This window comes from Euphorbia lathyris, chromosome 4 (genome assembly GCF_963576675.1).
Source record: "Euphorbia lathyris chromosome 4, ddEupLath1.1, whole genome shotgun sequence".
Taxonomy (NCBI): domain Eukaryota; kingdom Viridiplantae; phylum Streptophyta; class Magnoliopsida; order Malpighiales; family Euphorbiaceae; genus Euphorbia; species Euphorbia lathyris.
Window position 1 is genome coordinate 14,807,047 of NC_088913.1, and position 67,099 is coordinate 14,874,145.

At 35.4% G+C, this 67,099-nt stretch overlaps 4 protein-coding genes and 1 long non-coding RNA gene across 26 annotated transcripts; 1 reads left to right on the forward strand and 4 right to left on the reverse strand.

The window, feature by feature from the left end:
- Positions 1-3,519: 3,519 nt before the first annotated feature.
- On the forward strand, positions 3,520-7,921 carry LOC136226065 (uncharacterized). Of its 5 annotated transcripts, none has more exons than XR_010687561.1 (7): positions 3,526-3,859; positions 4,572-4,975; positions 5,532-5,662; positions 6,380-6,634; positions 6,780-6,900; positions 7,112-7,246; positions 7,724-7,921. It is a non-coding gene; the product is annotated as an uncharacterized lncRNA (long non-coding RNA). The 5 variants fall into 5 exon arrangements; XR_010687562.1 differs by having other exon boundaries at positions 3,527-3,859; positions 5,568-5,662; XR_010687560.1 differs by having other exon boundaries at positions 3,520-3,859; positions 4,560-5,662.
- A 2,796-nt stretch (positions 7,922-10,717) lies between these two features.
- Positions 10,718-15,377, reverse strand: LOC136225944 (F-box protein CPR1-like). 15 transcript variants are annotated; one of them, XM_066014147.1, is made up of 7 exons: positions 15,237-15,377; positions 14,281-14,762; positions 13,630-13,735; positions 13,490-13,544; positions 13,274-13,402; positions 11,007-11,125; positions 10,719-10,931 (listed from the first exon to the last, which is right to left on the reverse strand). In XM_066014147.1, exons 5-7 carry the CDS (start codon positions 13,331-13,333, stop codon positions 10,757-10,759), a joined length of 354 nt encoding a protein of 117 aa, XP_065870219.1. In that variant the 5' UTR covers positions 13,334-13,402; positions 13,490-13,544; positions 13,630-13,735; positions 14,281-14,762; positions 15,237-15,377; the 3' UTR covers positions 10,719-10,756. The 15 variants fall into 15 exon arrangements, with proteins under 15 accessions (XP_065870211.1, XP_065870219.1, XP_065870216.1 ...); XM_066014144.1 differs by having other exon boundaries at positions 11,007-13,402; positions 14,668-14,762; XM_066014140.1 differs by having other exon boundaries at positions 11,007-13,402; positions 13,490-13,549; positions 14,668-14,762.
- Positions 15,378-26,163: 10,786 nt separating this feature from the next.
- On the reverse strand, positions 26,164-29,857 carry LOC136227531 (F-box protein CPR1-like). Of its 4 annotated transcripts, none has more exons than XM_066016224.1 (5): positions 29,683-29,857; positions 29,222-29,509; positions 27,902-27,941; positions 26,488-27,747; positions 26,164-26,396 (listed from the first exon to the last, which is right to left on the reverse strand). In XM_066016224.1, the coding sequence occupies exons 2-5, from the start codon at positions 29,238-29,240 to the stop codon at positions 26,330-26,332; spliced, it is 1,386 nt and encodes a 461-aa protein (XP_065872296.1). In that variant the 5' UTR covers positions 29,241-29,509; positions 29,683-29,857; the 3' UTR covers positions 26,164-26,329. The 4 variants fall into 4 exon arrangements, with proteins under 4 accessions (XP_065872296.1, XP_065872295.1, XP_065872297.1 ...); XM_066016223.1 differs by having other exon boundaries at positions 29,222-29,597; XM_066016225.1 differs by lacking the exon at positions 27,902-27,941 and having other exon boundaries at positions 29,222-29,597; positions 29,683-29,856.
- A 5,809-nt stretch (positions 29,858-35,666) lies between these two features.
- Positions 35,667-39,317, reverse strand: LOC136227512 (uncharacterized). Its single transcript, XM_066016200.1, has 4 exons — positions 38,487-39,317; positions 37,608-37,954; positions 37,304-37,541; positions 35,667-36,721 (listed from the first exon to the last, which is right to left on the reverse strand). The coding sequence occupies exons 1-3, from the start codon at positions 39,315-39,317 to the stop codon at positions 37,322-37,324; spliced, it is 1,398 nt and encodes a 465-aa protein (XP_065872272.1). The 3' UTR covers positions 35,667-36,721; positions 37,304-37,321.
- A 34-nt stretch (positions 39,318-39,351) lies between these two features.
- LOC136227511 (uncharacterized) lies at positions 39,352-45,218 on the reverse strand. Its single transcript, XM_066016199.1, has 9 exons — positions 45,036-45,218; positions 43,550-44,089; positions 42,192-43,265; positions 41,776-42,103; positions 41,418-41,676; positions 41,070-41,286; positions 40,630-40,979; positions 40,029-40,517; positions 39,352-39,652 (listed from the first exon to the last, which is right to left on the reverse strand). Exons 1-9 carry the CDS (start codon positions 45,141-45,143, stop codon positions 39,352-39,354), a joined length of 3,666 nt encoding a protein of 1,221 aa, XP_065872271.1. The 5' UTR covers positions 45,144-45,218.
- Between the last annotated feature and the right edge of the window lie 21,881 nt (positions 45,219-67,099).

The following is a 67,099-nucleotide window of genomic DNA, read 5'->3' on the forward strand; positions in this document are numbered from 1 at the left end:
TTTGGATCTGAGTGTAGTGGAAAATACCTTGCCATCTGCAGCCTTGAAATACTCATAGTGGGTTTCCCATGAGGTATTAGGCAAAATTGATGGATTAACCATCGTCTTTTGAGCCCCAGTATCCATAAGACCAATAACAGAAATGGGTCTGTCATATTTGGACGGCAATAGATGAATATTTACCAGGGGATAAGTGGGAGTAAGACTCTCTGATGAGCATGATTGTAGGGAATAGATGGGAAGCAAATCATCAGAAACTGGAAAATCATCATCAGAATCTTCTGAAGAAGAAGAATCTGTATAATCTTCAAGGGCGAAGATGGTTTCTGGTGTTGCTTCATCTTGCTCTGAGTACAAGGATTCAACATCTGCATCTTCAAGACTGTAGGAAAGTTGTTGGACCAATTTTTGAGCCTTTTGTGGCTGATTTGGACATTTACGAGCGTAATGCCCCTTTTGACCACAAATGTAACACCGATCAGTCCGCTTATTCCTGTTGGTCTTTTTCTTGAAAAACTTGAATCGTTTCTGCCGTCTGGACCCTTGATATGAATTAGGGAATTTAGAGAATCTAGAGAGCTTCCTGTAGTGTTTCTTCTTTGAGGGACGACAGTCACATTTGCTATCCTTGCACTTGATATGTAGGTAAGATTTGTTGCAAAATTTCTGAGCAAGATTTCTTTGGGACATGATATTGCTGAAGAGGCGTTGTTGCTCACACAATTTCTCTAGAGCAAGAAGAGTGAATTGGTGAATTTCCCCAATGCTGATGTCGGCGAAATTTCTGCCTGTAGCTGTGATGAGACGTTGTAACTCTGGTTGGAGTTCGGTTGGTAGAGAGGCAATGTAAGTGTACCGAAGATTCGGATCATTATACCCATTTAGCATGTAGTACCTCTTCACCATTCTTTGATAATGAAAGTCTAGATCTTTTTTCTTCAAAGAGCAGCATTTCATATCAAAGAATTCTTGTTTCATCTGGTTGTGATATTTTTTAGGATCGCCGATGAACTGTTGATGGATTTCTCCCAGAGCATGACTAGCAGTTGGAAGATTGAGAAAGGCGGCCATCTTGTATGGTCCAAGACTTTGGTACCATTCTCGAAGCGTGCCTGTAAACCGGGAGACAAATTCAGTTAGCACCTCCTTCATGGTGACATCTTGTTTAGTCATTTGCAAATCTATCCATGCTGCCATTTCATGGAGATGGTCTCTCCATCGATGAGGAGGGAGATGATCAAATGTGACCCAAGGACCAGATGTTGGCTTGGTAGTTTTAGGTTCTTCATAGAACATAAAATCTTCATCAGCTGGTTCTTCAACTGTGGGTTCTGTCACACCAGGGGTTGGTGCAGAAGAATGTTGTTCATCAGCCATGAGTATCTGAGTAATATCAGCATCAGGTTCTGAAGGAAGATCTTCAGATGTTCCTTCTGAGGAGTCTGTAGAATACTCCGGGACAGTGGTGAGATGGTTAATCATGGAAGCCATATTGGAAAACATAGGTTGTTTGTCTTTTGAGGGCCTGTGATGTTTTGGCTTCGGAGAATCTTCTTCAAATGAGCCGGAAGAAGATAAAACTTTTGTGGGTGGAGCTTGAAGTTGTTCATGGATCATCTGAAAAGGAGTATATGTTTGTGCTGGAGGTGGAAAAGGTGAAAAATGATGAGGGGATCTGGAAAAGGGATCCACAAATTCTGGAGGAGAAGTTGAAGGTTGAGATTGAACCTTTGCCAAGTCTGCTTCTACTTGAGCTAACTGATCTTTTAACCTCCTAATCTCAGCTTCTTTCTGGTTGAATTCTTGACCAAATCTTCGCTGTGAGATCAAAGTTCGAAGATTGTTGTCAACCTTTTGGATCTGCTGTGTCAGATCTTTCTGCGTTTTGAGTGCAAACTCTGTCAAAGAATCAACCTTTTGGGACATGTGTTTCTGGGAGGAAACCATATGCTCAAGCTTGTGATCAATCTTTTGAAGATAATTATTCTGGGCTATGGCATTGTCAGTCTGCCAGTTTAGCACAGACTCAAAGGGTTTAGGTTCTTCAAGATGGCCAGTGTGGGTAACAGTATGGGAAGGTATGTAAGGAAAGGATACTGTTTTAGACTGGGTGTTGGTTTGTTTTGTCAAAGGTGGGAAATCTTCTGGGGTAAAACTGGTGTTCATCATGCATGGTTGTACAAGAGGTGGTAGTTCTAGAGAATTAACAGGTGGAGAAGGATGACACCGTCTTTTTAATTTTGCAAGAAATTCAAGCTCCCTTTTGTAGATTGCAAGAGGCTTTAGATAAGCTGGGGTGACCTTAAATTGAGGGTCTGGAGTGATATCTTTTCTGGGATGGATACCGATCCAAGGCGCATCATCATCATCAGGCTTTGTCGGAGCTCTGGTTGAGGATGAGCGACATGCTCCTTTTTTGGATGGCTTTGTTGTTTTCTTGTGCGAGTAATTATCGCAAGAATCATCATCAGAATCAAGATCTTCTACACATGTGCACGATGGATCACACATCCCACTACCGGGAACATCCCAGATGAAATGACCATCTATGTGTGAAACATAGGTGTGTCGACCATCAGGCCCAAAACTATGGATGGGAATTTTCTTTTCTCTCGGAAAAGAGGCCGGAGAGATCATCATGGCTTGGTGAAAGGAGTGCCTTGGGGGCTGAAAACTGTTTTTACCAGTCCATCTTCCCTGTTTTGAAAGGATGAAGAAGTGGTTTGGACGGGCTGAGAAATCTGGTGCAATTTCTCATATGCAGTGAGCCATTCAAGAGGCATCAACTGAGTAAGCTCTTCCCTGGAGATCTGGCGAGGGATTTGTACAATTGTTGGATTATCATCTTCCTCCGCAATTAAAAACAAGGCTTCAGATGAAGTACTCTGGGTTGGCATGTCAAGTGCATGATTCTGGAGCCGATAAATGAGTTGGTGGTGAATTGTTGCTGCAACAGCTGTTGAGATTTGTTCAGCACCAATTAGCTGTACTTGAATCTTAAAGGTGGAAGGAAGGTTTGGGTCGTGTAATGAAAGGTTGAAGTTTGGAAAAAATGTTAGAACAATACTACCGGCATTGAGTGTTTTTAAAACTGTGCCAATGACAGCATGTTCAAACTTAAGAAATCTAGTATCCAACAGGCTTACTCGTGCTGTGACTGGAAGACCCTTCCTACCATGAAGAGTCAAAATAATACGTACTGCCCCAAGGTGGAAATGAGAGTATCCTTCTTGCCTCCATTTGGATATGAAAGAAGTAGGAATCTCTAAGGTTACATATTGTTCTGCACTGGTAGCCTTCAGAGAACATTGGTCCATTTTGGAAGTTTGGACATATTCTTTAGCATACGGTCGTCTGGTGGAGATCAAAGACCGGATACTGCGTGTGATAGAAGAATCACGCCTATAAATGTTATAGGGATTGATCAAGGGTAAGTTGGTTGAGTGGATTTGAGCATCTTCTGGAACATAAGAGTATTCCACAAGATTTTCAATTTTTGAGGTTTTGATTTGTCGAGCATTTTATGTCGAGAAGCGGTCAGAAATAGTTCGTGCAAAGAAAAGGCTTGTGATTGACTACAAGCCCCTCAATGGATTTCTAAGAGATGACAAATTCCCCAACCCAAGGATTAATTCCTTATTTGTCCATCTCAATGAAGCCCATATATCTTTTGCAAAATTTGATCTCAAATCAGGTTTTTCTTCTCCAACCACCGTACCTCTTCCCCTCTGCCTTTCTTCCTTACTCTTTCCTGGTCTTCTTTTCTTTGGAATCGGCAGCTTTAAGTTGGCATCTCCGGTCGACCGATGGTGGCTGGATACTGAAAGCGGCGATAGTAGCTCCTTAGCCCGGTCAAGCGGTATGTAGCTTCTTGATCCCTTGGTTATACGATAGTATCTCAATCCCTTAGTTATGGGGCATCAAATTGAGGTGGTATTCATTTTAAAGTTTTAGGGTTTAAATTTTTATTGGTAAAAATTAGTTTAGAAATTATCTTTCATCAGTTCTTTTAGGTTTCACATATGGATTTGGTAGATCTAAAAAGTGACAATCGAAATCCTTTAAAAATTTATTGAAAACCAGTCATTTTAATTGGAATATGGATTTGGTACTTTTAGATTCCTCCATTTTAACATTTTCATTGTTGCAGATTTGTTTGCTAAAATGTTTCAATTGGAAGACAAAAATTTGTTGAGTTTTAGCTAGTAAGGCTATATGACATTGGAAGCTAACATTTTGTTTCAATGATTTTATTGGATTTCTTAACCTTTATGTGTGTAGTTTTGCAAGAACATTTTGTTGGCTGGGATTGGTAGTTTGACTATGTTGGATGATAGTGCTGTCACTGAAGATGCATTATATGCTAACTTTTGGCCCTTTTGTACTATGTACTCATGCCTTCTAAACTGTTTTATGTTCAACATTATGGTCTTGACAAACTGTTGCTTACTAAGTTGTTTATGTGTTTTCCTTTCATTTTTAGAAGTTCATTTGTTTGTTAATATATGGCACCTAATTTGAAACATTGATCAAGTTCCAATTATAGCTGATTTGTCAAGATTTTGGTGTAGATTTAAAACACGGGGCAAGAGCTAAAAAAGCAAAACAAAGAGGTTACTGTTCTATTCTTTATCTGTAGCTCAAAATATTGCTCTGTCCATCATCCTCTTTATTTGTATCATCCATATGAGTGGTGAATTGCAGGGCTGAGTTAGAACTGTGCAGGCAGGTATGCAGCTTACATATTTCCTGCATTTTCATCCGAGAATCAGTTCATTTTTTAAGTAGCTAATTTTGGGCTTGCCAGACAATGCAAGAAATGTGTCCTATAATTTTGTGTTGAATTTGAAGAATAATAGGAATATTTGGCTTCTTGTATTATACATTGGAGCATTGTGTGGATGTTACATGCTTGGATGTAAGAAAATGCATAACAATGCTTTTGTTCTTAAGGTAGCAATACGAGGGAAAGAAGGTAAAGCTGATTACATTTTCTAATTCTTTTTGTGTATAGTGTGCTTAAAATTATGTTCACGTTTCTTAATTAGCTATTGAAGACAAAATCTGCCTCCTTGACAAGATTCTTCCTTTTAATATTTGTCATTCCTTATATATGAAGTGGTCTCTAGTGGTACTCTTCGGAAGCCTGTGTGGCTCTTTGGAAATAGTGGGTCTGAGATTTCTCTTAATGATTTAAAGAAATTGGAGACTTTTTTGCCTGTATGCTCTCATTCTTTTAATCTGAGTTCATTTTTGTCCTTTTCTCAGAGTGAGTAGACTATAAAACTTTCCTTTTGGGTTCTGTATTGAACATGGTTGTTCTATTCATTTTACACTTTCTCAATTTGTTTGTTGTACAAAATAGGGGCAGTAAGCAAATTCATTTCTTTCTAAGAAAATTTAGTTTATTGGATGTTTAAGCAGAATGGTTTAATTGAAGTACTTGTCCTTCTACCGTAAATCCAAGAAGACTTCTGCTCTTGTTCTGCTAAATTCATTTTTCACTGACTTCTTACTCCTTTTTATTTTAGAATTTGAAGAATGATCATTCAGTTCTCTCAATTCAGGTTTAACATGGGGCCTATGGGCCTTCACCATCCTGAGTAGGGGTGGTGCTTTGTCAAGCTGCAGAAGGCCTGCCCCTAGGCTTATATGATTTTAGGTAACTTTTATGAGATAACAGTTTCTTTCTTTTATGTAATTTTATTTGCTTTAATGGGTTTAATTTTTATTGGAAACTGGTGTAATTTCTTAGCACAGGGTTATATTTCTAAATGATGAGCTAACAGGTTATAGGATGTGATACTAAGTTTGGTTGAATTAGATTTTTCCTTATTAGTAAGTTGTAAATTTGCTATAGGACAGTGGTAGATTTCTTCAATTTACTTTGTTGTTTAAATGACTTGTTGAAAATAGATTACTAATTTGAATTTACAGAATGCTTTACTTGATTATCTATATGCTTTTACCCTGACCTGACCTTCCAAAAGGATATCAAATATCCTAGTTTGATATACCAATTGCAATTGGGGGTTACTTTGATTTGGATCTGCCTCTTGAATATGGCGGTGGGCACAGGAGGTTTGGCATTGGCAGAGAGCACATGGAAGCTGCTTCATACAGGAAATGGGAGTTACTCACATGAAATTACTTGATCTCTTAGTTTTCCCAAACTTGCTTGACATCATTGATAATTGGTTTGATTTGTCTTGAATCATTCTTTTATATGATTCCCTAGTATTGCTATATATTTACTCGTATATTTCATGTATTAGTTCTGTCTTAGTGAGTAAGCCTTGCGAATTTTTATTAAATGCATTAGAATGCTAGTAGCTGAATGTAATCTATGTATTTATACAATGTTTTTCATCATTTGTAGGTTGATCTGAATAGAGCTGGGGTACCATTGCTTGAGGTTGTTTCTGAACCTGATATAAGGAATGGTATTCAAGCCGCAGAATATGCAGCAATTCAGAGGGTAGTTAGGTATTTGGGAGTAGACAATGGCAATATGCAAGAAGGTTCTCTTGGTTGTGATGTGAATGTCTTAATTTGGCCAATTGACAATCAGAGTTTGGGATGAAGTAAGCTAGTGTTGTTTAAGAAATCTGCGACTTGGTAACTTCCTATTCGGGTATTTGTTTGTTCAGTGGTCAACATCATAATTCTACAACTTTGTTTTGGATGTTCTTGATGAATTGGCAATTGCATGTCATAGAACTGTTACTAAACTTAACAAGTCTCATTGTAGTTTTTTTCATCTTAATTTTATGTTTCAGATTTTGACAATACCGGAACATCCTATGCGTCGTGCCCTGGATATGCCACTTAACCTATATCTGTTGACTGAGTTGCATTATTTCCTAACTTTACTTTCTTTGTGATGAAAGAATATCTGAGGTATGCCTTTCTATCCGGGTGTGATAATCGATCTAGGTCATTAGAATAGTTTTTACCATATTCTGCTCCATTTGATAATTTAAACATTAGTATTTGCCCTCAGTATTTTCCCATATTAGATTATTCCTCATATGTGTTGTAAAAAAATGGAAACATTTTTTTTGTATAGGTTTTGTAACCTAAGCCAGAGCTGTAAATTTTATCTTTACAGGTGTGATTTTGCATAATTTGTTGCCACATAAATTGGAGTTGAACCAACAAGTCTATGCCTAAGAAGCACAAATGATGAAGATGTTAAGATTATGAATGCTTACGAAGATGCTAATAAATGAATGAAAAATTGAAGGTAATTTTTGCTATTTGGTCCTTGTTATGTTTACAACTCAGGGTAAGGTGTAAAAATACCCTTAACGTTTTGGGTTAGGAGCAATTTTACCCATAACGTCTAAAATGGTGCAAATTTACCCAAAAGTTAGGAGTAAAATTGCACCATTTTAGACGTTAGGGGTAAAATTGCTCCTGACTCAAAACGTTAGGAGTATTTTTGCACCTGAAACTTTTATTTATTTACAACATAATGTGAATAGAAATAAGAGATCAACATTACAAAATGCCTGGTCAAGCTGGCCACTTTCTATATAAGAACTCATAAGATTAGTGTAAACATCAACAATGTAAAACATAAATTTCAGTGGTGTTAATAATACACTAATTCTCTTCTGAAAAAATAATACACTAACTATGCTACATATGATTTTGGTGAGAATAATTATTTGATTTAGGAATGCAAATGTTATATGATATTTTCTGTGTGCATTTGCAGATGAAGGATTTGAGAAGAATGAAATGATTTAAAGCTAAGGGGATATGGTTTGATTGATTTTAGGAATTATGGTAGAACATATCAGAACCGATTTTATTTGGGAAGAACGAGCTCAATAAGCTTGTAATTGTTAGTTCCTTTTTTCTAATTATTTTTTCGTTGAATATTACTATTACATAATAAATCATTTTGTGTTGATTTTTTTGTCTGATTTACCTCAATAAATGAGGTTATGGTTTGCTATTGAAAAATGAACCAGTAAATTAACGATTATGGTTGCTGTTGCAAATTGAATCGGTAAATTACTGATTGAAAATCAGTAATTTACTGGTTTCAATTAATAATTAGCATATTATTTTTTTAGGACGTGTGTCATCCTTTATTGTAGGAAAAAAATATGTCACTATTACATGGGAACGACAGTCATCCCTATGAATGGGGACGAGATGTTGTCCTTAAGAATGGGGACGACAGTCGTCCGTAAGAATGAGGATGAGATGTTGTCCCTAAGAACAGGGACGATAGTCGTCCGTAAGAATGAGGATGAGATGTCGTCCCTAAGAACAGGGACGACGGTCGTCCCTCTTAACGGGGACGACAATCGTCTCTAAGAATGGGGACGACAATCGTCTCTAAGAATGGGGACGACAGTCGTCCCTAAGAACGGGGACGACATCATGTTTTTCGTCCCCTATAGAATCAAGGACGGAGGAAACAAGGACGAAAAATAGGGACGAAAAAATTGTCCCCGAAAGTATAGGGGACAAATTTTTATGTTTTTGGGGACGATTTTTGTCGTCTCTGAAAGTGTTTTTTTTTTGTAGTGTGTTAAGAAATTATCTGGTGTAGCAATCTATTTGTCAGCTAACGAGTTAAAACAATTATATATTGGCAATTTCTTTGTGTTAAATGGAGTTTGAAACACACATATAACCAGATTGACTAAGAGGAGCTTAATATGTTAAATTTTTATATCAAAGACTTGTTTAACAATGATTAATCAAGAACTTATTGTATCTACTTTTAAAAACAGAATCTTAATCAATGGCAATTAAATTGTTCAAAGGTTTAAATATGCGTTTTTCTTATATGTTATTCAGCTATTTAGATATGTTAGAGATCTATTATTGAGACATCCCATATTTCAAGAAATTCCAATGGTACTTTCTATACTGGAGATTTTATATAGTATGCTTATAGTTCCAAATAAGCGTTTTACTTCTATCTAACAACCAACGAAGATACTCCATGGAAGTAGTCCTGCAATAAGATAAGTGTAGTCCACCCATTATGTTTAAAATATATTGTAATACCCACTTAAGCGGAACATCTTTATTGATCTTTAGTTCCAAATAGGATACTTACTTGAAACTATATGATATAATTTCTCAGTGTTACACAAGTTCTGATTACAAAGTTAGTATTATCGTATATGTATTTCTCAATGAGATAAAATATACCTGTAATTATTTATGACCCAAACTTTAAAATCGGATATAAAAATTCATGGAATTATTTTAGTTACTAATATTAGAATCTCTATATAAGAAATTGATCTCAAAATTAAAAAAAAAAAAAAAAATCAAAAATTAGAATCGTTTTAGTTATTCATAAGATAATACACTAGTTTAGCTTATTTGGCATGAAGATGAAGCTGTTGCATTCGGGTTTGGTTTGGTAAATAGAAGATATGGAACCAGATCTTGATTCTAAGCCCCATCTCACGTCTCAGAATCTGACAAACTTGAAATTAGTCAATCGCCTTCTCTACCCACTGAAGTTTACCCCGGATTCGCTTACCATTGGAACTGTGGTTAGGTGATGACATGAATCTTCTTTTCGACTCTGACTCTCCCACTCGAGTCATTGCGTTTCTTTCTGTTACTTCGAAAGTAGCTGCTTCAGCTTCAGCTATTCGTGTTGTTCATATGGACCTTGAATGACCAAAATTTGACCTCTCACCGTTAGATCTAAACTTTATAATTAATTTTTAATCTCTGACGTCATATTTTAATAAAGATAATACTAACAGGTAGTGTTGTCATTGAATAATTGACTAAATAATCACCTTAATCTAAATCATAGTTTTAATCTTCACCCTAAAATTTTGATAAGAGCCATATCTAATGCTAACTCATGATCATGTCAACACTATTGAATACCTTATCACTAAATAAATACCTGAATATATAATATATAAAAAAAATTCATAATTTAATACCAGTAAAAGGAATTCTAAAAACTTAAGTAAAAGTGAATTCAAATTTTCTTTTTTATCATGAACCTCTCAATTTATAATAATAAAATTATGTCTAAAGCTGCCCTTTTTTTTATATTAAGAGCGGGGAGGGGTGTCTAGGAAGTAGGACATCCCAACTAGGTCGGCACCCCCTACGAACCTAGATAAACCCCGACACTATTTTATTAAGAAAGAAAAGCAAAAATTACAGAAAAAATGAAAAAGAGTTACAGGTCAGAAACTAACTAAACCGGTAAGATACCCGACCACATTCATTATCACTAACCAAGCTACGACAGAAATCCGGGGTAGAGTCCCACCAACGCCCAGCAAGATATGTGCGACCATAGTTAGCAAGTAGATCAGCCACTCTGTTCCCAGATCGGAAGACATGCGAGATCGCAAAATTCATCTCGGAAGACATGTCTAAAGCTACCCTTAACATTTTGGAAAAGTGCATATTTATTCCTAATGTAGAAAATAGTAAAATTTTATCATTGTTTTCAACCTAGAGCGAACTAGGAGCATGTAACAGAAGTAAACCCATAAAAATTGCTCGAGGTTGAGAACATTGAGGACACAATTTTATAATTTTTTACATTAGGATATAATTGCACTTCCCCAAAAAAAATTAGGTGCATATTTGAACCTTAATAGATAACACTATTTTTTTGCCTACAAAACAAAGCGTCACAAATTAGCTCCATATCTAATAATCAACAAAGTAAATCTTACTAAACAAAAACAAAATGCTACCTTCAAATGTAATTCCTGAGGCAGAAATATATTAATGGTTACCTCCAAACTTTTGAATAGCAATAATCATAGTTACCCCACCAGTATGCTTCGAATCCAGTAGGTAAGTTACAATACTCAAGCTCATAAGGATCAAATTCAAAATTAGATTCAATCGTCTTCTCATATAAGGAAATGGCTCTAAGTTCGCCCTTTAGTTTCAACCCAGCACACCTGTAATTCAAATAATTCAATGAGTAAAGCACAAACAATTTACTTATATACAGAAACAGTTTGGTAAGCAAGTACCTTGAATTGACATTAAGCACCTCCACGTTACATCCACTAAGAACATCCTTAAGTGACATGAAGCTTGGAGTATGAGCAATTATCTCAATGCTTGATTCAATGTGGTAATCCCCAAAGAGCTTCAATACAGGTTTTCTCGGGTCATAATAAATTAGATCACTCCTCGGATAATTAAACATCAAAAGTGCTCCATTATTCATGTATTTTATCGGTTGATATAATCCATAAAGCAATATATCACAATAACACATGTTGATTTCGAAAACTTTAGTCCAAGATTTTTCAACACCATACTTCTTCATCACCCAAACACAAATCAATGATTGATTCGAAGAGTCACATACGCAAAGACATCCTCCTAGAACTCCCATGCCAACATTGACCCTGTTGTCCTCTATTAACGGAGGTGATGAAAATGGTAGGAAACATTCTTTCTCACAATCAAATGAAACAATAAGACTCATTTTCTCACCAAGAAGACCAAACCAATGAACTACACCATTCAAATAAGTAGGAAATGCTAACTTATAGCCCGGATAGGGAGCAGATTTGATAATTTTCCATGATCGTGTACCAAGAATATGTATCTGAGCCAGCCTACAGATAGTGTCATGTTCAAAAATCCTTACCACTTTGTATTGATTGGTCTTGGATTAAAACCAAAACCACAATCAATATCATCATCGTAACCATCAACATTTTTACCATCAATGACTTGCGGAAGATTAATAAACTCACCAGTAACTGGATTGCACACAACAACAAGCTTATTATCCAACTAGCTTTCTACCCGTGCTATGCACGGGATATAAAATTTGTAATTTTTTTTATCAATGTTTAATATATTAGATATTATCAGTATACTATTTTTAAATTAAAGCACCAAAATATTTTCAAGATTTTTGGAGAAGAGCCAATTTAGCATCCACGTGTGGAATCATATTATTTCAGTTCTAATATTTGTCAAATGCTACAATTAATCTTAATAACAAAAATTGAACATAAGATGATTGTGTCGTTGTGTCATCTGATATATATTTATATTAGACTTTAGTTGTTCCATTTAACAATATTAAGAGGGTGCTTGTTTCAGCTTTTTGGAGGAGCGTTTAACGTTTCATTCCGAACCACATGAAATATAGCGTTTGGTTAGGTTTATATAACCGTGACGTTTAGCATTTTCTCTAGAAACTGCAGTGTTTTGAAGCTTTTCACACAAAAAACTCATATTTGGAGCTTTTCGTAAACAATTGTTTGTAGTTATTTGTTTTTGACAAAATTATCTGGTTTCATGAACGAAATGAAGAAAATGGCACTCCGACCTGCTAGTTAATAAAATGTTAATTATAATTCAGAATATCCAACAAAAGAAGAAAATTAGATTTAGATTGATAACACCGAAGCTGACAAATATTTCCAAATTGAGAGATCTTTACCTTGCAAAATCATGCTTTGGTGTTAATTTTTGCAAAAACAAATTTTGCTTTAAGCTGTATCAACTGAAGGACCTACTTCAAGAATTAAAAGATAAAGACCTTCCATTTCATCCAATTGAGACTCAACAAACCATCATATAAATGTTTTTTTGTAAGCGGAACAAATGCAACCATATAAAATAGGGTTAATTACAAATAACTCCCTCTGGTTTGACTGATTTGCGATTTGGTATTTGTGGTATTTTTTTTTGCAAATACATTATCACCGTTAGCAAAATCAAGGCAAAAGGATGGAAACCGTTAAAATGATGACGTGGAAGAAGGGTAATTTGGGGAAAACGATTTTTTATTTTATTTTATGATTTTTCTTTCTCCCTCTCCTCTCTCCTTCTTCTATTGTTCTTCGTCATCTTCTTCTCCTCCTCCTCCTCCTCCATTCTCTTCTTCTTCCTTTTTTTTCTTTTTTTTTTTCTTAAATTTGAAGAATTCTGGAAATTTAAATAAAACGGGTGAACTGATCCAAAAACAAAATTTATTGAGCCAAAGAAATGCAAGAGAAAATCCTAATCTCGACCAAATTACAATTCAAATAAAACGGGTGAACTGATCCAAAAACAAAATTAAATTTCAAGATTCATTGACATAAAAAATTATGGAATCAAACAAAGAAGTGATTAAATATTAGATTTAATTCAACTAAGTTCACATACGAAGAAAGTAGATTATTCTAAATTAATGCAAACAATAAAATATTAAAAAAAGAGCCAAATGTAAACAAAGCCAGGATTAAGTTGAACTTATTAAAAAAAAAGGAGAAGATGAAAAACTCACGCTGCAGAAGGGGAGCTGCTGTTCTAGATGTTGTGGAAGCAGACCGTTAATATAAACCATATTTTTATAAATCCCTCTCTGATACGATCTCACAAATCTAAATCTCTTTTCAGTAAGTGATTATACCTCCTGTGCACACATAAATATCAAAAGTTCTTTCTTATTTGGAAGTCATAATACCAATATCTCATGACAGCCACAATGCAGTTAACTAACCAGTCTCCATAAACTATGGATGGTAGAACATGAAGAACAAAGTCGCGCCATTAAGCTATTCTGCCAAATAGATATTAGAGAAATCAAAATTCAAACAATAAATTACACGTTAAAAGTAAGGAAAGACAATATAAAAATACTTAAAATGCTGTCATGTATTGCTAGCCACATCCTCAGATTTCCTGGTAGCTTCTCCCATCCCTTTTCCCCACCTCCCAAGAACATCCTGCAATGTTCCCATTGTGTCTGCAAACAATGAGAAATAAAGAATCAGAAAATTCCTAAAAAATTCACATATGTTTAAGGATTGAATCCGGAGGAAAGAAGAATATAAAGAAACATAATGTTACTTTTATTCTCATCGACAACATTCTCAGAAGCTTGAGATTTTCAAGTTTTGTAGGATCAGGATTAGTTGTTGAATTGGGGTTAGAGATAAGGGCGATGACTTAGATATGAGCATTACAGGCGATGAATTAGAGATAAGGGGTTGAGATGATAAGCAACCTGTATTATTTTAACTTTTAAAATAAAAAATAGTAAAGGAATTGAATTAAATGGAATATAAAACTAAGAAGCTCACGCACGGATTAGGATTCAAATTTTTAGTATATTTATTGATTTAAAATTGGTTTTAGTAAGAAAATGACACATCATCAACTCTTTTAATATGAAGCCACATCATTTATAATAGTCTCTAAAATTACGACAAGCGTTCCTTTTGTTCCATCTTTTATATATATAATAGATGGTTCAGACAGGCAAAGAAATCCATTACACGAATTCACTACCTTATAACGGTGAGCATTCACCTTCAATGTGATTTCTTCATTGTCATCGATGCTATCCGTTAAAACCAACGCGCACTGGAATCTTTAACTTGGTGTCAAATTTCATACTAACTTGGCAAATTTTAGAATAGTCATGGCATTGCTGACTCGAAACCGTGTCCATGAACCGTTCATTCTGCTCTAGCTTAAGGGGATAAAGTATTCTTGACGCTTATGTATAATTCACGGTTCGAGTAATTGCACAGACCTCAGATTGAGCAAATTCAGGATTTGAAATTGTAGCATATAAAGATTTACATATGCATTTGCAAACAATTATCTCCTTAATCGACAGTCTAAAAAGAATAGCCGAAAGGAGGTGGCTTGGTAGGTTCGTAATTGAAGAACCTGAATATTGGATCTCTACTTGGCCAGCCTCATCTTCTTCATTTCTAGTTTCTTGGCCACAAGCTTTTGAAATCTTTTTCCTTTTCATCACTGTCCTGTCAAAAATTTATTAATAAATGCTTTAATTTCAAGGTTGCAAATTGGGTATAAAAAACAATCCTCTTAGGACTGCCGATTTCTGAACCAGCTTCATACAAGATTATGCATTTTCTTTTGCAATTCTTTTCCTATTCTAGCATTGAGAAAGAAAATGGGGATAAAATTTGGGCGAATATTGCTCTTAGGATACCATCAAGATAAAATTGAATTAAGATTGGGTTGTTTTGATATCTTCCCCAATAAATTGATACTTATCCCAATAAAATATGAGTTGCTCAAATAACAAAAAGCAAAATCCTAGTTTACGATGATCATAAAAGCACGAAATTGACCGAAACCCTAGTTTACGATGATCATACAAGCTCCAAATCGATGGAAAGCCTAGCTCGACTCAACTCCTAACTATGAGCATTAAAACCAGGTAAAAGAAGCATATCGATGTAGAGAAATAGAAAGAGACAAAGAAATACCTGAAATTGATGGAGAAACGAAGAAACAAGTTACGACGGCAGAAAAGAAGACGAGAGAATATTCATGGCGTAAGTAGCTCAAAATATTACGAAATAGGGTTAATATAGTGAATGTATCAAAATGGAATACCTTACGAGTGAAACGGTTTCTTTCGTAAATCTGTCTTCAGTTATGTCTTTTTTGGATTAAAATCTAGGGGAAAGTACGAAACAAATGCTCGTCGTTTGCCTTGTTTGTAAAGGGAGGTCTGTGGTTTAAAAGTTTCCAAATAGACGTATGTGGTATATTTTTTTACAAAATAAAGTATTTAAAATTAAACTGTTAAGTAATTGATAACAATAAGACAATTTTTAAAAAAAAATTCAATTACATTTATATATTGACAAAATATAGATTATAAAATCAAATTACAACCGTGTAAAATAAACTTAAATATCAATTTAGTTCATTACCTGTCAGATTAGTAAAAAACGTAAAATTTCACCATATTATTTATTGTTTCGATTTAGAAAGTTGTTTTTTTTTCGGGGGTTGTATTTTGCTGATATGTAAGAAAAAATATTTATGATTAAAACGTCTTTGGTTGTAATCAGAACTTAAATGTGTAACTGTAATACTTCGTTTTGTAAATAAAACATACTACATACCTTTATTTCTAAACTTTTAAACCACATACCCCATTTGCAAATTGGGCAAACGACATGCATTTTTTTCGTACTTTTCCCTAAAATCTATTGGCCTAATACACAAATAACTCTTAAACTTGTCTAAATGTTGCAACTGTCTTTCTAACTTTCAATTGTAACAACTTACCATTTAAACTTATCCAATTGTAAATCATAATCCCAAATTGGAAATTTTTTTACCCCGTATTTGAAGCAACCGTAAAAACGTTTCCTTGAATTCGTATCACGCCAAAGATCTGATTATCACATTTCATGGGCATTGCAGTTTTTGTATTTCACGTGTTTCTTTAATTGCAGTCCATGTCAACAATTTGAGGTTATTATGTGTTACAGTTGGACAAGTTTGAGGGGTTATGTTTTACAATTGGATAAGTTTGAATGGTAAGTTATTACAATTGAAAGTTCAGGGGGACAGTTGCAAATTTGGACAAGTTTAGGTGGTTATTTGTGTATTAGACGGGTAAATTACATACGTGGTGTACAAACTTTACAAATTTTCACATTTTGGTGTACAATCTTCAATTTTGCACACTAAAGTGTACAACTTTCTAGTGACCTCTCATTAAAGTGTACAGCATGTAAAAATGACCGGTCAACCCTGTTAACCACTTAATCAACGTGACACCTCATCAATTTTCAATCTTTACAAATTAAAATGATCCCACATATTATTAAATTACTTTTATACCCTTAATAAAAAGAATTCCTTAATATTACTTCTATACCCACATATTTTTTCAAATCCATTCTCCCCTTCTCTAAAACCCCTCTCTCTCCTCTATCTCTCCTCAATCTCTTATGTGCTACGCTCTTCTCTATTGAATATACCAGCTTCGTGCTAAATTTTTTTTTTCCTGAAATGCGTTTTAAAATTTATTAATTACCTATAAACATTTTAATTTCAAAACAAAAAGAAAGGAAGAAAAAAAAACGAAAAAAAGAAAATGAGGCTGCCATGGAAGTTCAACAAAGCTGTTAAGCTTTTCCATTTTTCTTCAAAGTATATATTATACCATTTAATCAGAGCCAACTCATCTTATCAAAATAACTTAATAATCAGAGCCAACTTATCTAAGCACACTAGTTTGAGGAAGAATTCTAATATCTGTTTGAATCAAGTTTGGCACCTTTAAACCTCAATCTCCTCCTAAACTCTCATTTTCTACAGTTAACACCCAATTCAATGTCAGTCGCTATTTCAACATCTTCAACAAGCATTTCACTCACAAAAGACCCAACACATTTCTCTAAAACCACATTAGTAATCAAATTATCTTCGTAATCCAAAATGGGTACATCGTAGATCCTCTCTCCAACAGGAACCTTCAGAGATAAGGCAATAAGAAGAGGTCTTAATCTATCCGAAATATGTTCCAGAAAATGGTTTTCTCTATCAATTACTTTATTGTAGGATACAAGTAATGAATCGAGGGGATCATGCCTACCAATATGAGTCGTGAGATACCAGGAGAGGATAGGAGGAGCTGGAGGTGACCAAATTCAGTGGAAAACACCCAGTCTGATTCGCGGTTTTCAGGAACAAAAATAGCATTCTTTTAAACCTCAATCTCCTCCTAAACGACATCATTTCTGCAAACCGTCCTCGTCTTCTCGCTGGTACAGAAATAAAGAAGAGATTGTGGATCTGAAATCCATCTTCTTCGAACTGATGTTGAATGTGATGATGAGGATGATTGCCGGAAAGAGGTATTACATCGAGAATGTGGAGGACGACATTTCAGTTGGCTGGTGTAAATTTGGGTGAATGTAGCTTATTCCGAAGGAACCAAATTAGAGAGAGAGAGAGAGGAGTGAGAGAGAAACGATTTAGAGAGAGAGAGGAGATGGAAAAAAATTGAAGATAGGAAGAAGATAATGGGTATTTTAGTAATTGTATAAAGCATAGAAATATTTTAGTAATCGAATAAAAAATGGGTCCTACTTTTTATAATGGGTAGGATGAAAAATGATGATGTGGCACGTTGACTCTGGGTTGACCGTGCATAATTACCGGTTGTACACTTTAGTGTGAGATCATTGAAAGGTTGTACATTTTAGTGTGCAAAATTTAAGGTTGTACACCAAAGTGTGAAAATGACTAAAGGTTGTACACCACGTATGTAATTTACCCTGTATTAGACCATGATAGAATGCTAAAGTTTAGATTTAATAATAGGAAATTAAAAAATTACTTTTAATATGAACATTGTCGTTGAATTTTAATATAATCCTGATCAGAACTTACTTCTAATTCCATTGAAAAAAGCAACGTTAAGAGTTTGAAGAATAAGGCCCTGTTCTTTATCACTTAATTTTAGTAACAATCAGTTCAGTTCAGTTCAATTCAGTTCAGCATTCAGTTTCAGCATTCAGTTTCAGCGTCCAGTTTCAACATTCAGTTCCAGTATTCAATAATTTATCATTATTTATTATATTATCATTATTTATATATAATTTATTATAATAATTATTATTATTTATCTATAATTTATCATTATTTATTATTATTATTATTACCTATTATTATTTATAGTTTATCATTATCTATAAATTAGATAAAAGTCAAGAAATGATAGTTTATTAAAGTATATATGGTTTAATAAAAAAAAATAAAACTAAAGTATGCATCCATATTTAAAAATTAGGAATTGCATCCATATTATGAATTATTTCTCAAATTTATCAAATTTATCAATGTTAGGGATAAAATTCCACCATTTTAGACGTTAGAGGTAAAATTACTTCTGACCCAAAACGTTATTTTTGCACTTTAACCCTTAATTAAAATAAAAATTTAAGAGTTTGTATTCATATGAAGATTTGTATTTAATTTCATAGGCTTTAAATTATATATAAATTTGTGTTTGTATGTAATTTGTATTTTTAATTTAAATTAGACTTATTTTTATTTAATTTCATAGGCTTTTATCGAGCCAAGATTTTATCATCCCGGGCTGTTATTTGATATTCAATTTAGTTTTATCTTTAATAATATATTTATTTATTATTGATATTATTAAATTTATTAGAACCATTATTATTATTATAAGTTCATTAATGTCCAATATTATCATGAAAATTATTTTAAAGTCTAATATCATCATTATTGTTAAGTTCGGTTAAGTTCGGTAGCATTCAGTTAAGTTCAGTAGCATTCAGTTAAGTTCAGTATTCAGTAGTATTCAGTTAAATTCAGTTCAGTATTCAGCAGTATTCAGTTCAGTTCAGTTCAATTCAATTAAGTTCAGTTCAGTTCAGTTCAATTCAATTCAGTTCATCAGATCTCTTTGTAATTTTCTTCTTTTTTTCTTAAATTTCCTTTTCAATACGTGGTTTGATTCATGAAATTTAATGGAATAGAAAGAATGTAGAATATGTATTACAATGAATAGAATAGAATAGAATATGTATTATGTAGAAGGCATGGCTAGCTAAGAAGGTATAGCTAGCTAGTTCCATTGACAATTTCACCCTCAAAATGTAATTTCTTATTCATTTGGGTTATGGTGCAAAAATACATTTAACGTTAATTTTATCCTTAATGTTTAAAGTTGTTCAGTTTTACCCTTAATGTTAGAAGTTAAGAGCAATTTACCCTTAACGTTGATAATTTGGGTTAATTTGAGAAATAATTCATCAAATTGTCTTCTCGGTCATGAATCTTGTTATCTACATTTCACACGTGCGTCATTTTATCAATAACAAATCACAAACATATGTCGAGATGTGAAAAAAATAATAATAAAGAATATATTGTATCTGTATGAATTGGACAAAAAAATTTAAAAAAATTCACCGAATTTATAAATATTAATGTCCAATTCTATTTTTTTTTTTTTGACAATCTCCAATTCTATTATTAAATTATAAAAACACATGAATTTTTTTTAGAACTAAACTGATATGCAATTGGTGCAGAATAATGCACAAAATATCTGTGTTTTTATAATAGTGTCGGAAATTGATCCAAATTATCAACGTTAAGGATAAAATTGCTCTTGGCTACCAAAGTTAGGGGTACAATTACACTATTTTAGATGTTAGGAGTAAAATTACTCCTGACCCAAAACTTTAAGAGTATTTTTGCAGGGTAAATTACATACGTGATGTACAATTTTTACTTGTTATCACATTTTGGTATACAATTTTTAATTTTGCACAGTAAAGTGTACAAACTTTAGGCAAACTCTCACTAAAGTGTATAGCCGGTTTTTGTGACTGGTCAACACAGATCAACGCTACCACATCAATAATTTGACTATTCTAAAAGTCAAAATTGACATCACATTATGAAATTACTAAAATAGCATTGTTATCTTCCTTTATAAGAGCATCACTAGGTGACACCCAAGTGGTGCCACCTAGACATAAGTTATCTTTGAAAATAATACTGCATTAGAGTAGTTGTAACTTTTTAACTTTAAAAGGTCAAAAGAAATAAAGTCTAATTAATGAAAGGGATTGGAAAGGTAAAAAGACATAATAAAAAACAATATACCGTAAAAGTATGAGAGAGGTTTAGGCAGACTTCTTACCTTTTTTAGGCGCCAGACGCGCCTCATCTGATGCGTGCAACACACGCGCCAGATGTAGCGCATCTGGCGCGTCCGTGTAGTGCTCTTCACCTGTTTGTAGCTCTTTTTTATTTTCATGTGTAAAATTTCTTACCACAGAAAGTAACAAATTTATATTGGACACAACCGTAATAATGGTAGGTTGTAACTAATTGAGAGAAAGTGACAAAGAAGTTATAAGCATTAGAGATGCTCTAACTCCTCTCACTTTTTTTCTTTCTCTCTCTAGATTCTCTCCTTCACTCATCTCTCTCTCATATTTATCTATCTAATAACTCTCTCTCTCTCTAAGATTCTCTCTCTCATCTTTCTTTAAATACGAAATCCGATTTGGCGTGATTTTTTCTCAATAATGCGTTTGATCAGAACCAAAAAAAAAAATGTTTGTGCTGTTGTATCAGTATTTGCTCTCAATTTCTTTCTCCTCACACCTCTCCTCAATAAATCCATAAACTTAGCTAGGCAGGTGAGAGCAATTTCAAATTTGGCGGTCACAGTAAATCCATTCATCCTACAAATAAAATAAAATAGAAAATAAATCAAAGAGTGTGATAACAAATATCATGTAGAGTAGGGTAAAAAAACAGAAAAAGAAGATCCATGATTTGAAGGACAGAGAAGCTCTGGCCATAGTAGAAGAAAGAGCTGGAAAATTAGATCCAACAATTTTCTACTCTTTTTCTTCTCCTTTGATTTATTTTCTATTTTATTTTATTTGTAGAATGGATCATCTTTAGTTATTTGGGTTGTTGTATCAGTTTGCTCTCAATTTCTTTAATGGACTTCCTTTGGATCTTATGGGCTCATTTCCGAATATGGTTGATTTCAATTTCTTTCTCCTCACCCCTCTCCTCGGTGAATCCATAAACTTAGCTCCTTTAGCAGCTATCAAAATATCACAGGCGCCTCGGTGAATCCATAAACTTAGCTCCTTTAGCAGCTATCAAAATATCACAGGCGCGAGCAATTTCAAATCTGGTGGTCACAGCAAATCCATTCATCGCACCGATGATCATCGGCTTTTTGCACAGCTTTTTGCAAATCCATGAATTCAATGCTGAAGTTGTTGATGTTTCAGAAAAGTAAAGCAAGGGGTTTATTCTTATTCTTAAGAGAGAGAGTTGAAGAAACCCAGATTTTAGAGAGGGAAATGGAGAGAGAAAGATGAAAAAATGGTGGAGAGAGAGAGGTTTTAGAGAGATAATGTTGGACAAAATAAATTTTGGGAGAGAGAATTGAAAAATTCTTTTTATTAAGGATATAAAAGTAACTTAATAACATGTGGGGACCACTTTTAATTTTTAAGAAGTGAAAATTGATTAGGTGTCACATTGATCAAGTGGTTAACAGGGTTGACCGGTCACAAAAACTGGTTGTACACTTTAGTGGGAGGTAATCTGAAGTTTGTACACTTTAGTTTGTAAAATTAAAGGTTGTACACCAAAATGTAACAACAGATAAAAGTTGTACACCACGTATGTAATTTACCCTATTTTTGCACCTTAACCCTATTTATTTTAAAGTTTTAATCATTACCATTAATTAGTTAATATTTAATCTATATTATTTAAGAAAAAATATATAATAAAGAGTACCAAAACTGTTAAAAATTAAAAAGATAAAAAGAATTGGGTAAATTACAGCCACTACCACTGAACTTTACCAATTTTAACATTATGGCCACTTAACTTCAATTCTTAACAGTATGGCTACTGAACTTTACACTTTTTAACACTCGTGACTAATCAACGCCTCAAAACGATCGTTGACGGCCTCAAAATAAAAAATTCGAAGAGTTAATGATATTCTAAGGAACTTTAATTCTTGAAATTTTTCGTTTGGAGTTCATTTAGGTGTTGTTTGGTTAGGAGAGAAAGATAGTGAATTTTTAGAGAGAGAAAGCTAAAAAAGTGATTTTGGAAAATAAAAATTATGGTTTCATGGTAAATGTCATTCTGAACAACTTTAATTTTTTAATATTTCCGTCATTTTGAGGAGTTAGTTAAAGTTGAGTGGTCACCAACGTTAAAAAGTATAAGGTTCAGTGGTCATACCATTAAAAATTGAAGTTCAGTAACCACAATATTAAAATGAATAAACTTCAGTGGTCACGGATGTAATTTTCCTAAAAGAATTTCTAATAGAAACCAAATTTATTGTAAGTAAATAGATTTTAAATAGTCGAATTTCTAATCCAATTAGGAAATAAATACAATTAGAAGTAGGAAATTAAAACCTTAAACAAATAGGATTTACTTACCTATATAGAGAGAGAGAGAGAGAAAGTAAGAAAGGAAAACGCAGAAGAAAGAAAGCAAAACGCAGAAGAAACATAGCACCTCCTCACTCACAAGTATTTTTAAGGTAAACCTCATTTATATAATTTTCATCCTTAAATTAATTAGTTTATGTTAATTTTAAGAATATATAATCATAAATTACGACCCAAATTTTCATGAATTTCTAGATCTTGGGTTTCTTTAAAAAATTCAAGAAACTGTCTACTTTTATAAACACCAAATTTTCATTAATATTTATGTGTTCAATATGTTTTTCCATTATTAATTAAAACTAATAACTAATCATTTAACTATTAATATTTGCAGGTAACTATGGAAGAATGGGTACCAGAAATCGAATATGATTATTCATTGATATATCTTTCTGAATGGGAGGAAGAAGAAAGAGAAGCTTATCATCAAAACCAACTTTCTTCCCAGTGGAAATACGAGAATGCACGACGTAGGTTTCTAAATTACACCAATCACTCAATTGGTTACTATGCACAATTTCAATCCGATTCTTCTCTCGAAGAATTGGATCGTGTGGATGACGAGATAAGTGCAAATCTTGATGACCTATTGATGAACTACGAAATTGTGTGGGAAAAATTAGATTTAGAATTTTTAGAGAGCAGCCATAATGATCTATATACACCAGGTTCTTCCTTATCGCTTGATCAAACTAGTATAAATTCTATTCTTTTGTGGGATGAATACTATTCGGCACAATTACCACCAATAACCATAAAAAATACTAATGTGGATTACTCGCCCTCCACATCGTACTACACTTGCGAATCTTCATTCTTTTCGCCGTCGGATTGGAATCTAAATCAAAATACCAACATCGAAAGAGAAGGAGAATGACAAAATATCACATTACAAGAGGATTTTTTCTTCGATTATGCAGAAGAATAGATAGAAAATGACTTGTTCGAACAGTTCTATAAGAAGTTAAAGAATCAAATTTAGGATTTTTTTTATCACTTTTCTAATTGATGCATATTTGGATATTAAAGACTTAAATTTAGATGTTTTTTATTTATTTTAAAGTATTATACTTTTAGTTTTCATCCGTAACAATCCTCTTACAAAATTGAATTTCATGTGTTACACTAATAATTAACACCGCCAATTTCTGAGCTTGCTTCATACAAGATTATCATTTTTTATGCATCAGAATACGATCTTATAGTTCTTCATATCGGTTACTATTACCTGACCTTTTAACATAAAAGCTAGCTACTGAACTTCAAAAGTAACATAAAAGCCACTGAGTTTTACACTTTTTAACAAGGTAAAGTTCACTTGTGGTGTACAAACTTTACCCTAAATAACACTTTGGTGTACAGACTTCAATTTGTCACACTAATATATACGTACTTAGGGGTGACCTCCCACTATGGTATATGGCCGTTTAAAATGACCGGTCAACTCTCAGTCAACGTGCCACCTCAGCTTTGACCGGTGAAAAAGTAAAAAAAATTCAATCACTAATATAAAATTACTATTATACCCCTCTTCTTTCTTCTTCCTTTCCCTTCCCCTTCTCCTATCGCTTTCTCTCACTAACTCTCTCCATCTTATTTCTTTTCTTAAGAAATCTGTAAAAACTTCATTATAAGTTCTGGGTTTCCTTTTTTACGGTTTGATTTTGCAAAACATTACCAATCCAACTCTTATTTCACAAAAAAAAATTCCAAATCTGTTCCTGTAGAAGAAAGGAAATTAGAGATGAGAGAGAATGGAATCGCTATGAAAGGAAATTAGAGATGAGAGAGAATGGAATCGCTATGAAAGGAAATTAGAGATGAGAGAGAAAGGAAATTAATGAAGATCACACTAAAAACTGGAGATCAGACGTTTTCCATATCCCATGGTCGGAGACGATGAAAGGAGATCTCTGCCATTCCGAGAAATCGAAAACAGCATATTGATGCCTTATAAATATAAGAGTGGTCGGCAAGTAGAGATTATGCGTGGTATGCCATGTTCCTCATAAGCATCTTATGGTGGAGAAAACTGTGCAGAATTGGATTATGTATGAAGGAGATAAATTCATATTTTCTAGTGGAGGAACTATGTTTCCTCATGGTGCTGATGCATATTGATGATATTGGGAAATTGATTAATCTTAAAGATGAGTCTATTAGGACTTCCATTGATATTGATTGTGGGGTAATTTCTTTAATCCTTCACTTCATATTTTTTAACAATTAATTACGAACTTATACATGATTTTGCATAATTAAAAGATGAGCAGGATGTAATTCGCATGATACATTCTGGGTGAACAAAGTTGCATATGATACTGGCAACTTGCTTCAAAAATATTCAGCTACTCCGAGTTGAAGAAAGTGACACAATTTTAAAATGACAAATTTTGAAGAGCAACTCTTGGGAGGATCTATGAAAGTGAAGAAGGTGATAAGAGTTTTGGAGTGTTACCCAGTTCTTTTTCACCTGCATCTTTACCCAGTTCTTGAATTGTGACAAATATATTGTGGGTTGAATATGCTTTTTTACAGATTTCTTAAGAAAAGAAATAAGATGGAGAGAGTTGGTGAGAGAAAGGGACATGAGAAGAGGAAGGGAAAGGAAGAAGAAAGGAGAAGAGGGTATAATAGTAATTTTATATTAGTGGTTGAATTTTTTTTGCTTTTTTGACCGGTCAAATCTGAGGTGGCTTGTTGACTGAGCGTTGACCGGTCATTTTAACCGGCCATATACCATAGTGGGAGGTCACTCTTAAGTACGTATATATTACTGTGACAAATTGAAGTCTGTACACCAAAATGTGATTTAGGGTAAAGTTTGTACACCATGGATGAAATTTACCCCTTTTTAACATAAACACAGTATAACCGTTGATCATATATTATGACATTTAGCTTGTAATTTTATCTCTTTTTCTCTCGTACGACATGTGTTTACTTAACATTAGTAACTTTTCCTTCATATATCACGAGTTTGACAAGATTTAATTAATAAAGATAATATAGTAATTTGCTAATATCAAATTTAGCAAATCACCTGTAGAAGTATTAATGATGTAATGATCAATTGAAAACAGTTTAAATACAAGGATTCACTAGAAAATTGTTGATTATAATGTCCTAAATTGCAGGTTTTACATTCGTTGATCAACATTATATTGAATATTAATAACATTAGGAAAAAGAGATAAAGGAGAGAGAAATTATACAAGTTAAAAGGAGCAGTAAGAGATCATAATATATGGTCAACAATAATTCTGACTTTTATGTTAAAAAGTGTAAAGTTCAATTGTTTTTAGGTTACATTTTGAATTTCGATAATCATACCGTACAAACAAGAAGAGTTAAGTAGTCATTAGTGTAATTTATCCAAGAAAATATGGAAAGAGAACAAAACTAAAATAAATAATATATAATCGAACCAAATATATATAATCGAAAATCATAAAATGAATATCAATGTCAGATTCTTCAAACATGAATATGCCTTCTGCATCTTTCACATGAATCAACAATGCCAAGCTTGGTTCATAATGCTTTTATAGGTAATACATTTACCTCTGTGGCAGCTTACAAGATCGATGATATCGGGTTCTTTGCGCAACATCGACTTTCGCGCACCTAGTCAACCGAGTAATAAAATGGTTACAAAGTGATAAAAATAAGCAACATTTCAAAACTTTCTTATCATAATCTGCACAATCAAAATTACCTAGATCGAACATTAAACACCTTCACATTTTGTCCTGATAGAGCATGTTTGAGTGAAACAAAGCTTGGAATATAAGCAATTGCTTCGACTTTTATAGCTCCCTCAAATTGGCGGACATTCAAATATCTCAACTGATTTTCTTTTGGATCCATGTATACTAAAACATCTTCAGAAGAGTTAAACATCAACAATGCCTCATCATTCATGTACATAATTGGTTGAAGTGAAACATAATGTTGTATTGGATTAGAATATCTGATATCAAAAGAGAAAACTTTAGACCACACCTTTCCAGTACCATTATCTTTCATTGTCCAAACATGAATAACACCAGACTCAAGAACCTCACATATGCAAAGTTCTCCACCTAATACTCTCACATCGTGACAAGGTTGATTCAATGTTGGCGCTGAAATTGACCCAAACCGTTCTTTCTCGATGTCAAAAGTAACTATAGATAATGGTTGTAAATCAGAAGACCAATAAAGAAAACCATTCAAATAAGCAGGAGATAATAACATGGGCACTTTCTGGTTGAAAAACTCAATGTTTTTCCATGTTTTTGTACCAAGAATATGCACTTCAGCCTTAGGAATGCCTAGATCAAACATTCTTATCACCTTATATTGGTTAGTCGCAGGACTAAAACCAAAACCATAACATATTTTTAGCCAGCTAACGTCAATCTTCTTAGGCTCTGGAATGTTAATAAACTCACCCGTAACAGGATTGCAAACAATAAGAGAACGTTTACCATATGGATTGGACAAGAAAAGCAAGCCGTTGCAGGTAAGCATACGGTATTGAAACACATGTTTCAAGAGCCCGTATCTCTCAGGGACTTCAAATTTGGCTTCAATTTTATCATGAACATTAGAGACACGTCCAGACTTAGAGAAGGTACGGTCATACATCTCAAGATTGAGCTCGAAATCATCCTTATTTGGGTGCATAAGATGAACCATTTTCGACCCGTATTTACTAATTGAAGTTCGAATCAAAGGATAAACCTCAGCTTGATCAAAATGGAGCTTTGCAAATTCAGGATCTGAAACTATATCATACCACTTTTTGCATACACATTTCAATACAAAAATTCTTTTAATTGACAATCTAAGTAGGATATTTAGCTGAATATCCTTCGGGAGATCATAAAACAAAGAACCTGAATATCGTGTCTGTATGTGGCTAACTTCCTCTGTTTGTTTTCTAACCGAAGAAATCCTTTTTCTCTTCATGATTATTTGTGAAGCTATGATACTGAGACAAACAAAGGCAAATGACATTATCAGAACACTGAATTCAAAATGCTCCAAAAAAACCCTAAACGAATTAGCTGAAACCTAATATCTCATAAGGCAAAAGCTAAATCAAAATCGAGAGAAAAAAACAGTGTAAAGAGAGAAATTCTTACCGGGAAAATCGATGGACAGGAAAAAGCGAAAGTTTGAACTCTGAAAAGAATTGAAATCAAGGAACTAATTGAAAGTAAAAAATCTGATCAAGGAGAGGCGATAGGGTTGAGATAATTTTAGTTAGAATATGATTAGGTAAGAAGTTCAGATAGGGTTGGCCTAATTATATATGTCATACAAGGGGCAGAAAATGACTCTAAGGCTCTGTTCTTTATCGCTGAAAAAAACTGAACTCAACTCAACTGAACTGAATTGAACTGAATTGAATTGAATTGAACTGAATACTGCTGAATACTGAACTGAATTTAACTGAATACTACTGAATACTGAACTTAACTGAATGCTACTGAACTTAAGTGATAAAGAACAGGGCCTAAGTCGATAGTCAGTACCAATTTAATTTGCTGGTGAATGTTCTTTCCTCAGCTTTCCGTAAAACACCTGTCCTAAACCTCATCTTTCACGTGTTACCCAAACATACCGTTTGTTTGGATGGATTGTTACCCAAACATACCTTTCATGTTTACATGTGCATTACTAAAAAAATACTAAATTAGGCCCCTGCTCAATTTTTGTTATATATGTATGGAAAAAAGCATAATTAAGCCCCTGATCTTTTATTTTTTGGTTCATTAAGTCCTTGGACAAGTCTCTAACTGAAAATTCTAATTTTAAGGTGGAACTCAGAGCGGCCAAATCAATTTCCAGATTGAATTACATACACTGAACTTTAATTCTCCGTTCCTCTTCCTCGCCTCTTTTAAGAACCTTCCCAATTCGACGTGGTTTTCTCACATTAAAAAACAAAAAACAAAAGAAAACACCAGATTTCATCTTCCTCATGTGGAACGGAGGGGGTTAAACCCTTTAGGTTTCCGTCAACTCTTCAACTTTTAGGTCTAAAAACTTATTCTAAAGGAGGGCATTAATAGAAAGGGTCTTGAAAGGGAAGAAGAAATTTGAAAAAAAAAACTTGATAATGAATAAGAAAGAGAAATATTATCTTAAAAAAAAAAAAAAAAAATTGTAATTTGATCAAGAAAGAGAAATATTATCTTAAAAAAAAAAAAAAAAAATTGTAATTTGATTTTATGATGGAGAGAGAAATATATAATCTGATAATTTCTTGGCAATCTATTATAGCAAGTTATTTATTCAAAATATAATAGTTTCCATGGATGGAAACTCATTCTTCTATATATATATATATATATAGAAGAGTTCTGCGTGAATCTCCATTCACGGAGACTATTATATTTTGAACAAGTGGTTACCAAGTTATTATCAAATTACCTTAAAAAAAATTGTGAATCGCTTACCCCGTCTTAGAAACAACATAGCCTCTCTCAAAGGGCGAACAACGTCTCTCCACGAACGGCAGACCAATGACCTAGCTTGAAGGTTGGGGAGCGTAAAGGACGGGGGAAGTTTTAATCAAGATTTCGAAGGGGGTACTGGAGAAATTGTGAGAAGACGAAGATGATGATGATGATTTAGAAAAGGATGGTGAGCGGTGAAAAATTGAAGGTGGAGCGATAAGGAATCGTGTAGTTTTGTAGGTGTAAAGATAGGTAAAGGAAGAGACTTGAATCGAAAGGTCATGTTCTCTGCGCCATTGAAAGAAGGACTTTGATTTTTAATTTAATATTCAGTGTAAAACAATCAAAGGTTTCTTCAACTGGAAAGCCAATATTCCTGTTTTCCAGATTTTTTTAAAGCTTTACTGGCATTAATTTGGAAGCTGAAAAATTACACTAAAAAACAAGATGAAAAAACTGACCTTTATGTCCTGAGATTTCTTAGCACTTTAATTGTTTCTGAACAAATCTAATAAAGAATATGAATTGAAAGAGGTAGCATAATGGGCTACATGTTAGTAATGAGATTTGTGATAGATGAAAAAACAATAAAGAAAACAGAGATGCCAAATTAAACATGATTTCTTAGTGATGTGAATGCACCAAGATTATGTCAAATTAGCTCTAGGTGCTTTGTATTTAGTGGAATTTGATGATAATGTTTATTATATTACACATTTATTATTATTGTAATTAAGAGGATCTCCAATAGATGAGTATTAGCTGATATGACATTTAGTTTGACAATTTTCATAGGATATCTATTATTGGAGTGATGGTATATACTAAAAAAGTTATCAAAATGTTGTTAATTTTTGGCAACCTTGAAGCAAGGTTGCCAAACATTTTTTAATATAAAAAAATTGATTTACATGAATACTATTTGTTCACATTTTTTTATGACTTTCTCTCTTATTTCACTATTAATTGATAATATTTATAATTATATATGTAATAATTTGTGGGTGACAACTTTTAAAATTGTTTTACTATTAAAGTATTTTTAAATAAAAGTTGTCAAGAGTGATGTGGATTACCAAATTAATAAAATATTATGTTTTAGTATGATGTGTTAATTTTTGGCACTCTTTGGAGCAACCTCTGTTGGAGATGCTCCAATATGACCTTAGAATATATGAATTTTATAGATCGTAGGACTCGTTTGGTTCGCGGAATAGAATAGCTATTCCTAAAGAATAGTTATTCCCACCTTTTGTTGAATTTTTTGGATGGAATAGCTATTCCATGGAATCCCTATTCCTTGTTTTCATGGAATAACTATTTTTCGATTTAGCCAAAGAATAGTTTATTCCTAATATTGTATTTTGTAATTTACAAAATTATCCTCCATTAAATCCTCAATCTTTCTAGCCAATTTCTCAAATCCTATAAATTTTAGCGAATTCATAATCTATATGATAAAAAAACGTGAAAAATAAAAAAAAAATTAAGGAAAACGTTAAAAAGTATAGAAATACAAAAAATATGAAACACGAAAAACATGAAAACGTTACAAACACAAGAATATGAAAAAAACGCGAAAAACATGAAAAAACGTGAACAAATGCAAAAAACACGAAAAAGCAAAAAAGTAACCACACGAAAAAACACAAAACATGAATAACGTGAAAAAGCGACAAAGTGACAAACATACAAAAACGTGAAAAATACGAAAAATACGAAAAAATGAAAAAATATGAAAAACGCGAAAAATGCTAAAACATAAAAACGTGACAATACGTGAAAAACGCGATAAACATGAAAATGCGAACAAAACACGAAAAACATGGAAAAACGTGAATAACACGAAAAGGTAACAAAATGCGAAAAATACAAAAAGGCAACAAAAAATGCGAAAAGGGGGAAAATCGAAAATCTAAAACGTGAAAACGCGAGAAAATGCAAGAAAAAAACACAATAATATGAATAACTCGAAAACGTTACAAAACGTGAAAAATACGAAAATTTGAACAAACGCGAAAAACAAGAAAACTTGAAACACACGGAAAAAATGTTATAAATGCAATTTTCACATTTTTATTTTTTTAACATTAAAAATATTTTCACATTTTCGTGTTTTTCACGTTTTTTCACATTTTCGTGTTTTTCGCATTATCAACCTTTTCCACTTTTATTTCTTTATTTCTTTTTGTGTTTTTATATTTTTTTGCGTTTTTACTATTTCCACCTTTTTTCGTGTTTTTACAATTTTTCAATTTTTATTGTTTTTCTATTTTTCGTGTTTTTTCCATCTTTCATGTTCTCATTTTTCTGATTTTTTAAAAATAATTTAACAATTGATAGTAATAAATTTGAGGGTATTGTTTTATTTTAAATGAAAAAATTATTTATTCCATTCTATCTTATTTCACCAACCAAACACGAGAATAGTTATTTCTAAGGAATTTCTATTCCATTCTTTGCTATTCTATTTATTTGGAATAACTATTGTATGTCATTCCATTCTATTCCGTGAACTAAACGGCACCGTAAATTTAATGATTGTTTATAAATAAATAAAAATTTAAAAGAAATAAAAAAAAAACTTAAGAATTTACAAATTGAGTTTCCAATCCTAAGGATTTACAAATCACGTTACAATCTTAAGAATTTATAAATTGAGCTTATATTTATTACGTTACGTTACATTAGAGATTGTAAGTTCAATGATTGTTTATAAATAAAAAAAATATAAAAAATCTAACGATTTACAAATTGAGCTTACAAGCTTAAGAACTTATAAATTAAGCTTATAATGCTAAGGATTTATAAACTGACCTTATATTTATGAACATCATGTTAAGTTACATTACGTTAGGTAACGTTAAGTTACGTTTCACTATGTCACGTTAAGTTACGTTACGTCACGTTAAGTTACGTTACGTCATATTAAGTTACGTTAAGTTACGTGACATTAGGGATTGCAAGCTCAATAATGGAGAAAACTAGTTTTTATCAGAATTTTGACCATTTTTAATTAAAAGTTTTTCTCTCTCCTATTTTCGTGGCTTCTTCCTCACCCCCATTTACGCCATTGAGAAGACCTCATCTGCATCTTAAAAATCATAATCGCAGTCTTTTGCTCCTTTAACTTTATCGACTAGATCGCCGCTTACACCACCACCGGTATCTGCCTCTTCTCCTTCTCCATCGAGTATTGTTATGCCTCCAATGAATGCTCCATCTCCGGCTATTGTTAACTCTCCTCCACCTACTCCAGGTCTCCTTTTCCATCTGTACTCCCTTCGTCTTCAATCTTTGGCTCTCCATCTGATGCTCCTGCTCTAAAAACGCCGAATTAAAAAAATTGTGTGATGGATAATATTTGTGCAATGGGTAATAATTAAATGATTTAGAGGTATAAAATTATAGATTTAGCAGTGATTGCGTCCTTTAAAAACAAGCAGCTTTGAGATAGGTCTCCTTATCAATAATGTATGTGATCTGGGCTATGAAAATTGATGACAAAGAAGAGATGATTTATATAGTTGGATTCAGACACCTCTTCCGCAATAGCTTTTGCACAAAACTAAGAAATTTGTGAGATTTGGAGAGAAATGGAAACCAGCAAAATAAAAATATGTTGAAACAAAATGGAAGAGAAATGGAGAAAACTAGTTTCGAAGAGAGACCTATGGAGAGATTCTAGGGGAGAGAGAAAAAGTAGTAGTGTTGAATTGGGCTAAGTTTTCTCCTTCGGCTTGAACTCCTCGGTTGAGGTCCAACATGGTTTTTCCCTCTGGAATCGAGGTGATGAAGTGGTCCACGAAAGACTCAACCATCTTACTGAAGTTGTAAATTGATTCTGATCGAAGCTATTCATAGGAAAAAGCTAACGATTCCTTCAAGGTTGTGGGAAAAATACGGCACAAGACTGCATATGTGGATGTCGTTGCCTCCATTATGCATCAGAATATTTTTGACATGGGTGATGGAATCTCATGTAGCTCCTTACTGGCCGAAGGTTGGGATACTGAATCCATGAGGCATAGGCTATTACTGGATTTCCTTTGATAGGGGCGTGTTTGTTTCGGCCAAATCAGAATAGGCGTCTCGAGAGCTCGATATGTGTGAAGCATTCTTTTTAAAGAGTTCCAATACGTCTTCTTTGCTGAGTGGCGTGTTTGTTTTGGACAAATTTTACTTAAAACCTTTGAACTTTACTTAAAAGCTTTAAACTTTACGAAAAATCTATAAAGAAAATCATGTTTTTAATTTGATCTATAAAATAGCGGAATGTGGTTGCTTCCTATAGTAAAAATCCTAGTTCCATTTATGATACATGTGTTATTTTAGTTTTATATTTATTTTGGTGGTTAAGGGTTTCAAGTCACTAAAATTATTGATATCGAGTATAGAAAAACATTAATTGGGAGAGGATCCACCTAAAAAGGCTATGACGAGCCTCGTCGGAAAATTCATAAATAATTCATATTTTAAAGTAAATTTAGTTGAACTAAGGTTTGTACTATATAAGCAACAAGGAGTCATTGACATATATATGAATGGAAAAAAAAAATTGATTATATAATCATTTTTCTTAAAATACCTTTGCGAATGCAAGGATATATAATAAGGTTTTATTTTTTTTTTTGGCTAAATTTATTTGTTGAAAAAGAAAAAATTGGATCGGCCAACAAACAACTCTCACTTATAGACATGGGCTAAATTATTTTATATTGTGCCCAAAAGCAAGGCCCTAACCCTAGTCCACTATTATTAAGTACGACAATAGTTACAAGTGTCTAATACTAAATAAAAGACTATGTAATTAATTTAAAACCGTAAGGATATTATCAATTAGTTAAATGTAAAAATAAAAATCATATGTTAACTATAACTCATTTATTTGATGAAAAGGATTAGGAATTTATGGTTTGAGTTAGAGAAATAAGGAATAGAGAAGTAAAGTTTTATAGAGCCAATAGCAAATGAAGCCATGGGTAGAAAGTTTTATGCCACTAATTATCTTCCCCTCCTTTTGTTCTTTTTGTTCTTTTTCGTCTTCCCTTTGTTTCCTGCTTGAGAATTGCTCGCTTGGTTTCCAAGATTTGCCTGAGAAGAAGTTCCATTGTTTTCTGCCTCTTCATCCAAGAAACTAGGCATATTTGGAAACAAGGCTGTCCACATTTCTTCTTTACTTTGATTGATCATATCCAGAAAAATCACATCTTGTGATTTTTGTACAATATCTTCAACCTTATCATTCCTGCTCAAACTCACCATCACCAGTGGATTTCCCATTTGCTTAAATGCCTTAGAAAACATATCTATATCTGCTCCCAAATCCCTATCCCCACGTCTCCCCCATACGTTAAGGGCATCAACAAATTCCGATGGCAGTTGATTCCTGATGTCATTCCTACCCACCAGATACTCATCAAGATTTCCCTTAAAACAAGCAAAGTTCATATAAAGTAAACATGCTGCAACAACTAATCTCAAAGTCAAAGCTCTGTAACAGTCCTTGGCTGCATTTGCATTTTCATGAAACCTTTTAAGCCACGCCGTTCTATTATCGTCACCTTTGAGAAGTTTCTCAACTATAAAATATAACAAGCCCTGACGTTCTCTGCTAAGCTGTTCATCAACAACAAGGTTTACTGAACTGGAAATCGAGCTGCCATTGTGTTCCATGTGGACTAGTATTTCAGAAAAAGAAGACTTCGTCGTGAACACGTGTTCTTTCGCGCAAGATACAAGAATCAGTTGACGCTCGACAAGGTAGAGAAAACATTCAGGTGAGATAGAATAAGATGCCTTTACCGAGTTAGCTATGCAAATTTCTTCTAAAACTCTATGTAACAAATTTGTTTCCTCACCACTTTCCCTAAGGAGATCAAGAATCAAACCCATCCATGACTTGTCACTTTTGAAACCATCTTTAATTTTCTCAAACAACTGATTATCTAGTTTACATGACCCCAGAACCGCAACTAATATCCTACCAAGCTTCCCATCGGATACAGTTTTCTCCAACTCCACTGCTTCACAAGTCAATTCCTTAACTAAGTTCCCTATATTACCCCTTCTCCTCCAAGAAAACATATTATCTTTCAATCCTTCTCTCCAGTCCGTAGGAAAGATGCACCTAAATAGATGTTCAGTTGGGAGTTCAACAAATTTCTTCACTGCTCTGTTGTCATGGAACCCGGGCTCCAGGTATTTGCAATTGTATAGATATGAAAAAGATGCCTACTTTGGCAGGAGAGAGATGAGGAATTCTTACCCGAAATATCATAAAGGCTTTTGAGTTTCTCCAAGATAGCCTTACCAACACAAAGTAATTCAGAGCACCAATAGCTCTGAGCAGCAGAAGCAAATTGGTGAGCATCTAAAGAAATGAACTTTCCCTTGCTTCGTACCAATCCACTATCCAACTCTTTCACCCAGGACGCATCAGGGATCATCAGATTGTAGACATTATCGAATTGCCTGCGCACAGCCAAGTAATTCAAGCAGAATTCACCCGAGATTTTACAATCATTTACATTTTGCGTTTCAACACTTCTCAAATACTCAAATATGTTCACAATCTTATTCTTCCAGAAATTCCAGAAGTGTACTAGTGTCTCAGCAGAAACCCGATTCTTCGAAATTTCACCTTCTGAAAACCTTGCTATATCATGAACCATGTGCTCTTCCCACCCATATTTAGAGTTATTCAATTTAAGATGCGCATCCAGAATCTTCCATGAGGATATTATTTCGCCATGATAGATCTTGTGTGCCCGAGAAGCATCTAAATGTTGTTTCATAGTCGACAGGCTACTCTTCTGATCATTCAACAAGATTTCAGCCTCCATATGTACAAATTCATAAAACTGTTCCGAATGAGTCTTTGCTAAAGATTTAGCTTTCTCTAAAAGATCGTCCTTCCCTGCAAACTGCTTCAAGGGCCAACCTTTGCTTCTGCATGACCAAAGAGAGCAAGCAAATACATACCAAAGAATCAGCAATGATGCCTCCTTCAAATTCCCAGCCTTCCCAACCAAATCAGCCTCAATCAAGAGTTCGCCTTTCATCTTTGCAATTTTTGCTGCCTCGAGAAAGTTGCCTGACTCTACTTCAAATGACAGAAGCTCATCGAGACAATCTAACTTTTCCAAGAAATCACGGATAGAAGCTACACAATCGAACAACCTAACGTATTTCATCATGGTCGTTCTATTGTCATTCAGCTCATGATAATGAAGTGCACACCTCTCCAGAAACTCTTGTTTAGTTCTATCAATCTCTTTGCTTCTTTTGACCATACAAGTATCTGCATTTTGTTTCCAGCACTTAATATAATTCAACCCCTTTTCAAAGAGTCTTCCTTCGCTGCAGGCTTTAAGACACTTGGAGAAATTGTTGCCATTAGCATAAACTTCTGCTGCAAGCTTGTAAGATCCTGCGAGATATAAGCATTCGCCAGCTCTTTCCATTGAAGACTCCCCCCGCATTTCAAATAAATTTTTCCTACAAAAGAAAAAATTGCAAGAAAATGAGTACAGAAATTGTTTGAACGAAGGAACTTTATTCCTCACGATTAGGGTGGTAACTTCAGCATTCCATTAGGAACCGCAGACTTCATCCCCTATAGAAGTTCCTGGATTGTGTGAACAGTGAGTATTCACTCTCTGCACCTCCTATTTAGCTATGATATCCCGAATCCTCCTTTGGACCAGCTCAGTTCGCTCATCCATCGGGAAAATGGGTTAATGACAGAAATACTCTAGCACGATTCTAAAATTCTATTTGATAAGCCAAGTACAGTCGAGAGAAAGACGTCTAGAAGTGTTCAAGATTAAAAGATTGCCGAGCAATTTAAGAGATTATCAAGGCATAACAAGAAGAATGTTCTGAATTTAGAAAGAATTCTGTACCTGGAGAAAACATTACAATTCTATTCAATTAAGCCAAGTACAGTCGAGAGAAAGACATCTAGAAGTGTTCAAGGTTAAAAGATTATCACGCAATTTAAGAGATTATGAAGACTTAAACAAGAACAATGTTCTGAAATAACTAGTAGGCCTCTACTCTTTAGAAAGAATTCTGTACCTGCTCTTTCATATTCTTTCAGCAGGAAAAAACATTCTGCAGCATACTCAGCTTTTCCAATGGATTCAAAAATTTCAGCAGCTTGCTTACGAGCAATAGAGGCCGTTTCGGGATTTGAAGCATGCATTTTGTCAGCAGCTGCTTTAAGCCCTGTAGCCTTGGCCAATTTTTCTCCATACTCATCTCCAGCTCTTTCGAAACACATGGTTGCCATCTCGTAATTGCACTCACGTAAAAGCTGCAAAGCAATAAGAATATTGACTAAAGCTGTTCAATTTTGAAGTACTAAAAGAAGTTAACATACCTTATAACCCTGCGACTTCCATTCTTTTGGCTGCTAGCAACTTGCATTGCTGTAGCAAGTGAATAATCAAGCTTCCTGACTTGCACAAGTCCCTTTTTCCTCCAGTAGTCAAACATGGGTTTAGAAAATTCCTCTGAATTCTCACAAATCCATAATCTCTGTCTAGTACGAGTAATCGCAACGTATAACTGCTTCAACTCGGAACACAAGATGTTGTGTTTTGATGGATTAAAGCTTGGGAAAGGTTGTCCGGCATCAAGCAAGCCTTGTTCGCTCATGTATTGATACAGAACACTCCATTTTTTTCCCAACGGTGATATGCCAAAAAAACCGTACAAGAGAACATCCTACGAGGAAATACGTCGAAAGATTAAAATAAAACGCAATGCCAAGATGCCATTGGCAAAGAAATGTTAGAATTTGACAGGAAATGAGAAATGCATCCTCTGAGGTCTCATATGTACGGTGATTTATAGCTCTCTGATGGCTTACTTATTGGAGGAATAAATAAGCGTCACACAGTACCAAAGAGTTAGCCATTTAACATAAAATAGAGAAATTTTGTAGATCCTTTAAACAAAATGAGCAAGAGCATAGTTGTCAAATCGTGACTCAGATCATAAGATTCGATTTAAATTCTTAATATTTATTAAAAAAAAAATAACGATGTTCAACTTAAAGATTATCAAATAATAGTCTACAAAATGTAATTTTAATTTGTCAAAAAAAGTCATATCAAGTGCTTAAAATTCAAATCTAATGCAATCCTAAAGAAGAAAGTCACCACCGACTGGACTTGAATCGTACAATTCCAAACCAGAATTGCACGATTCTAACAACAGCGAGCAAGAGCAATAAAAGAAAGGAAGGAACACCGACCTGAAACTCTAAGCCCTTGCACTCCACTATGGTCAAGATAAGAGCTTGTTTTCCAACATAGCCAGAGATTTCTTGTCTAGCAGAATCATCCCTTACTAAAATGACCTGTTGAGCTCCAAACCCAACAAACTTACTTCCTACATTCCCATTGTTTCCAAAAATAGTGATAATTGCATTTTCATCCTTGCACGATTCGAGCAAAATCGGTGTTTCCCCGAAAACGAGACTCGTTTCATCACTTAAAATGTCAACAAACTTAGGAAAGAAACGGTACAGAAGATCAATAACACTTTGAGCTAAGTTGAGAACACCGGCATGAGTCCGGAAGTTCTGGCTTAAATGAAAGATTTTTGATATGTGACCTTTCTCCTTCACTTTATCATTCTCTTCAGCTCGTGATCCCATAATGAAATGATCGTAAAATAATGATTTTATATCTTCGAATCTGAAGTCGATTCCCCGCGCAATAGTTTGTGCAGTGTCACCAGAAAACACAAAACCATCCTTCACATTATTACTGACGTGTTTGAAAAGTGCAACTTGCCTCATTGTAAGATCTTGGACTTCATCAATGTAGACAAAATCCATCATGTCTCCCTCATAGCTTTCACTCCTAAGCCGACGATGAAGATCAATGACGATATCAGCCATATCGAAATCACCCTTCTCCATCTTCATCTTTTCATAAGCTTCAAACGCATCGTACATCATTTCCCTCTCATGACTACTTAAGGTGGAAACCCGACCCTTGGCCAATATAACATAATCTTCCCTACCGAGTGTATCATCAGAAGAGTCACTTGCTTGCAGGCCCCCTTTTATTCGAGACATTATCTCCGTGAAGACTTTGGAAGAGTCGAGCTTTTTAGTCAACTTCGAATTGAAATGTGGCCAGTAAACAGAACTTTTCGAAATTAACCTCCCTCATTTCCAGAGAAGTTTGCATCAGAAGTGATTGCCTCACATCAGGAAATCTTGCAAAGTTTGAAGTACCAAATGTTCCATCAAGCATCCTCAGAAACTTATTAAAAGTTATCACAAGAGGATACGACTTTGGAGGAACACGAATAAACGAATCAGGAATATCCTCGAATCGTGCAGCTTTATCAACATCCTCCATATCTACTGAACTATTACAGGCAGAAGATTTTCCACCAGAGGCAAAGCTGTAAACATGTTTGTGATATATTAGCAAACATTTTTTTACAAGAAAAGGAAGCTAAATGACTAGAAACTTCTTAAGATTGTTTGAAGTATGATAAACAATAAGCACGGAAAATCAAGTCGAAGAAGGGGTGTCAAAATGAGTTGTTGTATCATAATGGGCTTATGTAATCTATATATTCCACATGGTAAAAATGCAACAAAAACAAAAAAATGTATCCAAAGGATGTGTCATGTGGGTTATATCTATAAGTTGTGTTTTTGACGTAACCTGATTCAGAAGGCAGAGAATATAATATCACGAAACACAATGAGGTATAAATCTGCCTGATTTTGTGACACTACATAATAAGTATATATTGAAGACAGTCCTCGTACCTTTTCAGTTGAGCAACTTGTTGTTTGACAGCAAAACACAGCTTAGGACTAACAGTAACAAAAAGTTGGCGCAGTACAGGTTCATCCTCTGCAATATTGTCTTTCTGCAAGGCATTCGTGAGAGTATTACATCCTTCGATTGCCGTGAGATAAATTTGCTCTTTCCGTAACAATTTCATTATCAATACCGTCGTCTTTCCTGTGCCAGATCTACCCATTATAAATGTGCTTCTTTGGTGCAAAATGATTTCCCTTTCTTCGTCTGTTACTTCGAAAGGTAGTTGAAGCTCTTGACCATCACCGTCAGAAAGCAGCAGGTGGCTAACAACTCCAGATGACAAGTTATAAAATTTCATTAGCAATAAGCTGTCACTCACTTTTGAATTTTCCACATAAGAATTCAAATTGCTTCCTGTTTCATTGTCCCCGAGACTCTTATACCGGACAATATCAGTAGAAACCAACCACGTTGTAGGAATTTCCAAATCCCTGCACACGTTAAACCAACATCAGTTTTATACAAGGAAAAATAAAATACGTGTTCGCTTTTATACATGTTATGAATCACAAATATTACTAGTGTGTATTCTGAAAGGCATACCCTTCTAAGAGTTTCTGATTGCAACGGCTGACAAAATCATTGGTATATCTTTCAAAAATGTCATTGAGGCGCTTGATTAGTTTTGGAATATCTTCTAATGGTAATATATCCCAAACTTTCAAAACTTGGGTGTACCTATTCTCCTTCACTATGTCAACTGAGCATATTACGTACAATCCTTCAACCCTAAACTGCCTTAAGAAACGAAAAGACTCCGAAATAGCATCTGCTTTCTTCTGCTTAGGAAACCAACCACTGGAAAGTCTAAGTATGTAGACCAGAACAATTGTCTTAGCCTCAACTGATGCCAATTTCCCAAATGATGTTTTGAAGTTTTCACTAAAAAGAACCTGAATGAAGGAACCGTAAAACTAACATAAATAAATATTACTTAAGACCGTATAAAAATAATGCGATGATATAATTACTAAATTCGATACCGCCCATCTACAGTTTCTGAAATATACACTATCTCCACTCAGCAAATCGTCAAGTTGATCAAACTCTTTCTTCACTTCTAAAATGGTTTTCGCCAATTCCTCGTCTTGATCGACATTAAAGAAGCAATTACGGTTCTTAGCATCATTGACAATATTTGTCCAAATGGATTTGCTATTAATTAAGGTTCTCTCATTCCCCAAAATCCAGAGACAGTGCCTACAAGGACCAATAAATAAGCTCATGTTGCAACAATCACAAGAAATCTATGTTGGTTATTTCTGAAAAAAATATAAATAGGAAACAGAATAAATACAAGAGATAGTAAAAGAATCAATCTGAAGTAATACCTTGCCCTTGTTAGAGCAACATTGATTATCTGATCATTAGACATGAAACCAATTGCTCCTCCTCTATTTGCTCTCACAGTTGACATTATTATAATATCTTCTTCCCCGCCCTGAAATCCATCAACTGATCTCACCTTAACCGAAAAGCCAGCATTAGTTTCAAACTGGGGGCCAAGTTTGTCTTCAATCGCAATAACTTGAGCTGCATAAGGAGATATTACTCCAATGCTAATAATATTCTCCTTTGAGCCCTTCCATGCTGCATACAAGAGAAGCCAGCATTAGTTTCAAACTAATTACTTGTTTTTCATGTTTTTTCTTTTTTTAAACACTTAAGATAGATGCAAAAAGGGTGTACCTTTGTACAGACTCCTTAGCAGTTTCGATACAATAGCAACCTCGACTGTATTTAGCCTGCTGTGCCCGACATCATCCATCTCTTCTCGTCCACCAAGCACATTTATAAACGAATAGGGACCAAACATTGGCCCTGGAAGATACTGCTTCGTATAACTTTTAGCCTTAACTCTAGCCGCATCCAAGATATTATTCGAATAGAAATTCGAATTTGGAAAGTGACTGATGGATGGATGCATTCTGTATTGCATATTTAAAAGGTGTTTCGGATGGCCCAATGAACTTAACCTTTTAAATAAACTTCTTCCAAATCCAGCTGCACAAGAAACCTGTAAAAAAAAGATGGAATTATAATATATATATATATATATATATATATATAACGTTTAGAGGAAAAAGATGAACTGGTATATATACATTGCTTTCCACTAGAGCCGGTAATTGGCACTCATCGCCAATAAGAACAGCATGCCTAATACCACAAAGTTGAAGGGGTATCACTAATTCACATTCTTTTAACTGCACTGCTTCATCAATTACCAGAAAGTCCAACGGCTCTATATCCATATAATGCAGCTTATACGAGCTAGATGCTGTGCAGAAAATCAGAGAAGCTGTTTTGAAACAGAACTTGACTATTGAAGACTTGTCCACTGAGCTTGGAAGCTCGAGTTTATGCAGGGACTTATGTAGAGTTTTTAATAAAGAAAGACATTCTCTTCTGCTCAAGCGCATATCTGCAAAACCCAACCCCAAACCTTGAGAAGAATCCTCTGGATGTGAGAAAAACCCCTCCAACGCTTCGGAGGTTACATCATCACGAAATAGAAAACTTTTGAAATAATCAAGTAGTCGAACAAGTGACACGACGTCATTGGCTATATCATGTTTTTGGATGTAACTTTCAGGTATATGAGTGCATAAACTATGCACACATTTTTTCAATTCCATTGCAGAAGACAGGAATCTTTCTCTTGCAAACTCGAGAAAAGATTTGGTGTTTTCCCTTTCATCATTGCGGTAGTCAGAAACACAATCTTCAAAGAAACATGTCGTTGAAGTAAAACAAGTTTGCCAACCAGTCGTCGGTGCAAAGCACTCTATAAGCCTTTGAACACGATAATCCAAATGTATATCTATGATTTCTGAAGTGAGTTCCTTATTCCCAAAAAAGAGAATATCTCCAACCGAATAAACTGAAGCATCGTGAGATTCTTTGACCAACTTCAGAACTCTTGTGGCTACTTGTGTAATTGCAACATGGGTGGGAGCACAAGTCAAAGTCCTGTACCGCTTTCTTAAGAGGCTATAATAAAGAAGAACACTGACGGTCTTCGTCTTCCCAGTCCCTGGTGGACCCCAAATGAGTTCCACATACTTCATTTTATGAATGCAGGCCAATACAGCCTCACGCTGGGATTCATCCAATGTTGCGAATAAACTCGTTTTTTCATCGCAAATTTGGGCCCTCTCCATATAATTTTGTGTGACCTGTTATGAAGCAAAAGCTTCCAATCAGAGACCATACCAGTCACAAAGCATATAATAAAGTCCTTCAGTTAAATGTAATACCTGGAATTGCATTTGTGCATGCAAGAAATTAGGCTAAAATTGAACTCTCATGGTCTAAGAAAAAGTTCTAATAAGTTTTTAAGTTTGTTTGTGTCCGTGTAACATAGCATAGAATAGAATGCCAATAGTAGTAGTGTTGACTCCACAAAATCCCTAATTAATCCACAACAAGTATAACTTAACTTTATTAAAAAATCCCTTACCGTGTGATCAGGAGACAGAACTTCCTTGATGATATGCAGGTTGCTTTGCATATGCAATGCATGCCATATTCTTTTGTTAGTGGTTATATTTGTCAAGAAAATAACAAACAAAGAGCTCCCCATTCCATCATTATTAACTTGTACTTTTTGAGATGCCTCAACTTGAAACTGAGAAGAACTGATAGCATCTTCATTCTCATCACTGACCATTGCAAATGCCCATGTTCTTCCGGTTCTTTGTAAATCAGAGGTAGTTTCAGGCTTAGCGTCTGCTAAAATGAAGAAATCGCCAGGCAATGTTTTGTAAGGCTCCTTTCCATTTCCATTTCCATGAGAACTTTTCCATTGATCAACCTTAACATCATATACCAAACTTCCATCGGACTTGGACTGTGAGAAGGCTGTTACTTCAGCAAATGGTGCTGTGCAAATCACTTGCATGCTTGAACATAGTTGTGCTCTTGTTTCTTCCAATAATGGATCCATATATGAAGCAAGATATTGTTCAACTGATTCAAAAGATTCTGGAATCTTATCCACCTACAATACAAAATTAAGGATCAGATATCAAATTTTACTTGTGGAATTCGCATGAATCAATAAAAACTCACATTCATAAAACATATCTATGGAAGCCAAACGGAAACTGCAACTACAGAATCAAGCAACAATAAAACAACTACAAGATACATACATAATGGGTTTTTTTTGTTCCAAAGACCATTTAAACACAATGTGAACTAATTTCTTCCAACTCTTCACTTCCATTCTCGCGCTTTCAGCTCTTCCCCAGTTGATGAAACTAACCCTCTTCTCTCTAATGCAAATAAATTCACAGGATTTACTTATGTAATAAGGCATTATGGTTTATTAATATATATTCCCATTTACTTGTCGAATTCGCATGAATCAATAAAACATATAGATGCCAAACGGAAACCGAAACGGAAACTGCAACTACAGAATCAAGCAACAACTACTACAAGATACATACATAATGGGTTTTTTTTGTTCCAAGAGATAGATAATCCAAAACCCTAATCAAATCAAGCATGCAAAAAGAAACAATAAGTGTAAACCTTCCAAAGACCATTTAAACACAATGTGAACTAATTTCTTCCAACTCTTCACTTCCATTCTCGCGCTTTCAGCTCTTCCCCAGTTGATGAAACTAGCCCTCTTCTCTCTAATGCAAATAAGTTCACAGGATTTACTTATGTAATAAGGCATTATGGTTTATTAATATATATTCCCATTTACTTGTCGAATTCGCATGAATCAATAAAACATATCGATGCCAAACGGAAACGGAAACCGAAACTGCAACTGCAACTGTAACTACAGAATCAAGCAACAACTACTACAAGATACATACATAATGGGTTTTTGGTTCCAAGAAATCAACTATATATTTCTTATTCATCGATCAAGATATATAATCCAAAACCTAATCAAGAATGCAAAAAAGAAAAGGTAAAGTGTAAACCTCGAAAAGATCTTCGTTCAAAAGGTCTTCGAGAGACCATTTGAACACAATGTCAGATAAATTTCGAACTAATTTCTTCTCGCTTGATGAACTCCTCATCACTTCCATTCTATCGGAGAATAGTAAGTCAATTTAGGAGTTTGTTTCCTTGTTTTTTCACAGAGACTAGCACACTCTAATGCAAATGCTCATTCCCATACTAGATAGCTTTACGCCCAAGCAAATTCATCTGGCTTTACTTTTATAAAAGGCATTATGGTTTATTAATATATATTCCCATTTAAAATGCAAAATTGCCTTGTGTACATTTATTCCTAAATATATTTTAAAATGGTAAATTTTTTTACCATAACAAATAAAATAAATAAATAAATCCAACATTCAAAAGTTGGTTACCAAAAATAAAAGTGAACAATTTTGGAATGCTCTGTAAATAAAATAAATTGTACCGGTTACGCACTCGTTTCAGTCGTCATTAATGTGAATAGACCCAGTTGTAACAATGTAATTCTCAGTGATTATCATTGATGTGTAAAACGGTATAAATACATAGTACAGTTCACGTTTCAGTGAAACTCTAATTTTATCTAACTGCTGTGTAGATAAATAAATACAGTAAATGCTATAACAGTAAATACTAATAAATATCTCTAATACACCCCGTAGTCGCAAGGTTTGGAGGCCGAACATTGAGACTATTTCTGAAGTCCTCGAACAAAGGTGAAGGCAGGCCTTTTGTGAAAATGTCAGCTATTTGATATCGGGACGAGACATGTAGCACACGGACTTCGCCTTTGGCGACCCGTTCCCGGACAAAGTGAATGTCCATCTCTACATGCTTGGTTCGATGGTGTTGAACTAGATTATCGGTGAGATAAATGGCGTTGACGTTATCACAATAAACAATTGTAGATTTTTGAATTGGGTACCCGAGCTCAAGTAAAAGGTTACGAATCCAGCATGTTTCAGACACAACATTAGCCACACCGCGATACTCGTCTTCTGCGCTAGAACAGGACAACGTGGGCTGTCGTTTGGCTGACCAGGAAATAAGATTGTCACCAAGAAAAACATAGTAGCCGGAGGTTGAGCGGCGAGTATCGGGACAGCCAGCCCAATCCGCATCAGTGTAAGAGATCAACTGCGATGGAGATGAAGCAATTAATGTGAGACCAAGATCAAAAGTGCCTTGTATATACCGAAGAATGCGTTTAAGGGCTGCCATGTGAGATGTTTTGGGGTCGTGCATGAATAGGCAGATGTGCTGAACTGCATAGGAGATATCTGGCCTGGTGAGGGTAAGGTATTGTAGTGCACCGGCTAACTGTCTGTATTCTATGGGATTGTGATACGCTGAGCCTGAGATATACTGAGCTTTTGTTTTGTGTCAACTGGAGTAGCAACTGGATTGCAGGAACCAAGCCCAGCTTTATCAATAATTTCTGAGGCATGCTTCTTTTGAGACAGAAATAGGGAGCTTGGTGAGTGTGTAACCGATATTCCCAAGAAGTAGTGAAGGGGTCCCAGATCTTTCATTGCAAATTCAGAGTTCAGCTGAGATAGAATTGAGGACTGAAGTTTGTCAGAAGAGCTTACAAGAACAATATCATCAACGTAGAGGAGAATGTAGGCAGTGTCCGTGCCTTGCTGAAAGATGAATAAAGAGTGATCATATATGCTATTGGTGAATCCCACTTTGGTGACAAATGTAGCAAAACGCTGGTACCAGATTTAATGCTTTGCATTTCGAGTCAACTACATGTGATCCACTGATTTTAAGAGTAAAGGTGTTGGAAACGAGCATAATTCAAGGGGTAATAATGGTCAACAAAATGAGGATTTGAATTTCAAACAGAATGAGTCAAGATTTAATGCCTTGAATTTAGAGATGATTCAACATGATATTTGTACAAAATCTAAAAATAATATAGCAATTAATTGTTTCGTTCTTTGTAAATTGCTAAAACGTTTGAATTTCAATTTGTTATTCTTGTTGAGTCAAGAATTAATTATATTAATATATATATATATATATATATATATATTATATATATATATATATTAAAATTTGTAGAAAAAATAAAGTATGAGAGTTGCCTAGAGCCTCTAAAATATTGTGGAAAGCTCCATTGAAAAGGATAGCTGGAAGCCCGAGAAATAAAGCTCATATTGATATTTGTATATACTCCTTGAGCTTTCTTTCAATGAAAAACTTGCTAAATGAAAATAACTAATTCCAATTATTTTATAATTATCCGAATATCTAACAGAAGCCGGTAAAGGAGAGATTGATATGGTTGGGCCTATACTCGCCAATGGAGGGATTCCATAAAAAACAGTGCTCATCGCCTAAAGAGACTACACAAATCAATCAATTGGCTGACCTGATGACCGACCCCACGGTATTTCATTCGGAAACTTTATTGTAAGTGAATAGCCATCCTATTTCAATTACATCAATCTTTTCTTTTGTTTCGGAGCTCATTTCCATTAGGTTCCATTTTATCATTTCTCATGCAATAGATGCCCTCATCATAAAAAGAAAACGATATGATTTATGATGATTGTTTTAATGCCTTGAATTTAGAGATGATTCAACATGATATTTGTACAAAATCTAAAAATAATATAGCAATTAATTGTTTCGTTCTTTATAAATTGCCAAAAAGTTTGAATTTCAATTTATTGTTCTTGTTGAGTCAATGAGCCTCCACTCTTATATAAAGAATAAAAACTCTCTTTACAAAGGTACGAAATTCAACATAGTATTCATACAAATTCTCTTGGCTTACATTATTCACTTTTTTATATTTGAATTGACTTCAGGTTTTGAGGGTCCCTCATTGCGATACCGTCAAGCTCTATTTTACAAGCTAAACAAACAAGCGAACTTTCTATATAGAAAAACATACAAAGAGAATTACGAGAAGGAAAATTAAATTCCTAATTAAGGATCAATAATTGAATTCTGGGGCATTGGAGTATCCAATAGGGTTTTAGGAGGAGGATGAGGAGATTGCTTCCTAGATACTTTTAGAGCACTTCCCAAAGCGGCAACTCGGCCTAACCCGCATCTAGGGTTGTATGAGTCGAGTTGCTCATGAGCGGTTCAGTGCTTGGATCGATTAAAGTTTGATCATGTTCGGTTCGATTTGTAAGCGACCTGAACATAAAGAAGCTTGATTTGAAAGCTCACGAGCATGCTCAATTATATGTTCATGAAGAAGCTCATGAGCAAGCTCGATTATAATGTTCATAACATGCTCGTTAACAAACTTGGTTCGATTTTTTTAATTTTAACATTTTCATAAAGGGGGAAGTAAAACAACGTAGTTTTGTGGAAACTTTAGTTTTATAGATTTCAAAACTACGTAGTTTTGTATTAAAAGATTTCAAATCACTATAATTAATGAGTTATTCGCAAGTGAAGTTCATGAACTGAATTAATGAGATGCCCGCATGCAAAGTTCATGAACATACTTGTGAATTAATGGGATGCCCACACGCAAAGTTCATGAACATACATGTTAACAAGCTCGCGAATAGTTCACAAACAGAATTTTGAACTCGGTTCTGATGAGCCGAGTCTAAGCAGGTCAAAGCTCGGTTCGGCTCGATTATGGTAATTAGAAAAAAAAAAACACACAACAAACAAAGTACGTTAATGGTGGGTTAGATTAGATTGAATTGAAACTAGAAATTACATTGGAAATACAAAGTAGATTTGATTATATTGCATTGAAAGTAGCAATGTTATCAGAACCGGACCGGACACCAAATCGGATTGATAGTTAGGTCATGGATCACTTGGTCGGACCGAATGGTACGGATTGGTCGAACCGGATAATGTAATAAATAAATAAGTAATATTTATATAGATAATTAATTTAAAATTATTTTTATAAACTATATATATCCAAAATAAATTATAAATAACTTTTGGTTTGTTATTCTTCATTAACTTAAGATTTAAATATAGAATGGATAAATAAAGTTTAGAATAACTTGAAATATAATAATTTGGCATGGTTCAGGCTTTCTTTGATCATGGTTGCATCCTACCTAGTTTAAACTCTAGTATTATGGCTCTAATTCCTAAAGTTGTTGAAACTGACAGAATTGAGAACTTTCGTCCAATTGTGATGAGTAACTTTGGTTTCAAAATCATCTAAAAAATTCTTGCTGATCTCCTTGCCGTTATTGTTGTAAGAATTGTTTCTCCGAACCAGTATGGTTTCCTTAAAGGTAGAAGCATTCATCAGTGCATTGTCTTAGCTTCTGAGGGAGTTAATACGCTTGACAGAAAACATTTTGGTGGACACATGGCCTTAAAAATTGATATTCGTAAGGCTTTTGATACTTTAGATTGGAACTTCCTCTTGGTTGTGCTAGATTCCTTTGGTTTTTCTCTCACTTTCAGGGATTTGATCCTTAATATTCTGGCATCCACTCGTATTTCTGTGATGATAATGGTTCTCCAAAGGGTTACTTTTCTTGTTCCAGAGGGGTTAGATAAGGGGATCCCCTCTCTCCTCTTCTGTTTGACAAAGATTTTTTCTCTCGTTGGCTTGCTTAAATGGTGAGGGAGGGTATTTACTCTCCTATGTATTATTCTGGTGGGAATTTTTTCCCCTCTCATCTTCTTTTTGATGATGACATGCTCATTTTTGGAGTGGCTTCCTTGAGCAACTTGCATGCACTCAAGGATTTATTCCAGTTCTATGGACTGATCTCCGTTCAGCAGGTTAGTTGGGACAAATTTGCTATCTTTTTTTGTTCTCAGGTGAGTCATCCGAGGAGGGTTCATCTTGCTCACTGTCTTGGCATCCGCTTGGAGTCTCTCCCTTTCAGTTACTTAGGAGTCCCTCTATTTATTGAAGCTCCAAAGGCCCGTCATCTCAGCAGCCTTGCAGATAAATTTCTCTCTCAATTTAGCAAGTGTGAAGGTAGCTCTATTTCCTTTGCATGGCGTTTAACTCTAATTAAGTCTGCTATTACTGGATCTCTGGTCCATTCATTCTTGATCTATAAGTGGCCAGTGGGTTTGTTGAATAAACTTAATAGAAGTGTTAGGAACTTCCTTGGGTAAATTTCATCAATGGTGTACAACCTTTGTCCCATTTCACACTTTGGTGTACAACCTTCAATTTGTCTCACTAATATGTACGAACTTAGAGGTGACCTCCCACTTTGGTGTACAACAGGTAAAATTGACAGGTCAATATGAAGTCAACGCGCCACATCAGTAGTTTGACCGGTAAAAAAGTCAACATTTGACGACCTAATATAAAATTACCTATATACCCCTATCCCTCCATCTGTTCATCTTCTTCCTCTATTCCTTTCTCCCTCTTTAAATTTCTTTCTCTCTAACTCCTGTCTCTCTCTAACATCTTTCTCTCTCTTTAATAACTGGTGTTGATACTAGAAACTCAAAGATTAATTCCCAATGAACTACCACTTCCAATGATCTGTAAAAAAAAATCCCTTCCATTGTCAACCAAACAAAGCAGAAATTTCAATTAAGTAGCATTACTGATAACGAATCATTCAAATTCAAGAAATTATAAATTATTTATAGGAATTAGTTAAAAGGTGGATTAGATAGGTAAACTAAACAAAAAAAAAAGATTGCCAAAATTGAAAAGGAAAAGACCATTCAAATTCTTCATGCTTATAACACTTAAACATGCACTCATTGGTACCATTATTTTTTTTTACTTATTTGCTGCTACATATTTCAATTAATTTGCTGCTACTTTTTTGACTTATTGGTACGAAACCCAGCTCAACTCCTTTTCATAGCTTATACCTTTCATCGCTTATATTCACGGATGCATCTGAGTTTCTCTTTGAATCATCAACTCTAAGGCTCTTCTTTGCGATTCAATTCATATTTTGACCAACAATCTGATACTGTTGGAGCCGTTGCTGGAGGATTCCAATCTCTTCCTTCACCTCTTCTTCTTCTTCAACAATCAAGAGATAAACCCCAAAATTAACACAGTCAAGATCATCCAAAAACCAGCAAAACAAATCCAAATTATTTCGATTAATATCATCACCAAAAATTGCAATCCTCTGCATAATCCTCCTAATTTCGCAAAATTCATACTACGACCATCCACTCCCGATGCCTAAATCTGCTTCTTTAGATAAAAAAACATGCATGTTTAATGTTGAGATCGAATATGAGATTGTTACTAGGGATCTAGAAACTGTTTTTCATTAATTGTTTTCATGGATTTACAGTAAAAAAAATCAAAATTTTTAAGGATGTTCAAATGGGTTTGGGGAAGGGGTTGCATTTTTGTAGCCGTGTGTTATCATTTTGGGTTGCGATAGAGAGACAAAATTAGAGAGAAATGAGAAGTTATAAGGCTAGAGAGAAATTTAGAGAGTAGGATGAAGAAGAGGGTGTGATGGTAATTTAATATAAGATGGGTCTTTAATTTTTTAAGAAATAAATGGAAAAATGGTGATATGGCAGGTTTGACCGGTCATTTTTACCTGTTGTACACCAAAGTGGGAGGTCACCTATAAGTTCGTACATATTGGTGAGACAAATTGAAGGTTGTATACCAACGTGTGAAATGGGGTAAAGGTTGTACACCATTGATGAAATTTACCCGAACTTCCTTTGGACGGGTTGTATTGATCAGAGGAAGCTAATCACAGTTCCCTGGCAAACTTGTTGCAAAAGCTTGGAGGGTGGAGGTTTGGGCATTAAGGACTTTATGATCTTTAACCAAGCTCTTTTGGGTAAGATGTGTTGGGATCTAAATCAAGGCACCAGTTTTTCTATTTCTCTGATGATATCTAGATTTATGGCTGGCTCTGGTTTACCTAAAGCTACGATTGCTCCTTCCTCGATTTGGTCTTCTTGTAAGCTTGTTTATTCTTCCATTTGGGATGAGACCTTTTGGTGGATTGGCCAGTATTCTAAGCTCAATTTCTGGACTGATCGGTGGATAATTCCATCAGTGGCGCACAGATTGGGTCTTGACCATCAGGAAAAACATTCGCCCTATAATTATGTTGATGAATTTTTGGTAAATTCGGAGTGGCTTGACTTAGATACTCTACCTTCAGTTGTTCAAGATAGTCTTCGATCTATTCACCGGGGTAGGGATGTTATTGATTTCTATGCTTGGCAACCCTCTACAAATGGTACTTTCTCTGCCAAAGAATACTATTCAGTTATCAGTCTTAGTTCCTCCTGAGTGGACTGGTATAAATTTGTTTGGAATGCTCACACTCCCCCTTCTCGTTTATTTACTTTCTGGAGGGTTTTGCATGGCCGAGTTCCGACTCACGACCTCCTGCAACGCCTTGGAATCTCCATTACCTCTTGTTGTGCTTTTTGTGGCAGGGATGCTGATAGGGGTCAAAAAACCCTATCTTTGGGCACGGTTTTAGGACGGGTTTTAGCGTTTTCTCATGAATAAGCCAGCAATTCTCGCATTTATATGCGTTTGTGTGAGTTAGAAATTGGAACTGTTTTATTTACTTTTCATTGTTTAGGCTCGTTTTCCGATCATTTTAGGCAAATATGACCAAAATGGCATGCATGTTATAATCCTGTTATCTTTTAAAGCTAATTGGTCCGTCAAAAGTCGTACCAAACGAAGCGTTTGCTCAAAATGAGCGATTGGCGGGTCAATTTAGCCTTGGGACTAATGCTATTTGGAGTTTTTGTGCATGCGCAGGGATAAGTTCGGACGAAAATCACATTTTTAGGCATTCAGCGACCGTACAGAGGCGTGCCGGGCAAAACCGCTCGTCGAACTGGCCTATTTAGGCCAGCTCGCCGAGCAGGCCGTCAGAGGCCTGCTCGGGCGAGCTGGAGGCCAGCTTGCCGAGCAGCGCACCCTGCTCGGCGAGCTGACCTGCGAGAATCAGTCCAAAAACTGATTCCCGGCCCCACGAAGCCACGATCGGCCCCACGACTTCCCACCTGCAAAAGGACACGAATTAGGTCAGAAAGAGGGCCCGAGCCGCGTTTATAAATAGAACTCTTCAATTGTAAATTAGATATCTTTTATCTTTGTAATTTTCTTAGCTTTCACTTTGAGAAATCCTCTCTACCTCATCCATATCCTTCAAACCTCCATTGAAGACACCTCCGAAGCTCCATTCACGGAGGATTGCTCAAGCTCCATCCTTAAGTCCTAGGAAGTCGCCTGCATTGGTAGACAGGTTCCCTGAAAGGGATTTTTCTTCTTTTATATTCTGTCTAGCCTCTAATACATGTTATAAATCCTAGGCTCATTATAACTTCGTGACAATACTTTTCATTTTTATATATATTATAGTTTTGTTTCTTCAATTGTTTTATTGCTTTAATCTTCGTCTTACGCTTTGTCTGATTGGTTTAACTCATTTGATAATCCAAAAATTAAGTTGGCACGTATTGCAAGCTGAATCTGACCTAGTCAGTGCCTATAGGATTGACGACCCTATAGAAGATTAAGCCCAAATTGCTGAGCCTTAGAGCTAGTTTCGGCCTTACAAGGGAATCACGAGCTAGGAACCTTAGGAGAATAGGTAGGGTTAATCGCCTCGGACACAAGTGACTTAGATTAGGTTTTAATTCAATTGCTTAAACAATCTATTTTCATTATCATCGTATCCTTTCATGTTCCTTCGGGTAATTACATTGGTAAAAGATCACTTAGGAGTAGTTTAACTTAATTAGGGGTAGAGTAACTTAATTAGGCGTAGAATAACTTAATTAGAATTAGATAACTCAGCTAGGAGTAGTATAATTCAACCTAGGAGTAGATTAACTTAAGCAAAACCAAACTCAAAACCCCCAAAGCCTAGATAACACCTGAAACCAAGTAGCTTGATACTTGCAGAAATAAATCCTGTGGACGATACCTAGACCTATCCAGAAATTTATTGCTTGATAACGACGGGGTACACGTATCCCTTAGTGGATTTGAAATCTCGGAACTTGTTCCGGGGACAGGACGTAGGCTTAGAAGAAGCCGAACCTGGATAACTCCGCTGAGTGAAGTATTTCTAACCCCTCCTTACATATATTGCTTGCTTAATATACACTAAAACTGACCAAGTAAAAGAGGTCAAGCTAAGTTGTGCGCTATAAACGACTTAGTTCAGGAATAGACTCTAAGTGCTATTTCCTGACTTAAGCTAAGAAACTGACCTAGTCACCAGTTGACTAAGCCAGTATCTTGCTGATTACTCGGCGCCGCTGTCATAAACCTTTTTCTTAAGAAAAAGAAGTCTGCCTAAATTTATAAAAGGTTAAATAGTTCCTAAACCCCCCTTGGAACTATATTTGCAACCTTACAAGGGACCAACAAGTGGTATCAGAGCTTAAAAGCTCATTGCTAAAGGTCTAACAACCTTGAGCTGATCCCTACCATGGGTGAAAACAGCACTCGGTTTCTCCCTGGAAACCATACAACTCAGATATTACCTGAGGGGCTGTCCATTACTAGGCCTCCCCTATTCTTTGGGTCAAACTATACCTTCTGGAAGAATATGATGAAGAATTTCATTCAGGCTACAAACATGAGTGCCTGGCTATCTATAGTCCAAGGTCCGTTTGTACCTGTGAAAATTGTGGCTGGCCAAACAGTTTTAAAAGCTGAGGCTGAATGGACAGAGGATGATCTCAAGAAGCTACAAAATCATGCTTCGACTATAAATATGCTTCACTATGCGCTGGATGCTGCAGAATACAACAAAATCTCAGGTTGTAAGTCAGCGCAAGAGATCTGGAAGAAGCTGGAGGTCACCTATGAAGGAACCAACAAGGTGAAGGAGTCCAAGGTGAACCAGCAGATGAGACTGTACGAGCTGTTCGAAATGAACAATGATGAGGGCATTTCTGAAATGAATGCAAGATTCACCAACATCATAAATGAGCTCAAGAGACTTGGGAAAATCTTCACTGAGGAAGAACAAGTCAAAAAGATACTCAGGAGTCTTCCTAAAGACTGGCAAGCCAAGAAGACAGCTGTTGAAGAAGCTCAGGATTTAACCACCTATAAATATGATGAACTCATTGGCTCATTGCTGACCCATGAGATATCTATGAAGAACTTCGAGGTGAAGGAAAAATATGAAGACAAGAAGCAGAAGTCACTTGTCATGAAAGCTGACTCAACTAATGATGGCTCAACTGACGATGGGGAGATGGCTATGTTCACAAGAAAAATGAAAAGGTTGTTCAAGAGAAATGCCAAATACTCGAAAAAGCCTTACAGAAAGTTTGATAAGTATAAGGCTGACTCATGCGATAGCAAATACAAAAAGGACAGCTCAAATCCCATTACATGCTGTGAGTGCCATCAAACTGGCCACATCAAGTCAAGCTGCCCAACGCTGAGGAAAGACAAAAAGAATGGCAAGAAGGCAATGGTGGCAACATGGAGCGATAGTGATGATTCTTTATCAACTAAAGCTGAGGCCACAGAGTCAGCGAAGATATGCTTCATGGCTGACGAACTTGCTGAGCCATGCGTTTCTGAGCATGCTGACCATTCTGATGAATCAGACAATGAAGAGCAATCTAATGAGGTAATCTCACTCTCTCAGCTCAGAAGTGAGATGGGTAATGCCCTGAGTGATCTCTAAACACTTGTCAAAAAGTGTAATAAGAAGATTAAAGCACTCAGCCGGCGCTGTGACGAAGTAGAAGAGGTCAAACTGAGTGACAAACTCAAAAAGGCCTTATATGGCCTAAAACAAGCTCTAAGATCTTGGTATGAAAGGTTGACCAACTTCCTGCTGACCAAAAACTATGTCAGAGGTAAAGCTGATACAACCTTGTTTATTAGGAAAAAGGGTAAACATACACTACTTGCATAAATCTATGTAGATGATATAATATTTGGTGGCACTGACGAATCCTTGTGTCAAGAATTTAGCAAAAAGATGCAAACTGAGTTTGAAATGTCCATGATGGGTGAACTCAGCTTCTTCCTTGGACTCCAAATCAAGCAAGGTAAGAATGGCATCTTCATCAGTCAGTCCAAGTACACCAAAGAGATGTTAAAGAAATTTGATATGGAAGATTGTAAGCCCATATCAACCCCTATGGGTACTGACACTGTCCTATGCAAAGATGAGAAGAGTAAGTCAATAGATAGTAAACTCTATCGAGGTATGATAGGCTCATTACTTTATCTCACTGCGAGTAGACCAGATATCCAGTACTCAGTTTGTTATTGTGCAAGATATCAAGCTGACCCCAGGGAATCTCACCTTATAGCTGTAAAAAGAATTTTCAGATATTTGCAGAGCTCAGTTGATGCAGGTCTATGGTATCCAACTTCAAATGACTTCACACTCATAGGATACACTGATGCTGACTATGGACGAGATAAGCTAGAGCGTAAGAGTACTTTAGGAGGATGTCACTTCCTTGGAAGCTGTCTAGTATCTTGGTTCAGCAAGAAGCAGTCATCAGTTGCCTTGTCTACAACTGAAGCTGAGTACGTTGCTGCTGGAAGCTGTGTAGCTCAAGTCCTATGGATAAAGCAACAGCTGGAGGATTATGGAGTAAAAATGGAGACAATAGAGATCAAATGTGACAACAAGAGTGCCATTGATCTATCCAAGAATCCTATCCAACACAGCAGGATGGAGCATGTCAGTATAAGGCATCATTTCATCAGAGATCACGTACTAAAGGGTGAGATCAAGCTAACCTATGTGCCTACAGGTGAACAGCTTGCAGATATCTTCACTAAGCCTCTGGCTCGTGAACAATTTGACATACTCAGGGAATCTATTGGTATGTCTAATCCTCTTCAATAATTTCAAGTATTTGCCATGCTGAGTGATTTACATCAAATTAGTAACTGCAGCATATTGAGCTTAATAATATATGCTAAGTAAATGCACATATTGAGTAATCACCCTATGCTAAAGTCAGCAATAAATGCTATGTGATTAATGTTTGATTACTAAGAGTCAGAAACTCAATCTACATACTATCAGAAATGCACAGTATCATAAACGATTAACATTCAACCAAATCAAACGAAATCTCCCATGCATCATTAAATAAAGACACGTGTAAGAAAGCACCAAAGGAGTGTAAAAATGATTATAAAAGGAATAGGAACACCCTCACTTCCTTCTTACTCCTAAAAACACCTGAAGAACAAACTTTCTTCTAGGAACGTCAAAATCATCTAAAATGTCCTCCAACAAAAGTACCATCCCTCCAACTCTCAAACTCACTAATCAGGCTGGTCCTTCAACTAGCGTGGTGAGAAGAATGATCAAGGTACACTCTTGGGCTAAGAGTCAAGAAGTACTAAGGAGCTGATGCTTTTCTTCTGGTTTCGTCTCCTCTGAGAAACCATTCTGTGAATGGATCGAGAAGAACAAATGGAAAGGTCTCTTCTCTCTTTTCGGACAAACCTATCCCACGATAGTGAGAGAATTCTACTCCAACCTGCATGTTGATGCAGATGATTCTGACTACCTAGTGACCATGGTTAAAGGTCAAAAGATAGTGATAACTCCTGACTATCTAGCAACATTGCTAGATCTACCAAACAAAGGAATCCAATTTAGGACAACAAAAGATAAAATACCAAAAGCCATCGCAGAAAAGATGAAGGGGTTCTGTAAACCCAAAGACCACAAAGGAGAAGTACCCAGCACATGTATGGGTAAAAATCAGAAGATGGTCCACTTCATGCTGACCAACTTTATCTTTCCTAAACTCAGCTCACCCTCATCCGCCTCCAACTTTGAACAATGCTTCATCTGGCACATGCTGACCAGCACTCCATTCAATCTTCCTGTCTTTTTGGTCGGTGCATTTCAACGAAGTGGAAGGAAGCTCCGCTTGGGCTCTCTCATCACAAAAATCATACAGGACAAGAAAATAGAGACTGTGGGCGAAATAAGCACACTGGGAAATGAAATCACTGCAGATCTGTTGAATGGACTATCACATAATCAACCCTTGAAAGGATATGACGGAAATGGAAATACCGAGGAAGAAGATATTGCTGCTGAGCTTGAGCAACCCATTGGAGAAATGGAAAATCCAATAGATCTGGAGCAGCCTGCTGAGACTGCTCATTCTGATGAGGGTAAAGAACCAGAAAATGAACCTGAAACTGAGCATACTCATACTGTGCCATCTGAGATTGCTAAATCTGAGAAGAAGAAGAAGAAAAAGGGAACTTGCTCAAAGGATATTCGTACTGTCCCAAGAAAGGTAAGGCTAATGCCAAGAAACAACAAGAAGGCTGATCAAGAAATAGCTGAGTCAGCTCAAAAGAGAATGAGAACAGAAGGAGCTATTGGTGAAGAAGAAACCCCTGAGTCTCCCTTAGTAAAAAGGAAGAGGAGTAATTCCTTAAGAATGGCTGAACCTGATTCTCTCCTCTCTTGTGGTACTTTTGCACTGAAAGATATTTTAGACTTATTAACATTTATTTTCTGCCCTGACGCAAGTTCATATTGCTGGAAGATATTTCTAATTGTTTCTCCCTCCTCAGCCGATGCTCTGAAAAAGAAGTAATTGTCGTCTGCGAAGAGCAGATGAGAAATCATTGGAGCCCCTCTACAGATCTGAACCCCATGTAATTTCCCGGTCTCTTCCGCCTGTTGCATTAATGCTGATAGGACTTCCGTACATAGTATGAATATATGGTGAAATCGGATCTCCCTGATGGAGTCCTCTTGTTGGTTTGAAAATCGGAAAGTCCATATTTAGATTGACAATTTGATATTCAACAGAGGTGACACAGCTCATTATCAACTTAAGAAACGCAGGCGGAAAATCAAAACGAACCAAGATTGCTTGAAGGAAGGCCTATTCAACCCTATCATATGCTTTTGACATATCGATTTTAAGTGCAGCATATCCTTTCTGTCCTCCTTTTCCCAATTTCAGTGCATAACTTACCTCATAAGCAAGCATAATGTTGTCAGTGATGGAACGTTTCGGGATGGAAGGACTCTGATTAGCCGATATGATGTGGTTCAGTAAGCCCTTCAGCCGATTGGCTAGAACTTTGGTCATAACTTTCATTATGACATTGCAGAGTGCAATCGGACGAAGGTGAGAAATCCCCACTGGCTGTTTCTTCTTCGGTATAAGTACCAGATTTGTGCGGTTTAAGTCAGAAGGGAGGGAGCCCGTATTTAGACATTCAATACAGTATGTCGAAAAGTCATGGCCTAAAACTTGCCAATGCTGTTGATAAAAGCCGGCATTTAGCCCATCTGGTCTCGGGGACTTATCTGGTGACATTTCAAAAACTGCTTTTCTTACTTCTTCAACTGTGTAAATATGTTTTAGCTGCTGTTTCATTGCAGGAGTTATTTGAATCTGAATAACATCTAGTATATGAAGCCCTTCGCTTCCTTGAGAGCTAAACAAATCTGCAAAATGTTGTTGAATACTATCACCCAGACCAGAATTCCATGATCGCTTCCTGCTAGATTCATCTTGTAGACTATTAAATTGATTCCTCCTTCGTTTAGCTTTGACCGTAGAATGAAAGAATCGGGAATTCCGATCCCCTTCGCGTAGCCACTGTACTTTGGCTCACTGGTGCCAGTATAACTCTTGCTCATGTCTAGCCTTGTCTAAGGCCTCTTTAGTGAGACAAAATTCCTCAGAATCTGCAGAATCTCGAAGAGATTCTAGTTTATTGTGTAATATTTTCGTTAATCCCCTAAATTGTCGCCTGAAATTGACTCCCCATTCTTTCGATTTATTTTGGCAGACCTGTAGGCGTTCCGGGAACCTCTGTGAACCACACTGTTGCCAGTTCTTAGTGACGAGCTGACGGCAACTTTCCTCCAATCCCCAAGCATTGTCATATCGAAATGGACTGGGTCTAGACATAGGGTCACCGGATAGTTTTAATAGTAAGGCGGAGTGATCTGATTGTGTTGTGAGAATGTTCTTGATAGAGGCTGCTGGAAATATGTTATGCCATAGATGATTAGCCACTCCCCTGTCGAGCTTCTCCTCAATCGGAGGCTCACCTCTTCGATTTCTTATCCAGGTAAAAGGGTATCCCTCCATCCAAACTTTAGAAAGAGAACAGAAAGTTAGAGTGTCATTAAAACTTGATAAGAACTGTACCGGATGCTTCCTTCCTCCTTTTTTTCAAAAGAGTAGAGCATGTCGTTAAAATCTCCCATGATCAGCCATGGCAAATTGGATATTCGATAGAGGTCTTTTAAACATTGCCAAGATAAAACTCTCCTTCCTCGATCCGGAAAACCATAATAACCAATAAATCTCCAATCTTCAGTATCGCTGCTCGTAATCCTTACATCGATAAAGTGGTTGCTGAATTTCAATAAGTTGATCGTCAATTCATTTTTCCAAAACAAAGCTAATCCACCACCTCCTCTAATACTGTTCACGACAAAGTGTTTATCAAAGCCAATAGATCGTTTCACATTTAAAATAGTACTATCACCCACCATTATTTCTATGAGAAAAACAATTGATGGCTTGTGGGCATGGACGAGCTCCTTGAGCTCTCTCACTGTTTCGAGGTTGCCCACTCCTCGACAGTTCCAGCTCAGACAATTCATGGCTTTCGGCTGGCCCCTTCAATAGAGCCTGCCGATATCTCTATTTCACTAATGATTCCATCCATAGGTGAGTGTGTTGTTGAGTCCTCTGTTTTTTTCCTTTTTCGGTCAGACATTGTCTGAATATCATCTTCGGCTTGCAGAACTTTATTAGTGTGTTCTTGTGCTAGCTGCTTCTGTCTGTTAACTTCTTCTTGAGTTAGTTCAATATTTGGGTGTTGAATGAAGAGTGGTGTCGAATTTAGCCAGGGGGGTGAGTTCTGGACCAATCTCCGGTGGAGCTGCACGAAGAAAAGAGCCGTAAATCATTGGATGGTCCGGATCTTGAAGAGCTCTATAATTTGCACAGTCTCGTTCCAGATGACCAATCAGTCCACAAAAGAAACAAAAGTGGGGGATCTCTCGAATTTAAAATTAATCCAGGTCCAATGCGAATTTGATGTGCCTATCTTCATCCTGCATTTTAAAGGCTTTCTTACATCCAGTAAAACTTGAATTCTCAGATATCCAACATATGGTTCAGTATAATCCCTAGGATCAGTTCGGATAACTGTCCCTATATACGACCCACACACAATTGCCGTTCTTTCTGATCTGAAACCCATCGGTAAATCACGAAGCTGCACCCAGAATGGCGATTCATTCAATGGGGTTATATAGAAGACTTCTTGTTGTGTAACTCTCTTAATGATCAATAATTTATTGTCGAAGGACCACAGACCCCCATTTAGAACAACATTCATGTCAAACACATGATTAAATTGAAAAAGGAATCGGTTACAGTCCAAATCGATAATGGATATGCCTCCTGCTGGTTTCCACAATTTTGACAGAGTGATTTTCATTCCATCCGTATTAATTGGGCGAGTTGTGATAAACGTACCGATACAGCTCAACCGAAGATCATAGGAAACAGCTGTAGCGTGATTCGGGATGATGACTCGGGCGGTATCTTCCTCTTCCAGGGAAAGGTTCAGACAGTTGTTTGTTAAAGAATCCATTGCGTACAAGTATGGAATCAAATTGCGGCAGAAAAAACAGGTTAGGAGCAGGAAATCTTGGCGAGATTATGTAGAAGGAGCAGGGAGGGGGTCGATCAATGTCGAAATAGCAGCGATCAAGAAGGAAATAATAGACTCCGTAAACCCCAAGTTAGGGTAAAAACTTATAAACCCTAGCTGCAGGGTACGAGAGCATTTAATGTGAATTGACTAATGGTACAATCGAAAGTCTAATGTTGGCAAGTTGAGCAAGATATCATTAACAATGCATTTTTCTCCCTTAAATTTGTTTTTTTGAAGAATGTAGAAATCTCTCATTTATAGCATAGGGCAAGAATGTAGAAATTTCTAGGTTCTAGAATCTTTAATTAGTTTATGTTAATTTTAAGAAGGGTAAATAATTTATTAGTCCTCACATTTTTACCTAATATATTATTTAGTCTCCTATTTTGAAAAACATATTGTAAGGTCTCTATCCTTTATCACTGTTAACCTTTTAGTTATTCTGTCTATTTTTTTTTAGTCTTTTAACCGTTATTTTTAGCATCAACAAACAGACAGATAATAAAAAAAAGTATGACTGTCCTGAAAGCTAATATGCGTTTGGTTAAGAATCTAAAAAAATAGACAAAATGACTAAATGTTTAATATTAACAAAAGATAAAAATCTTATAATGTGTTTTCAAAATAAAGAGTAAAAAAGTAAATACTAACAAATTATTTACTTTTTTAAGAATATATAGTGATAAATATTATTACGATCCAAATTTTCATTAATTTCTAGATTTTTTTATTTTCTTTTAAAAATTCAAGAAACTGTCTATTTTTATAAACATTAAAATCATTATAATCTTTTTTTATGTGCATGTGTATTCTATTATCTCAAAACTCATCTTTTGAACATGTTTCTCTATTATTTTTTATAATTTCTTTTTTCTTTATTTGAATCTCATCATCTTATGCCTTTATTTGGTACTGCTAGCTTTTCCTAATCACAACCAGTCTTTTTTTTAATACTTATGCGTTGAATATGATTGTTTATTGATATATATCTTTCTGAATGGGAGGAAGAAGAAAGAGAAACTTATCATCAAAAGCAACTTTCTTTCGAGTGGAAATACAAGAATGCACAACGCAGGTTTCTAAATTACACCAATCACTTAATTGGTTACTATGCGCAATTTCCATCTGATTCTTCTTCCGAAAAATTGGATCGTTTTGGATGACGAGAAAAGTGCAAATCTTGATGATCTATTGATGAACAACTATGAAATTTTGTGGGAAAATTTAGATTTAGAATTTTTAGAGAGCAGTCATAATGATCTATATACACCAGGTGCTTCCTTATCGCTTGATCAAACTAGTATCGATTCTATTTTTTTATGGGATAAATATTATTCAGCACAATTACTGCCATTAACCATACAAAATACTAATGTGGATTACTCGCCCTCCACATCGTACTGCACATGTGAATCTTTCATTCTTTTCGCCATCAGATTAGAATCTAAATCAAACTACCGAGATTGAAAGAGAAGGAGAATGACGGAATATCACATTACAAAAGGATTTTTTTCTTCGATTATGCAGAAGAACGGATAGAAGATGACTTGTTTGAGCAATTCTATAAGAAGTTAAAGAATCAAATTTAAGATGTTTTTTTTCGTTTTTCTAATTGATGCATATTTGGAAATTAAAGACTTAAATTTAGATGTCCTTTTATTTTATTTTAAAGTATTATACTTTTTTTTCATGCGTATTGGGCAGAAGAAAACAATCCTCTTACAAAATTGAATTTCATGTCTTACACTAATAATTAAGACTGCCAATTTCTGAGCTTGCTTCATACAAGAACAAGATTATCATTTTTTATGCGTCATAATACGATCTTATAGTACTTCATATTGGTAACTATTATAGTACTTCATATTGGTAACTATCACTTGACCAATTATTTAATTGTCAAAAGCGGACCTTCCAAAAATCAATGGTATCTATCCGATGATTAATAAATGCAATCACATGTGTGTATGAGAAATAAAAAATTGGACAAACAAATAATTAAGTGGATTGTTGGTTGATTTTTTTATGATCAAAACTCTTATAAGTCTGAAAAAAAAAACAAAAAAATCAGCATGTGTTTATGGTAAAAAAATAATAATGAAAGTTTGGTATATTGTTTTTTCCAATTTAAAGTGTATCTGAAAACTACTAGTCTAAAAACAAGGCTTGTAAGTTGTAAAAAAGTGCGAGGGAAATGTATTTAGAGAAAACTCTTTTCAATTTCAATTTGTGTAAAGAGTCCTAAAATTTGCTGTATAATGTCCAATACCCAAATGGGGACATCAAGATTATATGGTATTGAGTAAAATCAAGTAACAAAGATGTTTATATTAAGCATGAAAAGGAAACAAATCAAATAGCAAAACAGACTCATTTAAAGGATACTAACACGTGTCATACTGACAAAAAAGATAACGGTATAATGTTTAAACTTCTCCTGACACAATACGATTTTGAATAAATTAATATGTATCAATTTAAGTACGTCTAAAAAAATATAAAGTCAACAATAGATTACTAAAAGAAAATTCAGATTAATATAAGATCCAATAGTTATAAAATATCAAAAACCAACACCACCACAATATCTAAAAAAACCCTCATCTATTCAAGATTAAAAATGACTTGGAACAAAACCTCATTATTTCAAATTTCTCAAAAAAAAAAAGAAGGTAAATTACACCCATGACAACTGAATTTTGCTCTGTCTTCGCGATATAGCTACTGAAATTCAAAACGTAAAATAAAAGTCATTGAATTATACACTTTTTAAAAAAAACACCCCACTATTATTGTTGATCATATGGAAAGAGAACAAACTAAAATAAAGTAAAAATATACATTAAAACATGATGAATCTTAATCTGATATTAATTGAATGAAATATATATAATGGAAAATCATAAAATGAATATCAATGTCAGATTTTTCAAACATGAATACGCCTTCTGCATCTTTCACACGATTCGACAATACCAACCTTGGTTCATATATTCTTTTATAGGTAATACATTTACCTCTGTAGCAGCTTACAAGATCGATGATATCGGGTTCTTTGCGCAACATCGACTTTAGCGCACCTAGTCAACAAAGTAATAAAATGGTTATAAAGTGATAAAAATAAGCAACATTCAAAAACTTTCTTGTCATAATCTGCAGAATCAAAATTACCTAGATCAGACATTAAACTACTTCACATTCTTTCCTGATAGAGCATGTTTGAGTAAAACAAAGCTTGGAATATAAGCAATTGCTTCGACTTTTATAGTTCTCCCAAATTGGCGGACATTCAAATAGCTCAACTGATTTTCTTTTGGATCCATGTATACTAAAACATCTTCTGAAGAGTTAAACATCAACAATGCCCCATCATTCATGTACTTAATTGGTTGAAATGAAACATAATGTCGTATTGGATTAGGATATCTGATATCAAAAGAGAATACTTTAGACCACACTTTTTCGGTACCATTATCTTTCATTGTCCAAACATGAATAACACTAGACTCAAAAACCTCACATATGTAGAGTTCTCCGCCTAATACTCTCACATCGTGACAAGGTTGATTCAATGTTGGCGCTGAAATTGACCCAAACCGTTCCTTTTGAATGTCAAAAGTAACTATAGATAATGGTTGTAAATCAGAAGACCAATAAAGAAAACCATTCAAATAAGCAGGAGACAATACGGGCACTTTCTGGTTGAAAAACTCAATGTTTTTCCATGTTTTTGTACCAAGAATATGTACTTCAGCCTCAGAGATGCCTATATCAAACATTCTTATCACCTTATATTGGTTGGTCGCAGGACTAAAACCAAAACCATACATATTTTTAGCCAGCTAATGTCAATATTCCTAGGCTCTGGAAGGTAATAAACTCATCAGTAATAGGATTGCAAACAATAAGAGAACGTTTACCATATGGATTGGACAAGAAAAGCAAACCGTTGCAGGTAAGTATACGGTATTGAAACACATGTTTCAAGAGCCCGTATCTGATGCGGACATCCTAAATGATAGTACTGATCACGCACGCTCTAGCGGATCCTTAGACACCAAACCCACGAAGGTTGTACCGAGGAGGGCGGATTCCCAGGACACGCGAATAGTGCGGATCTAGGCGTACACTAGAAGGCGTATCAACAACTACCATGGGCGGATCTCTAGGTTACTTCCTCCCGAAGGAATTCCCCAACAACCCTGACGCTCCGTACATGTGCCTGTGTACGGTTTGTCGGGGCGTATTGCCCATTTTATCCTTTTAGTTAACCATATTGTAACCCTAGTAGGGGTAGTCCTTGTCCTTTGCTTATCTTTAAAGGGATGTATTTACACCCTCACTTTGTAAGAACGACGCCAACTTTTATCAATAAAAAATCATTCTCTTTGAGAAATTAAGGTTTATACCTTGTTTATCGGGATTCACTCCTTCTAGTTTAGCTAGAGAAGAACATCTTTGTGGGTTTACGATTAAAACCTTCATTTATCGCTTTCAATCTGTATCAGTTGGTATCAGAGCTAATCGTTTGCTGACCCGAAACTTCTTTTGGCAATGGTTCAACCCCGACAACCGCAAGATTCCATGAAAACCAGTGACCAGAGATATGAGGAGCTGAGAGAGCACATCGCGGAACAAATCCAGGCTAGCCTTGAGCGGCAGAAGCAAAACGACCAACGGTTCCAGGAGCTAACCGCTTCCCTGGAAAACCTTAGATTGGAGATCTGTGCAGTGGTCAGACCAGCCGTCGGGGAGTCAGACCAAAGGAGGGAAGGAGTCCTTGAACAATGACCCCAAAGGCAACCCACGCCACCTCGACTGCCATTGGCAAATGTCCAACTTCCACGAATGGGTCCTAGGGATCCTGAGGTAAGAAGACCCAACTTTGTCCTTTTGCATAACGCTGATAGTGATAGTGATGATTTTGAGGATATTGGGGATAATGGTGCCTTTAGAACTATGAGGGATGTTGGTCCGATTGATGACAGGCGTGTGGGTATTGCTAGGGCAGAACCAGATCTAGGAAACTTTGACAGAGATGATGCCTTTAAGCTAAAAATAGACTTACCATCTTTTGGGGGCGAACTGGATATAGAGGGATTCCTAGATTGGTTATCGGAAGTTGAGCGTTTCTTTGAGTATGCTGGGATTCCTGATGAGAGGAAAGTGAGGCTGGTGGCGTATCGCTTGAAGGGTGGCGCATCAGTTTGGTGGGATCAGTTGAGGGAAGAAAGAAGAAGAGGGGGCAGAGATCCGATTAGATCTTGTCTACGGATGAAGGCGATGTTGAGGGAGCGGTTCTTACCGCCGGATTATGAGCAGTATATTTACAGCTCCTACAGGGGATGCTCTCAAGGGACCCGAAGTGTCCATGAGTATACCTCAGAGTTCTTAAGGCTTTCGGCAAGAGCCAACTTATCAGAGACTGAAAGTCAA

What these genes read in the sequence shown, in the direction of transcription:
- LOC136227512 (XM_066016200.1), bottom strand. Translation starts at nt 39,317, where the DNA reads ATGTCTCGAATAAAAGGGGGCCTGCAAGCAAGTGACTCTTCTGATGAT. An exon ending in GCAAGGGCTTAGAGTTTCAG is followed by an intron (nt 37,955 to 38,486) that starts GTCGGTGTTCCT and finishes ATTTCCTCGTAG; the next exon opens with GATGTTCTCTTGTACGGTTT. An exon ending in GGAAGTCGCAGGGTTATAAG is followed by an intron (nt 37,542 to 37,607) that starts GTATGTTAACTT and finishes ATTGCTTTGCAG; the next exon opens with CTTTTACGTGAGTGCAATTA.
- LOC136225944 (XM_066014139.1), bottom strand. Translation starts at nt 11,470, where the DNA reads ATGAGTCTTATTGTTTCATTTGATTGTGAGAAAGAATGTTTCCTACCA. An exon ending in GTGCTTAATGTCAATTCAAG is followed by an intron (nt 10,932 to 11,006) that starts GTACTTGCTTAC and finishes TTTGAATTACAG; the next exon opens with GTGTGCTGGGTTGAAACTAA.
- LOC136227511 (XM_066016199.1), bottom strand. Translation starts at nt 45,143, where the DNA reads ATGGAAGTGATGAGGAGTTCATCAAGCGAGAAGAAATTAGTTCGAAAT. An exon ending in TTCTGTCTCCTGATCACACG is followed by an intron (nt 43,266 to 43,549) that starts GTAAGGGATTTT and finishes GCTTCATAACAG; the next exon opens with GTCACACAAAATTATATGGA. An exon ending in GTTGCTCTAACAAGGGCAAG is followed by an intron (nt 41,287 to 41,417) that starts GTATTACTTCAG and finishes TGGTCCTTGTAG; the next exon opens with GCACTGTCTCTGGATTTTGG.
- LOC136227531 (XM_066016224.1), bottom strand. An exon ending in CCTGTCCATCGATTTTCCCG is followed by an intron (nt 27,748 to 27,901) that starts GTAAGAATTTCT and finishes TGTTTGTCTCAG; the next exon opens with TATCATAGCTTCACAAATAA. An exon ending in GTGTTTAATGTTCGATCTAG is followed by an intron (nt 26,397 to 26,487) that starts GTAATTTTGATT and finishes TCGGTTGACTAG; the next exon opens with GTGCGCGAAAGTCGATGTTG.